The 72089-nt window shown below is 32.4% G+C and overlaps 1 protein-coding gene across 1 annotated transcript; it reads left to right on the top strand.

Moving 5' to 3' along the window:
* Positions 1 to 33230: 33230 nt before the first annotated feature.
* LOC127723529 (sodium-dependent phosphate transporter 1-B-like) lies at positions 33231 to 59986 on the top strand. The gene is made up of 16 exons (XM_052230169.1): positions 33231 to 33292; positions 35710 to 35786; positions 37739 to 37937; positions 40351 to 40596; positions 41438 to 41523; positions 42320 to 42416; positions 43272 to 43391; positions 43797 to 43892; positions 47930 to 48016; positions 48806 to 48861; positions 49618 to 49672; positions 51192 to 51257; positions 52473 to 52549; positions 53209 to 53330; positions 54044 to 54229; positions 55544 to 59986. Exons 3-16 carry the CDS (start codon positions 37745 to 37747, stop codon positions 55779 to 55781), a joined length of 1725 nt encoding a protein of 574 aa, XP_052086129.1. The 5' UTR covers positions 33231 to 33292; positions 35710 to 35786; positions 37739 to 37744; the 3' UTR covers positions 55782 to 59986.
* Positions 59987 to 72089: the final 12103 nt, after the last annotated feature.

Raw genomic sequence — 72089 nt, 5'->3', positions numbered from 1 at the left:
CAACTTCTTTGTTATGAATGATTGAAAAAAATACATATCTAAGAATTTTGAAAAAAGAAAATACTGATATGGGATTTACCTATCTTTGGTGAAATCATTTCTTTGTACCATCACCTATTTTCTCAACATTTTGGCTGATGACACTCACCAGATTGGTTATAAAATTTGAAAATTTTATTACTCAAATACTACTTATTGTAATTACACAATTTTTTCACAGAGTTCAGTTTGATTATAATATTTTTCATATTCCTTGATATTTTCCACTTGTATCACATGTTTTAGAAAGAATTTCCAAACGAGATTTCAACGAGACTGAAACCTCAGTAGAATACATCCTTAAACGACATCGACGAAACATATCGTCATTGACGTTTTTAAGGATGTAATTTGGCTTCAACAATGTCATTCATAACGTTTAACTATACATGACCTTCGTAAATCTGTTTGCTCTATTCAGTAAAATTAGAACACACCCGCGACATGCGGGTCCGTGACTGAATTAATGTATTTACGCCTTATTTTAGCTTGGATTTTTAGTATTCGTATTGTCATCTGATAAAGTCACGCAGATTATAATGTGCACAGTTTTTCTGCTTTCAAAATCTTTCTGTTTGAACCCGTCATGGGTTTCTTACTACAATCAAATCTACATGTGACATAATTATACTATTTATATCGGTATCGGATTCGACCTGGAACTTGTTAATCATTGGTAATATCAGCCATGTGGAAAACAAAAGGCCTGGAATGGTGTAATATTTAATCAACACGTACCATTGTCCTATATTAGTTATATATAAAGTCGAATTCTATGAGTCATTGTCTTCACGTCATGCCGACTAACAAATTGGACCTCGTTATTTTAGTAGTATACATATACATTTCATGAAATGGTCCGTGATATATATACTTGATATTGATATTTTTTATTAGCATGCATGTTGGTCTGTATTATGTCAATGATATGAATTTTTTTTTGGGCTTCAACTTCGTATTTTACTTGGCATTTTAAAGTTTTTTTGATTGGAGCGTCACTTGTGAGTCTATTGTAGACGAAACGCGCGTCTGGCGTACAAAATTTGAATCCTGGTATCTATGATGAGTTTATTTACAGAAAATGTTACGGAAAATTTGCAAACTTTAAATACTAATAAATATACTGCATTGAGTGCATCGTATGGATAATATATTGACAATAAATCAAACGCAAAATCTCTGATGAGGAGAAACGTTTCATTTTGTGTATAGTAGATAAGATTTTGAAATATTTCTCCCGGAAATGGCCTGTTTGGAATGATCTTAAAATGTTCGAGAAAATGCAATGTAAGCAAATAATCGGTTTATTTGGTTATATCCAGAAGTTGAAAACGCTGAAAGACGCGATGTTTACGGTATAAAAACTACATACATTTAATTTCTTGAAGAAAACATTTATATATATATAAGCCTGGTATTTTTTATATGAGTTTTTACTAAATGCACAATAATGACTTCAAAAAGTAAAGCAATCTTGCAACAACGTAAAAAAAAAAAACGATATATTTTTCAACCGTTGTTTCGACCGGCTCTAATTCAAATAAGTTAGATTTTTGAAAATTTAAAATCATTATGGTAGTAAAATAGTATAACAAAAATAAAAAACTCCAAGGTGAATTCAGAAAGAGAAAAGTCCATAAAAACAAACAAAATCAAACGTGACGCTCGACTTTATCTACGCATATACGACATAAAATCACAAACAAAAGTCTACAAATACACAAAAATCTAAAGGAATGCGCAACACAAGCCTATCAAAAACCGGAAATGAACTCGGGTGATAAAGAACAGTTAGCAGTTTCTCTTCCATATGGAAAACCTTTCGTGTTCCATCATGGAAAAACGAATGTAAGAAGTCGCATTTGATGACGTCACAGTTGCTGAAATTATGAAAAATGTAGCAAAGACAACTGGAAAATATCCGTGGTCATTTGAATAGATATTCCAAAACGGTCAACCCAATCATGATCAAGGTGTCCATTAAACTGTTGAAGATATGGTTTCAACTTTACAATAAAGAACCTTTTGTTCGATAGCGTCACTTTAAGCTGTAATAGTTATGAAAGGTACCAGGATTATAATTTAATATAATTTGTAACCTTCTTCCACGGAAACGAACGCCTTAGATTATTGTTTCATGCGGGATATGTATATACTCCAAATGCAGGTCCTTCTGAAATAGTGCTATATAGAAGAGGAAATGTCATGATGGGACAATTGCAATCTTTTATTTTGTCGTAAAGTTTTCTTGTCAACCGACCCTCATTGGTAATCAATAGATGCACGCCAAATTTAACTGTATCTGTTGTATGTATTATATTAAACTCAATTGAATAGATATGACAAGATAGTTACCAAATTTGGATTTTTTAAGGAAGGGACTCTTTTTACGGCATCCTAACGATATAACTAGCTATTTTTTTCATTATTGTATAATAGCCCCTGAAATAGGTCTGCCACATACGTATAAAGAATCAAGTTTCTTAAAACATACGCACAATAGGTTTCCATTGTTATGGCGAATGTGTGTTGGTAAAAACGTGTTCCAAACGTTACAAATTTGATGAAAACAATTTCAGAGAACTTTTGGTTTTAATCAGAGTGGTTTATACAGTATGCATATCTCAATTTTTACAATACGCATGTGCATACACACTATACAGACACAAAGTACAGATCTGAGAGTGTAAACGTATATTTGTTCCGCCTAACAGAAGTTCCCCTGGAAAATTTGTTATAAACAAGGCCATAATATCTGTTCCTGTTGGAACAAATATTCTATACCCTTTAATCCGTTAAGATGTAATATTTGTTCCAGACGGAATAATATTGCATAATATTTCGTCCATTAGGATCTTCTGTTATGAAGAAACTTTTATTTCATGGCAAGAGTACTCGCAGTTACTGACAGTTACTGACTGCTAGTTCAAAGCAAATAACAACTAATAAACAAACGATGTACCTAAGACTAAAATATCAATCAGTACACAACATCCCATGATGGTAAAGACGTCATTAACAGTCAGAGAAAAACATGGTATTTTACTATAAAAGCTAACAGTTCTTATTACTACATGTGCAATAAACAAAGCTCATATTCCAAATAAACTTCACAAAGCAACATTGCAATCAAATGATTAGTTTATCCAAAATCAAGGTTAGATAAGAATTTTTAATGTTTTCATCTTTTGTGACCCTGTAGTAGCGTAACCACGTTTCTTTAAATGACCTTTGCGAACTTTAAAATATCCAGTTAATTTTTTTTAAATCTGCAGTTTGAATAGATGAGATATGAATGACAAAATATTCAAAAGCACATGCATGAATATCTTAAATGGACTATTTGTTTGTTTGTTATAATCATACGTTTATGGTATTTCAACAAACAACTCGACCTTGAGTTTAGGGTAAAAGTTAATCTCAAATTTACAGAAAAAGGTAATCTGATTATAATTTCTCTTATTCAGCAAAATTATTATCCTACGTTCTCTAACGTAACTGACACGATGAATAAAATCTAAATCTAATTAAAAACAATGAAGTGAAAAAAGTTCAACGGAAGGATTAATAAAACAACATGGAGCCCAGATTTAAGAAGTATTTAACTCCTATTGAAGGAAAAGACCAACATATTGAATTGAACATTTGTTACTTGCGAAACAATTTACAGGCGATAATCTGTTTATCCTACATTTTTATATTCCTTCCATACCATGTAATGTTAAACACGAGGTGCAACTTATGCCATTACCTTTTTATCTGCCCAAACCAAAGTATTGGCTACTACGATGATGATATCCTTGAGATTAACACGTGCAAGTCAGTAAACTCTGGGGATGATTCACTTTAATTTGTCTCTGTTGTGAAGCTTTTAGTGTTCTCCCGAAGCGTTTTTGTACACTGTTGTCTGTCGTTTTTTCCTAGTTTTGTCGGTTTCTTTTCGACTTATGAATTTTGATTTCCCTCTTTAGTAGATTTTGTATCACTGAATATGACGCAGTATTGTATGTTTACAGGAGTAACACAGACGGTGTAACTTTTGGAACAGGAACTGCTGACGCTTCCAGAGCACTCTAGTTCACCCCAAATTTCGATGTAGTTTGTGTTGCTCAATCTTTGGGTTTCTTTTTAGTTTTTTTTAGCCATAGTGTTGAATCTTTTTTCTTCGACTTATGATTTTGGATTTTATTTTAAGTACCTTCTCCATCTTTTTAAAATTAAATAAGAATATGTTTGTGTTTCGCATACAAACTAGATAGAAATAAGAGCATAGAATAGTTGATCCGAAAACTGTTCGTGTTTTGTCGTACAAGTGGGAGGTTTACAACTAGGTTTAACATTATCATTTTCTTCGGAAAATGCCTGAACAAAGTCAGGTATATGAGAGTTGTTTTCCAACACTTCCGTTTGTTGATAACGTTTGGTTTTGTCAGTTTTTATGAGCTTCCCCTTTTTCTAATTTACCTTGGAGCTAGGTACTCGAAATAGCCAATAGCGCTAAAAATGGCACTTAAAGCCAACCAATCAAAAAATCACCCGAATGTACGGAATTAAACATTCAATCAAATAATTTTATCGAATTATCACACATAATACTTGATGCAAAAAGAAGGTATTATACTGATTGTAGTGCACGCAGCACGTGTTTTGAAAATAATTTATATGGTATGTCCAAGTCCAAATATTCAGGAGGCGAAAATAAAAACAATTACCAAGGACCATATAAAAACCTTAATTCAAAGAAAGAATAGAAAGAAAAACACACAATTATCACAAGAATAAAAATGAAAAATTGCTAAAGTATAAATACGAATACGAATATTAATACAAATACAAATACGAATATTAATACAAATACAAGTACAAATACAAATACCAATATAAATACGAATACTTCATTAACCCAATTATCGGCCCATAAAGGGCATGTTACATATAATGATTACAAATAGACATGAGTAAAAAATTTAAAACCGATAATGATAAAACTTATGAGTAAACTATTATATGGATTGAAGCAAAACAGTTGTTTTCTTATTGTTAAACATTTACAACAAATTAATGCCACAGTGTTGCATATTTGTACATTTTCGCAAGAAAGAAGTTTTCTGTATTTAGATTTTTGAAATTTTTACATATCTGTAAAGCAGAATTCAACATTACTTGTCGTTGCTGTTCGAATGCTGAACATTCAATTAGAAAACAAACTTCATCTTCAATTGAATTTAAAGAAAAAAATTTACAGATTCTGCTATCTTTGTCAATCTTTTTATAGCGACCCTGCTCAATTGCTAATTTATGAGAACTAATTCTTATCTGTGTTAGGTGCTTTCTAGTTTCATTTTTTTTTACAACATTTAAATAAGTATCTCTATTGTGTGAAGATATAAGTTCGATATAGGGTAAATTTATCTAATGTTGTGTTATGTAACACAAATATATTATGTACCTTATCGGTATTCGGATTCCTGACACTGGACAAGTTTTCTTTTGCATTTCACCGATTAACGACAAATCGGCATCAGTTTTGAACTGTTACGTCGGACATTTCTTCTTGTAACATTATTTTTTAAGAAAACGCTAATAATATCCGGCATAGTCAGACAGATAGCTAAAAGGTGTATTTTGCTGTGGTACACATTGTGTACATAATTTTTATTTACAAAATGACCATCAAACCTACCATCGAATTATAAAGACATTTTAAACGAAATGTTCTGTTGTTTTCAGCTTATTCATGGTCATAGTCATACATGTATAATTACTTAAAGAAAACGGTCCTTGCAATTGTCACGTGATCAGAAATTTGACCATATTATTAAGATTACCCGAAACAGCAATTATTTTTGAATGACTATGCTGTGAAAACTATTGAGCATTAAATGACCTTCAACGTCAAGGTCATATATGGCCTTGACCTTTGACTTTTCGTATATTGATTGAAGTTTTGTAGAAAAGATCATAGAACACGAAGAAATTAGCAAACCATATAAAAATAAATTATACAGGATGATTAAAACCACTGTTTTGTTTACAGGTCAACAGTTAAAAGTCATGCAGGGTTTTGTCAAAAGAGCTTAGAAACCACCCTTACTTGATACAAAAGAACCTAGTAACCATATATGTTTTGATTCGGGACTGTATTGATTATTACATAGATCCTACCTTAAAGGTCCGGGTGAATGTTATCACAATTGTCCTTAGCAACCATTCGTGTATAGTGTAAAAGTGCCTGCAATCAACAAACATCACATTATAAAATTGATTGTAACTCTTGAAGAATAAATGCTTGTGTTGAAGACCCATCGGTGGCCTTGGGCTGTCTCTCTCTCTCATCAAAAATTGAAATACTGACCAATTACTAGTACTTATATTTTGCCTAAAGCTGTTTAAATTGTCAAACATTAAACTTATTTATAAAACTTTTAGCATTAAAAGTATATATGCCATTATTTTCATTCTCTGTGAACACTAAATTTCCTTAAACCTAAATTGCATCGCCAAATGTAAAATGGAAGGCGATAAAAATTTTAGAATATATACCACCTGCTGTTTCTTTTTATCTGGACACAGATCTTATAACGTAATAAGAAAGAATGTAAAATTATCAATACGGTGAATTCAGTAGAATATTATTGAACGCAAGGACCACATTAAAAGATAATCACAGTTTACAGTTTATCGGTCGATCATTGCAGATAGTCTGCGGAAAGTATACTTTACGGTCAACTATCATAGATGATCTAATTAATGTGACTCGCGCGCAGATAATGATAGTTACTTTTTTGATAATGCATTAACGGTCGATAATGTGAATTGATTCGATAATGATAGTAACCTCGACCAAGTGAATTAAAACACGAGTCGTAAATTCGATAACTTGAATTAAAACCGGAAATGCCCAATGAGTATGAAGTATTTGAGCACACATACATTTAATTTATTTATCAACTGGGTATATGGAATCAATAAGTAAGACCATCATTCTTGCTGATCTTGGATGTCATTTTACAATTTAGAAAAGAATTGTTCATTGTCATTCAATAAATACTATAAAACCAACTCTAATGATGATAGGGAATAACAATAGGGTGTTATTTGTCAAAAAAAAGATATTTTGATTTCCATAGCAGGTGACCGAAGAAAATACCTAATCATTAACGACGATAGATTACTTATTATTATCGCCTAAGTAGCGCTCAAATCAAATCAGTTGGAAGACAAAATCATTTTATACTGCAATCAGCTATTTTACTATACAGATAAAGCTATACGTATAAACGTTAGCTTTATACGTCAATGACCTCAACTAACCTATTAGCCACGCCTACTTACCGGAACTACTGTATTTCATCAACAATGTCACGTCACAACCATGACAACATGTAGTAACAATTGTCAAACTTTTGTTAATTTAAACTTGTTATGTCTTGAAATTCGTAATTTACATACCATGTTTATTAAATATTATTAAATTAGTTTATTTCCTCTTTCTAATTCCTAAAAATGTCAATGTCTTATTGCCTGGACTTTATGAGTTACTACGCTTATAGGGAAATACCCAACAATGATACCCCAAGAGGGAAATTCCAAACACTTTTTTTTTAACAATAAATTTGTTACGTATTTTATTTTTATTTTTTATGTTTTTTATCGATTTCAGTATAAAGACAATATACGTATAGTGTCTTGAAATATGAAATTGATTTGTATTCGGCACGAAACAGGGGAAAATGCTCGGTAAACCTCGCATTTCCCCCGTTTCTTAGCCTCATACAAATAAATTTCATATTTCAAGACACTATACGTATATTGTCTAAAACGACGTTACAACCAAGTCATTAACGAAGTTGAAGACAATTGCAAACCAAACTTTCAACTTCATGATAAACGTTCCAATTTCTAAGCACTAACATACCCTCTGCTTCATCGTTTGGCGTTTGCACATATCAGTTAATATGTTAGTATCGTCCATTTTAACACTTTACCTCATTAAAGGGGTTGTACTTCTTTCATAAAAACTGCGCGAACAGAGTTGTGAGGAACATTGATTACAATTGACACACTACATAAATTTCACCGTGTCACCATCATCAATTGATCGACCGATACATGGTACTGTGTCTCAATTCACTAGCGACATGTTTTTGCGGTCTCATATCTTCAGATTCATCTGGTACCATAAATGTCGTGCGATCTGTAATTTTACCGATGGTGCCCAATGCCGATTGTGACATTTTTTGAGCAAGTATTGATTTGCATGGCCGATGATACTTACATAGCAGGAGACGCTGACCGAGTTGACGCATCTGACCTCGTTCTTTTCGGAATTCGTGCGATTCTATCAGTCTTTGCTTGTTCCCTGCTGTTGTGTCTTCTTAATCGCTGTATGAGATGTTAAGTGTTTTAATAACTAGTTATCTTCACGACGTATCTTCTGCCTCGGGTTTATTTTTCTTATTTCAAATAACTTGTTTGCGAGTTAAGCAATTAGCCAGCAAGATTTTATCCCATATAGTTCCGTTGCTTTCCTCTTATAGTTGATGTGTTTCCCTCGGTTTAAGTTTGTAACCCGGATTTGTTTTCGCTTAATCGATTTATGTCTTCCTCTCCTTTCACAATGGATAATAATTTCAACTAACCTATCAATGCACTTACAATGACATAATAAGAACAGAATGTCTCTATAAATACTTGGAATCAGTGAAAATACAACATTAAGACGATTCTCAGTATTGTACTTTGTTAAACTTATGAAAGTGAATGATTTGACATTTTAAAGTTTTATGCCGATTTATGTTTTTTTGTCCATTTAAAGAGAACTATAAATATATTGTATTGTTAATGCTGTAAAGTGCTATTATATTTTCGTATATAATCACGCCATCAGTATCATATACTCGTCCTTGGTAAATGTACATTGCAGATTTTTTGTATAATGACATACTTGATAAGTGTTTCGATCAAAATTTAGAACCTTAGCACAGCTGACATATTTTCACATTCAATTTAAAATGGAAATCCCGTGTTCTATTGAGTTGCATCTTTGTTAAATGAAATAGTTAGCAAATATAACCTTCACAGATTCAGAATACTGGGGGGTATAACAAAATCACTCTTATTTGCAATTCATGCTCTGTATATGCATTATACCCCCCCCCTTCCCCCCCCCCCCCAAAAAAAAACAACAACAAAAATAAAAAAAAAAAAAAATAAAAAAAAAAAAGTCTTAAAACTTCATTATTCCAATATGCATTACAAAGAGATGCGGTACGATTGCCGATGAGACAACTACCCAAGTGTGTTAAATCTCGCAGTTTTAACTTTCCAATACCCGCTCTTTAACATGCCTAAGGTACAATGTCCGAGAAACAGGTTTCTTTTATTAAAACATAGTTTGGGTAAATTTTAGGATAACTTACCAATCATCTTTAAAATATTTGTTTTATAGTATATTGAGTGAAGTTTTCTGAGATGTTATATGTACTTTTTTCGTTTTTATTTTCTCTCAGTTTTAATGGGTTTCATTCCTGCCACCCCTCTCTGGACCCTGTTTATGAACTGCTATAAATAAATATATAAATTATCAGTCAAAATCGGGTATCTGATTTTTAGGTTATTGCCCCTGAATTGATGATTTTAAGGAAATTTTGCAGTTTTCGGTTATTATCTTGAATACTATTATAGATAAAGATAAACTGTAAACAGCAAAAATGTTCAGCAAAGTAAGATCTACAAATAATTTTATGACCAAAATTGTCAATTGACCCATTAAGGAGTTATTGCCCTTTAAAGACATTTTTTTTCACAATTTGTTCATCTAGTTTGCTTACTTTAAAAAATCTTCTCCTTTGAAACTGCTGAATCAATTTCAGCCAAACTTAGGCTGAATGAGTTTCAGAGTATCTAGTATAAATTTTGTATTTTATTTCCTTGTACGTCAAGAAACATAGCCACTAAGGCTAAAATGGAACATAGGGGTAAAATTTTTTTTTTTTGCTTTTGAAGAAAATATGACAGATACAAAGAATATTTAAATGGTATTTTTAGGCCACTCATTAATATATATTGAAAAGCAAAAATAATCATTGATGAAAGATTTGAGCAAAAAATTACAGGTGAGCGATTCAGGCTCTTGAGAGCCTGTTGTTTTATAAGTATAGGGGTTTTTTTTAATTCATAAGGGATATTTAAAGGTTAATTTTTTTTTAAAAGTTTATTAAAATGTACTTATAGGGGGAAGGTTGAGATCTCACAAAAGTAGACATGTTTAAGCCGGCAGCTTATTGCACCAGTCCTAAGTCAGAACCTCTTGCCATTGTTAGTCTGGTATTTTGTTTTCATTTTGATTCATATCTATGTTTCGGAGTGTAGAGTGGCGTCCATTTTCCTGAACTAGTATACATTAGTGTGTTGGTTCCTACTCAAGCCAGCCTCTGGCTGCTGGATTTCTTGCTGTGTAGATGGCCCTTTTGTATCCTTGAACTGTTTTGTTTTTTGGTCCCGGTGTGACTTCTTGTTCCTTATTATTCAATCGTTAACGGATACAAGAAGCATGAAAAAGGAGTCAAAGCCCTAATTTCAATTGCAAATTAGAAAGAACACATCATAAGAAACAGTTTTTAATTACTTGCAAGTTGAAGTGACTACAACTTCACCCTAAACTACTTTGAAAACTATAACCTTATTAGGAATGGATTAAAAAACAGACAGGAAGACGGACAGATACATTTACCAAAAAATATAATACCCCTTCTATTGGAGCATACAACTAGCCTCACAAGATGTCATAATTGTTTAGACAAGCAAGATTAAAGCACTTGAACTAAAAATTGAAAACCATATTGCGTGACTAGACCCAGCCCCTTCTATCCACTGTCGTTAGTAGGGACTGGGTCTAGTCAGACTGCCTTTGTTGTCCTGTAGATTTTTTTAAAACTGTTTCATCCTGTCACAGGGGCTTGTTACTGTGCTAGGATTCTTATTTTCGGTAATTGCCAGCACCGATAATTCAATTTCAAAACCCCCTTTCCCCATAACACAAACGCAATTTATAAGCACATGGGGTCAAAAGCTAAATGCCAGGTGACAACAGGCTACCTTAATTTGTCTTTTGAAGTTGATCTGTCAAGGAATTTGAGGAATACCGCTTGATTCAGGTCTATATATTAAGGAGTAATGAGAATAAGCATTACAAATTACAGTAACTATGTTCTTAAAATAACATAAGATTATTATTTACAGCTGTCACTCACATCCAAAAACATATAGATTGTTGTATCCATGCTGCTTACATAAATTCGCAAAAGCGAAAGTAGAAAAAAGTTGACCGCCAATGAAAATCGATTTTACAATCGGCAAGCATTTCAGGTTTTAATTTAAGTTATCGAATTTACGACTCGTGTTTTAATTCACTTGGTCGAGGTTTCTATCATTATCGAAACAATTCACATTATCGACCGTTAATGCATTATCAAAAAAGTAAATATCATTATTTGCGCGCGAGTCACATTAATTAGATCATCTATGATGGTCGACCGTAAAGTATTCCTTACGCCGACTATCTATAATGATCGTCCGATAAACTATCATCATCCCCGAAAAACTGTGATCATCTATTAATGTGGTTCCCGCGTTCAATAGAATATACACGGTATCTCTTTACTGGGGTCACTGGGGTGTTAAAGATATTTTGTTCTGACAACAAAAATGCATGTGTGTAGATTTATTTGTGTTTTTATGCCCAAGCAATGCACAAAACCATCGTATTTTCACAAAATCTTTAAAATTTGTTGACTATGAGCCTATATCAGGAGATTGGATTTACCTCGCATTTAGGTTTTTGAAAAATAAGCATTTTATAACCAAATTTTGGCTTTTTTTCATTTTTATTATACAATTGAGTCAAGGCCATATTTTGCCAAAGAGAAGCATAATTACTTCAAGGCGAATTGCGAGAAGAGGTTTCGTATTTCGTAATAAAAAATACTAGTAGTTTATTTAAATTAACGACTCTCTTAAGGTTATGTCGCGTTAATATCATTTTTTAATAAAATGATGCAACTGGATGCACCCCTGAAAAAAATAATAATAACCATAAAATGGTAGGTTTGCGTCAATCAGACAGTTACCCAACAACTAAAAATAGAGAATATAGGGATCAATATCTAACATTCGTCAGCAAAAATCAATTGTCATTACAGTCAATAAGACATGATAATTAAGGCTTTTAGTCGAATAAGTTAGCAAGATAGCAACCCAACACAAACAAAAGTTATCGGACATTTAAAATTAAAGAGGTATCAGTCTTATCCGCCCCTGTATGAACTTTCCGAGTTCTTACGTAAAACCTATATGTATACTTGTGTTTAATTGATTCGAACACTTATTTATACAATATTTCGGATAATGGTGCTATAGTTATAACTATATGTCACGAGAGTATAGCCCCAGCAAAATATGATTTTTTAAGGGTAAACAAATCTTCATAACTGAAGAAAAGAACGAATTGAAACGGAAAATATAACTCCTAAAAAGAATATGTTTGAATTAATGACAGTATGCATTTAATTCATAAATTGTATGCATTTTATTTATAAAATGACCGTTTGATTTAAAATTATTTAAAATAAATTTGAAATAGATTAATGAAAATAATTTATTGACATGTAAAAAAGCTAGGTATTCGTGACGTAGGAATGTGATTGAGTGGTTTCGTGTACAATTATTTCCTATTATTTCGGCCTCTGTACTACTGTATAAATTTACATATTATAACAAATTTAGGATGAGACGGATGAATTTATAGTTGGTTGTTTAACGTCCAGTGGCAACTATTAGATGCATTATTAGGAGAAGAACATCTAATATGTTATAGATAAGAACAAGGAATCCTTTGTTATGCAAACATGTGTATCACGGCACAAGCGATGACATATAGACCCTGTGTAGCATTTGTGTTTTGGGGTGGGGGTTGCAAATTAAAAAAAGGGGGGTACAGATACAGGAAAATAAGCAAAACAAAATAAAATAAGAATAGAGTGTATAACGGGCAAAATAAAGAATAGAGGAAAATGGTCTTAGAAAATTAAAGAATAGAGGGAAATGGTCTAAATTTGTTTTAGAGGATACAGAAATGAAGACGCTCAATTATCATTTCACTTCAGAATTCGAAATATATTTTATTTGCCGAACACGCTCTTTTCTGATGATTGTTTATAATCAAGTGCATTTGTAGTAAAAAATAATACACTATCATATGTAAATCGGTAAGGGTTTCTATTTTGTGTTGATGAGGCACATAACGGGTAATTGTTTTTATTTGAAATTTCTCGAATATTTGAATTTTATCGACTGAAAAAGCATTGATAGACGAATAAAAAATATATCTATAATCTAAAAAAAAAATGGTTTAATTACGAATATGTTTATTTAATAAGATATACTCATTAATACTAGAGACATATACTGCTAGAATGTAATCATATTTTGAGAAGAAGAAAGTTTTGTTGTGTTGAAAGAATCATAATTTTAATAATGTTGGACTAAATACTATTTCATTATTGCGGAAATCGTATCTAGAAACTCGGATTTAAAAACTTTAATTGTTATTCCGATTTTAAAAAGATGATTTTACTTACTAACGCGAACTTCATTGAGAGCACCTGGATTGAAAGTTTAACAAATAATCCGACTAATGAAATTTATTGGAAGATGTAACGCGGACATCAACGAGACACCTGGATTGAAACATTTTGTCTAGATCAGCCAAATTGAATTTTTTCTTAGTATTTGAGGTTCGTGTTTTTTTTTTTATAAATGTTTAAACCAACTAGAGGCTCTAAAGAGCCTGTGTCGCTCACCTTGGTCTATGTGCATATCAAACAAATGACACTCTCCAACATTGTAGACGAGAATAGACTTTATGACAAAAATCTCTATTTTTTTATCTTGTATTACTGATCTTTTAGTCTGTTTAGTTTCTCTCTATCTTCTTTAGTTTTTTCTCAAAACACAAAAGAGGGTAAACAAAATCCTCATTTAAGGGCAATCACTCCTATGAAGAGTGACAGTCTACTAACTATATCGTCAAAATTTGACCTTGCTGATCATTTTTGTGATTTTAAGTGTTTCTTTATCTATTATAATTTAAATCATATAAGGCATAACGGAAAACAAAGTTTCTCTCTAAATATCATAGTTTTCATTCTTATAGGCAAAAATGAAAAAAATCCCGGTAAAATTTGTCATTTATGGGCAACAACTCCTACAAGACTTTGTCTAACAGTTTTGAGGTAATATGGACAATTCGTAGAGCTCATTATTCTGAACATTTGTGCTCCTTTCAAATTTTCTCTATTTATAACGGTACAAAAAATAATAGACAAAACTTGCATTTTACCCCTATGTTCTATTTTTAGCCATGTCGGCTATGTTGGTTGGTAGGCTGGTTAATCGGACATATTTTTTAAACTAGATACCCTAATGATGATTGTGGCTAAGTTTGTCTCAGTAGTTTTAGAGGAGAAGATTTTTGTAAAAGATTACAAAAATTTACAAAAAATTGTTAAAAATTGACTATAAAGGGCAATAACTCCTTAAGGGGTCATTTGACCATTTTGATCATTTAACTCATTTGTAGATCTTACCTTGCTGAACATTATTGCTGTTTATAGTTTATCTCTATCTATAATAATATTCAAGATAATAACCAAAAACTGCAAAATTTCCTTAAAATTACCAATTCAGGGGTAGCAACCCAACTACGGTTGTCTGATTTGTCTGAAAATTGCAGGGCTGATAGATCTTAACCTGATGAACATTTTTACCTCCGTCAGATTTGCTCTAAATGCTTTGGTTTCAGAGATATAAGCCAAAATCGACATTTTTACCCCTATGTTCTATTTTTAGCCATGGCGGCCATCTTGGTTGGTGTGCCGGATCATCGGACTCATGTTTTTAACTAGATATCCTAATGATGATTGTTGCCAAGTTTGGTTAAATTTGGTCCAGTAGTTTTAGAGGAGAAGATTTTTGTAAAAGGTAACGACGACGACGACGGACGACGGACGCCAAGTGATGAGAAACGCTCTCTTGGCCTTTTAGGCCAGGTGAGCTAATAAAAATTTAGCTTATTCAACTGCTCGGGCTACCAACTTTTAAAAAGTAAGGGTGCTCTCTTTGAAGTCCTCGTTATCAAAAATATAATTCACATTTCTTCATCTTCAATTCGTATGAAATAATTCGGTAATGCTGACCGTCAATCTTTTAAAAATATTATATTACTGAGATGTAGTAATACAAATGTGGCTAAGCATGGGCATGTATCGTGTATTCATAAAAAAATCAAAAAGTAACACAATTTCTAATAAAGATAAAACTGTTATTCAGTGGATGTTAATATACATGCGATAAAAGAGAATACACGAACAATAATTAACAAACCTTTTCAACAAAAGGCAAAGCTTAAGACCCCGAATATACTCTTGTTATAAAATTAGATTAATTCCGAATTCCATTTAAAATGAATTGTTGATTTAGGTCAAAAGAAATTTTATACCTTAGGCTATTTTCAGAAAATGTTGACTGAATACCCTGTAGTCTGCACTTTACCCGCACATTCACAAAGTACGTATTTCCACGGCTAACAAAACCAATATATCTTTTGTTTACATTTATTTCAGTGTTTATTTTTTTCAAAACTTTTTTATGTAAATAATTTTGGATCAAGAGTCAGATAAATTATAATTTATTGAATGATTAATAAAATGATGAAATATGCATCCAATCTAAATGTGACGCCTATGTTTACCTATATAAAAAAAGGTATTGTTGCAAATTCTAACAGAACACAATTCATATTTTATATATAAAAACCATATACGCTAGACGAAATTATGTACGCCAAGAAAACGATGTACGCTTAACGATACGATATACGCTAAACGAAACGATGTACGCAAAACCATACAATGTACGCTGAAAGAGCGCTTATGATCTCGTTTATGGTATGGTTTATGGTACATATGGTTTCGTTCGTACATCATTCGTTCAGCGTCCGTACAACCTTCGGTTGTCGTTTCGTTTGCGTTCGTACACCGTTCGGGATGCGTACGTGCATCGTTCGGGTATCGTCCGTACATGATTCGGGCATCGAATCACGAGGTTCAACTTATGTCATTAGCTGTTTTATTTGACAAAATTGTTTGTTTGCTTGTATGCTTGTGTGGTTTTTATTTTCATTTTTGATGTGATTATATATCCTGCTTCAAGTATAAAATTTTGTTGTGCGTACTTTATATTATCACTCTTGTGCTATAAAATGCATGTGCTATAAATTATTTCAAATATTATTAATCAACTGTGCTAGTATGGAACTACATTTTAAAAGTATTATGAAAACGTTTTACATCAAACCTTTTGCGATGATGTTTTCCTGAAGCACGTGTCGTGTACACGGAAAAATTATCGGAATGTGCATTTTCATTTTTTACTGCAGCAGATGCGCACAAGTACAAGGAATGTCTCTTCAGAAATGCTCGAAGCCAACATATTTGAAACTCTTAATCTTTATTCAAACTTCAATTGATTAATTGATTGTTGGAACGTCCAGTGGCAAATATTTCATACATGTTCAGGACGTGAACAAATTCACAATAAATAGGTCCTTTAATAGAGGCTGTCCGGCATTAAGGTCGGGATATTTGGACTGTCATGCACTGGAAAATGAGGTTACATTAAATTCGGACTGATAATTTTCCTTGCAACAGGCTACTTACAGACCATCAAAGAGTTGTTACAAGGGTTATTTACGTGCAGAGAGCGCGGCGATCTCTCTCTACACGAGTCATCGATATTGACGTCCTCCTACCGGACGTGGCTGCGTATTTGTACATCCCCCAGCCAAAAGGACGCCCCACTTCTGCAATAGTTTTACTGCCGGTCGGAAAAAGACCTGTAGTGACCATAATTCTATTCCTCAGTCAACCATTGGGGTTCAAACTTTGAATTGTTGATCAAATTAAAAGGTCTCGAAAGGTAAAACTAAATTCAGACACGGAACCAGAGCTATGCATGAGGGAGATTTATTCATTAATTTAAAAATGATTTCCAAACTTTTATAACAACAAATTTCAATTAACTAATGTAATATGCGGATGTTTATGCCAATGCTATATTACTGGCTACTAAGATGATGATATCCTTGGAGACTAACACATGCAAGTCAGCAAAACGCTGTGGTTGATACACTCAAGTTTTCCTTGTAAGTAACAAAAAAAGGAATGGCTATAAGACGAGATTGATTGTTGGTTACTTAACGTCTAGTGGCAAATATTTCATGTATGTTCAAGACGAGAACAAATTAACAATAAATATAAAAGGTAAGTCATGTAATAGAGGTCGAAGGTCGGGGAAATTTAGACTGCCACAGGAAAATTAAGATATAGGTATAATAAATAGGGGCATACACCTACGGACCACTCGAATAGTTTTTGCAAAGGTTCTTAACGTGTGGAGAGCGTTTTACTCTCTCATACACGAGGCATCCGATTTAACGTCCCCATTCTGATCAGACGTGACTGATTACTTGTACTGCATTGCACAGCCAAACTGACGCCCCACTTTTACAAGGGTATTATTGCCTGTCGGAAAAAGACCAATAGTGGCCATATTTCTATTCCCCAGTCACCCTTGAAGGATATAAGACTAGAAACATTTACCCAAGCATAATTATGTGTGGTACTTGCTGGTGGAACTTATGTTCGTGTTGCTTTTAGTGTTCATGCACTGTAGCGTTTTTGTAGACTGTTGTTTGTTGCTTGTTTTTTCTTCGGTTTTCGTCATGGTTTTGTCGGTTTCTCTTCGACTGATGAATTTTTATTTTCCCTTTAAGTATCTTTTGTATCACCGAATATGACACATCAACGCATGATAATAAGAGTAGCAAATCCGGTTTTACATTTGAAGCAGAACTGCTGAGGCTTCCAGAAAACTTAAGTTCAACCCAGATTTTGATGTGGTTAGTGTTGCTCAATCTCTGCTTTTCTTTGTAGTGTTTTAGCCATGGTGTTGATTTTTTTTCGTCGACTTATGGTTTTGAATTGCACTCTTAGGTATCTCTTCCATCTTTTTAAAGTCAAAACACAATTTTTAATGGTGTTACACATACAAAACAGATAGAAATATGAACATAAAATAGTTGATTCGAAAACTTTTTGTTTTTGTCATAAATGTGGGAGGTTTAGCTAGCTTTAAAAACTAGGTCTATTCGGGAAATGCGTATACCAAGTCAGGAATATGACAGTTGTTTTCCACCCCTTCCGTTGGATGAAAACGTTTGATTTTGTCAATTTTTATGGACTTCCCCTTTTTGTACATACCTTGGATTATTTTTGTTAATTTTTTTAGTATAAATAATGAATAGTTCAATTTTTTTCGTTAAAAGCCTTTTAGTTAGATGCCTTTCTTCATATATATTAGAACGCCGTTTTCAATGTAAGTGTGACTTTTATGAAAATAGGCAAAGTTCATAGGATGACAAAAACATTGGCAATGGAGAAACTAAGTCTACCTTTTATCGGTCCTTTTTGGATATAATCTTAAGAAACTGTACTAGAATATTTTTATTCATAGATAGTTTTCGGAGGCAGCTTTGACAAATGGTCAGTTTATTTCGAATGTACTTAAATAAAATAATCTTATCGAATTGTCACACATAATACTGGAGTCAGAAAAAAACGTGTAATACTGGTTTTAGATCAGGCAACACGTGTTTTGAAAATATCCTTCATCTGGTATTTCCATGTCCAAATGTTTAGAAGGCGAAAAGAAAAATGCCAAGGAGCATTGAAAAACAATGTTACAAAGAAAGAAACCACGGCACGATGACCAACAGATTGATTGATTGATTGTTGGTTGCTTAACGTCCAGTGGCAAATATTTCATGCATATTCAGGACGAAGATGACCAACAGAAGAAAGATGGCTAAAGTATGTGATGATCTGTTCGATATGGTGTAAATTTATCAAGTTTTGTGTTATGTAACAAAACTATACAATATACCTTATCGATATTCGGAATTATCTGAAACTGGGCCCGTTTTTGTCTCATATTTCAACTGTTAACGACAAATAGCAATCAATTTCAAACTGTGGCGTCGGACATTTCTTCTTGTAATGTCATTTTTTTATGGGAACATCCACCATAGGCAGATACATAGCCATAAGGTGTATTCTGCATTGGTATATATATCTTTAAAGAAGTTTTTTAACTAAATGGTATATTGTTTTCAGCTTATGCATGATCATAGTCATACATGTATAATTTCGATAGTTATTTAACATAGGTTTAATGCATACCGTCCTTGCAATTGTCACGTGATCAGCATTGATGCAATTTGATCTTTGCAAAAAGCAACATCATATTGTGACCTGATGTTCGTGACGTAGCAAATAATTATTCATTCTTTTAAAGATTCAGTTGCCTTTTCTTGTTCATATTATTTCGGTACTTGAGCACGGTAAGGTGTTTTTCTACTCCTGCAATATAACCTGGTATTTTTAATTTATCTTGTAAAGAATAAAGAAGATATTTTCATAATTTAAATTAAAGAATTTGCTAGGTTCTATTTTTTTTATTTTATTTCTATTATATAAGCAAACAAGCAAGTTACAACTAATTAAGACAGGAGAAAATGTATCAATTAAATTGATGATAGCCTTTTTTTTTTGCACAGCTATACACAGCCTTTGAACAAACATTTTATTATAAAAAAACATATTATTGAAGAAATTTTATATTTTGCTTTTTAAGGATTGAGGGTTTAAACACTTTAAATCGGTGAATGAAAATGAAACACGTTAAAAATTTGTTGCTTTAATTTTGAAACGCTTTTCTTGATTTACATTCATATGGAAAACTCATACCCTAAAATATTCCAGGGTGTTTCATTATTTAAAAGTGTGATCGAAAGTGGCCAGATATATAATAATAAGGGATTAATGTCAAATTGGTAGTTCTGTGTATTGATGTCAATATATACTGCTGTTTTTCAATGCCTATCTTCATCTCTATGGCTACTCTTGGAAACTCTCGCCCTTCTCAATAATTGCATGTTTGCATAATCTTATAATTAAAGGATTCCGTATTTAAGATTTTAGGAGATTTAACTTATTCGTCGTGTTAACGATTCGGATTATTCAACGAATTGTTGTTTAGATACAATTTTGTTTCATCTTCTGGATACGAATACGGAAATTTTAGAACGTCAAACATTTGACCTAATCGATAAGAATATTAAATATTTACATGAGGAAAAGGAAAAAAAAGTTTATTTTGAGCATAACTATCTAAAATAATCAAAGTACTATTTCAGAGGGAAAAAAGTAACGCACATTTAATGGGTGTTCGTACCAAACATCCGTAAAATAGGCAACGTTAAGTACAACGCATTTAAAAATACTTATATTTTACATTCTTTTATAGCAGACGTTATACGGAGGCAAACATGTGCTGAACGTGGGCTCAAACCCAAGTTTAATTGAAAAAAAAAACACTATATTTTAATTGTTTGAAATATGCATCCAATACGTTTCATTCTTGGACTATAATATCTTAATTTATACGTCTAATCTGAAAGTTTAATGACACTCGCAGTGTAAGGTACGATTTCATCCACGGTTGTACGTACGTTTTATTATGCACTTAGAACATACATTGCTATCTTCGTATTATTTGACATTCATTCTGCTAACAATCATTCAAGACCGATTTGGCAAGTGTCTCTCCCGATGCAATTTGAGTCATTTATTGGTTTGCGAGTCAGATTATATTTTCAAAGTTTTTGCACATTGTGTCTTCCTCAACGTCCTTACTTTAATATTTCTGAGGATCGAGCAAACGTTCTTCCTTTAATATTTCTGAGGATAGGAACAGCGCTTCAAGAAATATCAAATTCTTTATATAATTGGGTGGAAATTGGCGCGAATTCTCTATTAAAGACTCAAGAAAACTATTTCTTTATATTCTAATCTGCCTTTACAAATCAGGATCTTCGTCAATTGTTGTTTTAGTTATAGCAGAGTTTATAACATTAAGAACTTAGTTTTCAGGGCATATCTTTAGTAAACTCCTTAAATTTACAACTTGTCATGAGTCGACCGGGTCAATGAACAGTTAAAAAATAAAAACACTTTTCTATTGTCGAACACCGTACATTGATATTCAAATGTTCTTTTTGGTTTTCCTGTGTTATTTAGTTACTGTATATGGTTTAATATTTCATATTATATAATACTGCATTTCATTTGCTAATTTTTAAAAACGCAATGGCTCATTCAAATAATGTGTTTCCTCTCAGTGGTGCTCGTAAAGTCAATTATTGGAAATCCTACAACTACATGTAATAGGGGTTGAAGAACAGCACAACCAACATAACACCATAAAGTGCAAGTGGGTAGTCGTCTTAGAATTAAACAAAGTTTACTTTTTGTCAACTAAAACAGTAGAAGATTTTCTGGGGGATACCCTTAGAGTTCAACAATTTTACATTTTTGTTATTAAAAAAAATGTTTTTTTTAAGTTATAGCATATAACAGTACTCGTCTCATAGGAGAAATGTTCTTAAATGTACATGTATCAAGTGAAAAAAATTATTAATCACCAATCTTTGCAGTTTTTACTTCAAATTCGGGAAGCAAAAACTCTTAGATTTATTGACAAAGCCATATACAATTTTAGATAAGTTAAGTATTTGCTCAATAGATTTCATGCATTCCAAATGATATAAATACAATACTTATCCCAAACTATAAAACGTTTCAATGGGCAGTCGTAACTAAACAGTGTAAGCATTTTGTAATATGTTCGTTGTCACCTTTTTCTCTTTTGTCTTTGATTTTAATCCTGCCAATAATAGATTTCAAAATAGATTATCCTGCATTTAAAAAGTTGCAGATATACGATTACATTTACACGAGTGTTTTACCGTCGTACAAACATGTGCACTATTTCTAACCCCGCCCACCTTTCTGCTTAGTGTATAATTGTAAATCTGTTTCGATTAAGAACTAAGTGGGACCATCAGGAAATAAATTGTAGTTTACCAAAGTTTAAGGTGGTACCTAACACTACAGGGAGATAACTCTGTAAAAATCAGCTAAACGTTTTAATCACGTTGTTTTGTTAAGGAAATATTACGCTTCTCAATGATCAAAATTAGTGTTTGTCAAACTGCTATATAACCAACGAAATTTTTCTGATAAAGTGGTTGGTTCAAATTCTTTGAAATTTTTATATTTTTGTCAAAGGGTCAAAGTAAACATTATGTCAAAATTTTATGAAAATTAAACGAGCCAAATTAATTTTAGTCAAGGTGTTGGGTACCACCTTAAATATCATAAATCCCTTAAATTGATACACTTGAGGTGTATACAATATACTTGAGATATTACAAAAACCATGTCCATTTCAAGTATTCGTCTGTATTTTTGTGTGATAAAAAAAACCCTTAAACTTCCATCTTTTCTTTGTTGTTATTATTAAACAGATACTGATTATCAGCAGCACAACCAAATCCATTAGTGACGCACGAACTACTGTTCACAATGAGCACCTAAGTTCTATATTTTTTGAAAGGGTTAGCATTATTTTTGCTTTAGCTATTTGTGTTGTATTTTTTCTATATTATAATGTACGTAATTTCTGTACCATATCAAGTTAAAAAATGTATGAAATTGATTTAAGCTTCGATGCGTTTTATCTATCCTCTGTACAAAAATGTATTTCTATTTTAAAACTTGCTTATTCGGACATATATAATTATAATTAGAGTTTGAGTGATTGATTATAAATTTGATAACTTCCAATGGTTAAACAAGAGATATCTACAAATCCGTTAATATATGGTGCCTTATCAACGTATGTGACTTTTTGATGGATTTTAACAGAAGTTACATGAAAGATGTCAGTAGTATAAAATTGATATTGCGGTCACTCATATAATTCTTCCACCCAATATTAATAAAAACAACAATGCTGAGGAGACGTCCGTTTTATAAAGAGGGACTCATAAGTCAAAGAGAGACCGACAAAATTATAGCCCTTTCTGAGTTCCCGCGATCATTCCCATTCTTATCTTACATGGGTTTGTGTCGTTCATTTTTCAGTTGTCTGTGGAGTGTTTTGTGAACTGTTGTGTGGCTATTCGTCTTTTTTTTTTGGCCATTGTATTGTCTGTCAACTTATTATCTTCTAATCACCCCCCTTGGTACCTCCCTTTTTATACATGAAAACCAGAAGAATGTTAGAAAGTATATTAGGATGGACAAATGTTTCGTCTGTTGTTAGATAACTATATTTGTTGAGTCAATGACATCCGTAAAAACGTCAAACCTCGTTGAAATACATGTACTATATATCAAATATATCAATGTATGTTAAGTTTGTAATTGAATTACCAAATTGCTCCCATCTTTTATTCATTTTTTGAATTTTTCAAAATGTGTCCATATTTTCATGTCATACTAACATCGATTTAATAAACATCTACAGGTTTAAAAAGTACATATCTAGCACATTCAGTACAAGTTAAGTGCGCGTTGGTTTACAGTATGCTGAAGCAAATATTTGCAGAAAAACATTGTTATTATAGGAACAGGGTTTAAAGTCCATTGCTGCATAGATTGAGCCAATAATCTTAATGTCAATAGCTATTTATTTTACATATATTTATTTCTGTTTTTTATTTGCATTACACGTGAACAATAGACTCCTATCATATAATATTTACCACTATATCTAATGATTTAAGATAGACGCCAAACCCAGTAAAAGATATATCAAAGTGGTAGTTCAACTGTCATAGATTACAAGTAGTCCTGGAACAATACATCAAGTCAAGGGTATCATAAATAAGCTAAATATAAAATGATGAAAAATAAATTTGAACAGTTCTAGGTATATGTACACCGTGATACGACTTACACTTTCGAATTAAACACGGTTGAGTGTATGGTTATTTATGGCTGAAATACTGCTTTATGCATCTATTTTTCAATAAGCTATAAATCCATCGTTTGATATATTTGTTTAGAACCATGTTTTTTATATAAAATTGCAGATAGAAACACAAACTGAAATCGTATGCTCAACGATAAACAACTGAGAAGCACATCTTTTCATCTTAAACGTATACTGACCGGTGATCAACTCAGAAGGTACGATAACTTCTTTTATTTTCAATACACTCCCACATCAGTCTGCGTCTTCTTCTGTCGTGAAACATCCTGATATATTTATGCAGTTATGATGAGACTTTACCATAAGTACTTGCATTTTCAAATTTTATTCATTCCCTAACTGGCTAATAACTTATTCATTTATGTATTTTATTGATTGATTGATTAATTTATTTATTCGTTCATTTGTTCGTTCATTTGTCTACTTATATATCTATTTTTTTTATTTATTTAAAGTAACAGAAATTGTCTTTGTTCATGTTGTTCAGAATACAAAATGTCTTCTCCTTTTATCGAATACCTGGTAACCATAGAACACAAATTATACCGATATCCGCGTACACAATACTTGTATCCAGGTAAAAACTTCCGGACTTTATGACGTTACTTCCAGTGTGGTTGCAATGAAACTACGACTCACTATCACCAGCATTGTATTCCCACTTATCACTCAACCTGAGAACAGCCGATGCTTCGTATTATTTCGCCAAAATAGGACGTTTTTAAACGTGTCGACGTCAAATACTCTTCAGTTATTATATATCATTGCCTAATCGGGTATATTCTATAAAGAGATATTCTAAAAGTTCATAGTTCATGTTCCATCAAATGCGTCGAATATAGTGGGTCCTACTAAAAAGGGTGAAGAAAAAGCGCCCGGGGAAAAGAAAAAGCGCCCGGGGAAGAAAAAAAAAGCGCCCGAGGAAAAGAAAAGGCGCCCGGGGGAAATATATAGATATTGTATTGGCATGAGACAACTTTGTGTCGATGAAATAAGTTATGCACATTGATTTTTTTTTCATTTTAGACAAGTATTTTGCAAATTCAGATAATAGACAATAGATAAAAGTTTAGAAAGCATGTGACTTCACTATTGTCCAGTTATTTTGCTGTCTTTTATTATATGACAAACGAGACAGTGAATTCAAATGCTTCATATGAACCAGATATCGCTTTTTCTTATATTATATATTTTAAAGCTAAAATGTTATTATAAATATAGATTTCCGGTATTTTCTTTATAGGACCAAGAATCTCTCACCATTCTCGCAGCAGATGCTTGCAATTTTACAATTTTTACGGCATATTCCACAAGGCCAAAATATCATATTTGCTTTAGCAGTGGGTTTAACTTTTCTTTTGTTAGTGGCAGCTAGGCATGTTGAAACCCTTCCACGAAGGACATAACAAGCAATAATTTTTTTTTTTTTTATTCAGGAAAACATTTATTGTTATAAAATATTATTATTTTATTCTCCCGGGCGCTTTTTTTTTTCTTCCTCGGGCGCTTTTTTTTTCCCGGGCGCTTTTTCTTTTCCCGGGCGCTCCCGGGCGCTTCCGGGCGCTTTTTAGTAGGACCGAATATAGTAGTACCCTTTGAAAACACTTGAAACAACACAGACAATAAAAAAACAAACGGTTAAGGAGAAATAAAGGAGATATTTAGATATAACGAAAATTAAAACACCCGTATTTGGAATGAATTTGCATTATCACCCATGTGTATCAAATTTCATACGAAGTGACCAATCTTCAGCAAAGTTTCAGTAATTTCAGACTTTTTTCCTGACTGTGATTGATCATTTAACTATAATGATGTGTTGATTCTTCAACATCCTTTCATTTCTATTTGAATCGGGATTTCGAAAAGAACATTTAACCGCATTCCTGCATTCATGTTGCTAGCTTAGTGTTCTCTACATTGATCAACTATTAACCGACGTACAAATAATTCATATCTAGCACAACCAGCTGCATGTAGTCCATAGTTCTTTTTTCCAATGAAAACACGATGGAAGTACATTTACAAGGGAAATATATTTCCGCAAAACCTTTATGTCACGATTCATGATATTCTCCGTGAACCTTGACCATGTTGAGACACTGGGTCAAGATATAAACATGGAAATATATTTACAACATTTTCAATTCATACAAGTCATGATTTCACAAGGTCGTCAGAATTAGGTGTGTTGTGTTTGTAAACAGTGTTATGATGGTTTATGTTTATTTCTTCTGTTTTCCTATCAGCAATTAAAGATTCCTTTATCATAATTCTCGAATATTTAACAATACATTAAAGGATTTCTGTGCTTTTTTTTAATTTCAATTTCCCACAAAAACCATAAATAGAATAATTCCTCGTGTGTCTAGCAGGAAAAGCATTTTCTTTTACAAGTTCATTGCCACGATAATATAGGTGACCGACTTCTTATCAATGTTATTATAAATATATAACAAGTGTACCATTTTCTGTCCAAACTATTTGTATGAACGCTTGTCCCATCCATTAGTGCTGTATAGTATTGTCCATTTGAACACGAGTTTAAAGGTTAATTGTTAAAACTGTTAAGAATCGAAAAAAACTAAGGCAGAAATCAACGTAATCAGATTTTTTTATAAATTTTAATCTCTTTTTTCATCTTTTTAAAAGTTATTAGTGATAGTTTCTCATATGCTAATTTTTATCATGGGCTTTCATATTTTATTTAAATACTTGTATATGTGAATTGATAATAGTAGTTTGTTGTAAGACGCTTAAGGTAATTTTCATATTATATAATGCGCTGTTAAAATACTGTATCATGATAAATAAATAATGCAGAAAAAGTACAGAGAACACCAGACAGCAAGGACAAAAAGACAAGCAATCGTTCATGAAACACTATAATATAAATAAACATTAAGCAACAACAAAACCTTGTGTAATCCGGAAAGGAATGCAGTTCCTGCTCCATAATGTCATTATGTGTTCAAAACCAGAATGTCGTCACTTATCTTCACTTACCTGGGAAGGAATAATATCATTGAAACTATAATTAGCATAATACGTCGCAAGCATCGTTGTGCCTTGCTACTAAATGTATTAAATTCAAGCCTTTTTAGTGCAATTATCAATACCTCTTAACTTGAACTGATTTCAGAATAGATCTGATAAATTAGATAAAGATATTTTCGATGTCGGCAGTCAATCCTGAAATATTTTTAGCTAAAGATTTTGTATATTTCACAAATAAAATTAGTCTGCAACCTTTTCGGGCATATGTGACCTTGTATACTAATAGTTTTTGGATGTTTTTTTGGGGCTTTACATTCTTTTTCATGCTTCTTTTAAGCTTTGTCATTAAGGTAAATTTGGTAAGTATAAAAGATGATCCTTCATGGTAACCTTTTATCTTAACATACATTGTATGTACAAATGTTGTGGTATTTCCCTAAGTCACACTTTAAAGGCAAATTGTCGTTGTACGTGTTTAACAATAATCATATCAGTTATGGCTAGTTATATTGCCGAAGCATGATAGAGATATTTGCACAAAGAAAAGCAACTCCAAGATTAACTTACTGTTCTTCTATCATCTATACATACCGGTTAAACACATTTAAGATTCCATCTTATTGAAGAAAACGCTAACTGTCATTTAATACCATGGTCTTTTGAATTTAGATTTTAGTTCATTGAAATGAGAAATACTATTCCATCTTTCCTTTGATCAGTATAACTACTGTAATGTAACCAGTTCTGACATTGACTTTCCTGGCTTTTGATGAAGATTATTTTTTCTAACTAATAGAATAAATTTCTAGAGTTAATAACACAATCAATTTTTCATAAAGGAATTAAACAGTTTTCCGTTTTCTTGGTTTGTGATTTAGACGATTTTTTCGTCCATTTTCCAATTAGAACTTTTCTTTCCAGGAAGAGATGCATTTTGCAAAATTTTGGAGCATTTGGGGATATTTATCGCCTTCGGATTTGTTAATCAATCATGTTCTCGTTTATTTACCAAAACTGTTCATACTCCATCTCTTAGTTAAAGCCTGGGAAATATTGATTGTAGTATCTGTTTGACCTTTTTCACTTTGTTTCCGAAATGTCTCCTTAGCATCTCAGCTTCTGATGTCGTTGTGGGTTTGTATGTGTGATCCAAAATATTTCCGGAGTGGTCCATAGTCGGAGATGGGCCTTGTTATATCAAAAAAAAAAGATAGGCATCTTGTGTCCACAAATATTTCAAAACCGTTAGTTCGATTTCAAAGACGTTCTCATCAAATCGGTCTTACTTCGCCTTTAAGCTTTGTTATTCGAGCGTCACTGATGGGTCTTTTCTAGACGAAAAACTAGCCTGGGGTACACAATTATCAGTCTGGTATCTTTGATGAGTTTTGACTTGGTTCCTACGTTTTTATTCAGTTTTCAGTACCTCACGGCATTGTGGACCTTTTACCCTTATCGTTTGGATGTATACATGTTCTTACAAGTGTTCACACGATTTAAGATTTTCTATAATATTTCAAACGAGTAATACCACACCTTATCACAGGAGAATGGTACATCAGATACAATAGTATACGTGTTCCCGGTTGTTATTATATTAAAGACAATTGTGTTGACCATCGTGTACAATAGATTTGTGTCTGCGTTTCCCATTGCAATTTCAAAACAATAGAGTTTGCCTTCGTGTACAGCTTACAAATCAATAGTCGGTAATAAGGTGAGAATACAATTTGTAGTATTTATGTTCGCTGCTCGTAACTGAAATATGATGTATGTCAAAAGATGTATATGTGACCATATCTTATAAAATTAAAAAACTAAATAAAATAGGATATCAAATTTTTCATACTTTCATATTCTATAAAAGATCAAATCGTTTAAATTAATTCATTGAACTTTTTAAGAGCAAACAGATTTAAGTTCTTTTCGTCAATAGACGAACCAGAGTTTGTTTAATCAAATTAAGAAGGTGGCCACCACATGCATGCATTTTGCTTTCATTGGTACGTTATATTTCTACACTCATGATCAACAGTACATACAGATGTTACATAAACAAATGTCATTCATAATCTGGTTTAATGTATTGAGCTTCAAAGGTATATCAAACCCACAGGTAAGATATTAACATTATATCATCATTGGCAAAGGTTTTAAGATGAAGCAACGTAGACCGAAGGAAGGAAAAAAACATTCACTTTTTATTACAACTTTTTTTAATTTTGATCTGAAAAAAAAATTTAAAAATGATTATTGATTATGATAAATCAAAAGTTTAATGGAGGCACATTCAATAAATTGTTTTAAGTAAAGGGGAAATGCGGGCCCCGCCGAGTTTTGTGAAAAATGTACGTAAAAGTTGAATGACAGGATGAATGAAAAAAATATTTCTGCTCTTTACACAGCGGCAAATTTATCGTCTTCGTGGAACAATTTGAATTACAAAAATCAAGTTAAATATGTTAAATGAGAGTGAGATATAAAATAGCTATGTATCATTTGTATTCCAGTTGTAGTTTTACAACACATCTATTTGAGAGTGTTTAAAACACCATATTGTTTTAAGGTTTGCTTACTGCCTATTGGCAGAGAAACAATTGTTATCATTAGCCGACAAATCATGAAACAGTTAACAAAAGGAACACTGAAAAAAAAATTTGACTAACTTGTTTCAATGCTTACAATAGCTAATGAAAATATCATAGTTCACTGAACAAATGAAAATGTATGCCCTCAATACAAGGTCAAATAGATCGGATGTAAATAAATGCTCTTCTGTCACCAATAGAATAAACTACAATTAAAACGGATTAGAAAATTAATAGTAGTGTTTAATTGAACCTATCGAAATTTTGGGTCCTAAATTCTTGTCAATTTCGTAATCTATTTCGCCTTTTTTTCTGATTCGAGCGTCATTGGTGACGGTCTTTTGTAGACGAAACTCGCGTCTAACGTAGAAATGGTTAAGCCTGGTATCTATAATGAGCGTATTTAAAATAAAAAAAAAAACGTTATCTAAAAAAAATAATTATACTGATAGTGATATCATGTAATATTGACTTAAAATAATGGATCTATCCAATAGTATGATGAATTTAGAATATTGCCTTATCGAATTTAACCGGACTAATCCAGTCGTTATATTCCGACTCACTATCGATCGCTACATTAACGAGAGGACACTGACCGATAGAGGGCGCTGAATCATTCGAGTTATATCGAATTGGGGATATGCAGTAAAAATAGATAAAACAACCATGCACGAAGTAATCAGATAAGGGAAAATCTAGAATTTTGACGAACTGGAATGAATATTTTATGTTAAGATGGCCATTTACGCCCCCTTCCCGGACAGTGACAATGGAACGAAATATTCTATTTTATATCTTTTTTTTTTTCTTTTTTCTAATCTGTTGTTTTTTGCTTTAAATGGTATAGAGGTAAACCCTAAATATAGTCACGGCCTTTGAACAATGTAACATGCAACCTGTAAATGGTGTAGTAGATAAGTATCGGATTGACAGCAAGCCAACAAATATAATACACATTACTGTATTTGCCGTAAGAGTATCATCTGAAAAATATAGTATAAACTCTTTAATTATAAACCTGAACTTTATACTTAACGTTTTTGTTTAGATATTTCAGATGATATTTAGATAATCGTTATCATTGCCGTTTAAAAATATTTTTTATAAATTAGAGATGTTTTTTTAATTTTTATACATTATACATATTGTTCAGCAATCTATGTTGATGCTTATGCTATGCCATTTCCTTCGTCAGATAATAAACCAGAGTGAGACACGCATGCACTACCTATACTGTTGTGCAAAAACGCGTGTCTTGGTCTATTTTTAAAAACAATATTCGAACTTTTTAACGTACGGATTCCAGAGTGAAAAGGGTATATTATAGATGTTTAAGTATTATTTGAACCACAATTTGATATGATTAAAGTTCAAATGTTCCCTTAAATATGATAAAAATTCTAATTTCTTCACTTTTAAAACATGTTCAGAAATACTGTATGTGTTTGTTTTTAACCTCAGGCATCAAAACCTACCCAAAACAGGATGGAAAACAAAGAACAACATAACTTTTAGTCAATCTTTGCCTTTGGAAATGCATGGACATCACAGCTTTTACTGAGTTTTTTTACATAGTCTTTTATGCGAACTGGAACGCATCGATATAATACTTTTTAACTCAACATTTTGAATGATCCTTTAACCAGAAAATAATTCAGAAGAGTTGATGTTTTACAATTATAGCCTTTGTAGGAGATCGATATAATATATCATTGACATTAACCAACGGCTACAATTGTTGTCCTATATTATTAATCAACAACTACTGAAAGAACAATGTAAAATTGGGGATTTCTAGAATGTATTTTTAGTAACATGCTGTATGCGCTTTTTATCCTACGAAAAGCTAAACACAACAGTATTGACATGCAAACTGAGTAAATACAAATGTACATGTGATCAATTTTTAGCGAATCACAAATCCTTAAAGATATTCGATTAATAATATTGTCATTTATCAGCTTCTGTGTGTTTTATTCACTTATTTGTCTGTAGGTTTTATATATAGTATATATATTAACTCAGTGTTTGTTTGCCCTTGAGATAACTAGTTTTATGAAACTTGTATATTTTTATTACGCATGAGATAAAAAAAAAAAAAAACCATCTAGTGCAATATTCTGCGATAAATATTTGGAAGGATGCAGGAAAACACAAGTACTTTGAGTACACGTTTTGTTTATTACTATATAAACTGTAAATAGAGCTCTACGTATAACATATAAATCCCGTTATAATTATTGAAGGAAAAAAATAAATAAAGAACTTCAAGACGATATAAATCTATATTTATGGTATTAAATGCACTTAAGACCATACCGTAATATACTTAAAACATTGACTTTTCCGGGAGCATAAATCGTTATCATATATATATATATATATATTATACTGACAAAACGTTTGTATTTGTCGTCGCTTTTATTGGCGTCCACTTTCTTTGGGGATTTTGATTAACGGCCTGTGATAGCAAAAATAAATTAAAAAAAAACACAAAAAAACCCACAAAGTTTAACACTATTTCAATGAACTTTGATCATATATATGTTTATATTAAATCATTCCTTATTTGGTTCAAAATAAAACTTGCAATAAAGATGTTCACCAAGGATTAATATAGTGTACACGTATAGACATGTTTGTAGCTTGCAAGATAAAAAAAGTAGCAAGTTTGCAGGAACTATTTTTATGTTAAAATAGGTCTTCATACTGCATATATTGTAACAAAAAGTTGAGACGTTGATATCCATGTAGATGTTATAAAGAAGGTTTGTCTGATGCATAAGTTCTATGATGCTTGGTAGGCAGTGTGAGCTATTCCTTCTGGACCCCCCTTGATATATAGTGTTTGTATGTTTATGAGGGGAGGAATCAGGGGCGGATCAAGCCATTTATAAAGGGGGGGGGGGGGGGTCCTAACCCAGGATAAAGGGGGAAGGTGTTCCAATTATATGTCCCCATTCAAATGCATTGATCGTCAAAAAAGAGGGGGGTTACAACCACCGGACTTCCCCCCACCCCACCCCGCCTGGATCCGCCACTGGGAATGCCATTTATCGTCAGCTAGGCGTCAAGCGGTCATTTTCGGCCCCCGTTAGCGTCAAATTGGTTTAAATTTTATCGTGATTCGCCAATATATCCCTTTCGTGATCATGGTGATTCGTCAGAGGTCTCAAATAATTATCTGTTACCGTTATTTTTGGAGAGAAAAAAAATAACGTGATTCGTCAAAATCAGTCGATTTTTTGTATCTTCATAAAGAAAATGTACATTTTATCATCATGCACCAAAAATTACCGTTCACGTCATTTGGCAAGATTTTTTACCGTTAGTCGTTATGAAGGTATACCCCCATTACGACCCTCGTTTATGTAGCCAATATTTATTGTCTTTGGTAACAATCCTGCAATTTTGGATTTTAAACAAAAATAAAATATCTTATCTTAACTTATCTTATCTTATCCTTATCCTTAGGCTTATGCTCGTTATAAGGCTCGCCGTGCATGCATATATGCCGTGCAAAACTCGTGTTGGTTAAAAAAAAATATTTAGCTTCTTATATTATGCGCGTCGAAAGTTATTCAGCTAAACGCATGCGCTTAGTCGGGAAATTAAAAACATGGCTAGATGACAACTAATTAGTTCTGGTAAGCATGTTTTGTTTTTGTTCGATATTAAATGCATGACATGAACATTTTGTATTACAGCAAATTGTATAAAGTTTTCCCCTTCGTTCCGTCAACCCGGTATTCTCATCACCCCCGATAACTTTTTAACAAGGGACGAAGCTAAAATACACGTGGAATCAAATATTTATTATATAACAGTAGCAGTCAAATAGATTACAAGATTTATGTTGATAACAAATAAATAAATTGAATCCCATTTTTCAAAGATTTTTAATGTCTTCAAGAAATTTGAACGTTATAACTTATTGTCAATCGAATACTAGCGATGCTATTATTATTTGTCATCTCATCGATTTTTTTTCAGTAAATTTTAATGTTATATTCTGTGTAATTGCTTGTTTTCAAGCGAAGCCGATTAATATTAACCAGATATTGAATCATTGTTTGTTTGTATTTATTATCGCGAAGTGGATGATTGACAGAATTGAGGGATAGTTTACAAGGTCAAACATGTAAACATCTCGTAAATATAACACACGTGTGGATCACAAGTGAAGATTTTGTTGATTATTCGGGCTTCTCGGGACTTATCGAGTTTTTTTAATGGAAATCCTGAACTTGCTGGTTCTTCCCTAAATAATGCAAATATGTTCGGTACCAGTGATATAAACACTACACAAACTTCCCCGCTAAAAAATAGCGGTACTTTCAACTGACCAGGAAAGGGACAAAGGTCGCAGAAATACGTATGTACGTAAATGAAAACATTGAAAGCCTGATTTCAAAATGCTGTCATACTACTGGGTTTTGCAAAAAAATCAACATTCCACAATTTTAGGTGAATTTGAAAGAAAATCCGTTGCCGTTGGAAAATTAAAGAAAAAAAAAAGAAAAAAAAAAAAACCAGATCTGTGGAAAGGTTATGATTTTCTGGGATAAGATACATATCAGACACAACTCATATCGAATCTTAAAAGGGAAACTGCCATTCAAATGATAGATATTTTTTAAGTTTTAAATGGAAAAATGTTTAATTGAATCATAAAAAAAAGGGGCAATAGGTGTGTCATCTCGAATAACAAAAAATAAAACATTCTTTCGCGGACACCAAAAAATCAATATTAATTCCTGAGTCCCTATAAGCATAAACTCTGAATTCTCGTGAAAATGAAGTACCAATTCTGAATTCACTCAAAAATAATTGCAGAATCCTGACATCCTGACATCCTTTCTTATTTAATCGCCATTTGCACTAATTTTTGTTTTGAAATGCTTTTCCTGTAATAACTGCCACTGGAGTATCATGGTATAGTATGATAATCCTGAGGGCCTCCCAATAATCATAGTAATGCTTATGGGAGATATTGGCGAATGATCACTAATCATTTAACTGTGTTCTTGACAGAAGCAATCAAGATCTGAACTAAATATAAAAAGAAATTATATTCCACAACAAATTATTATCAGCTAAGACAATTGGATATTCTGATTTGAAAATTGAAACTCTTATTAAATTACTTGGAAAAAGGTAATTTTTCACTAGTCGCACATTCTTATTCAGCAGCTAGACTTTTTTTAATTAAGATATGTATAGGAAAGTTGATAAATCCTGATAGGTATAATTAATTAATTATAGGGGTGTTTAATCACCTTTAAATAACATTAACCTGGTCCAAAATAACCAGTTAACATATGGCTGAGGGGCAATAAGTTTTACCCTTTTCGGACTGCACCTCTGTCCGTACGTCTGTTCTCAAATTTAGTATTCATTTTCTAACTTTAGTTTACCCCAGCCAAATGCTATGAAACTAATACACAATGCTTAGTTATTGATATATTATCGCCAAACACAGATCAAGGTCGAATTTAGGTGGCTTCACTTTCACCATCTCGAGCTTATGTCACTTTATAGATGGAAAAATTACTAAATTTGCCATGTCTTCACTCTTACTTTAGTTTGCCTCGACCAAATGTTATGAAACTTATACCCAGTACTTACTACCACCAAAATTTATACAGATCAAGTTCGAATTAAGGTGGTGTCACTTTCACTGTTTTTGAGTTATGCCCCTGTGCTGTGGGAAAGACTTCCTTTTTAACCCCTCTTGTAGAGGGTATAATTATAGACAAACATGTACATGTTGGGGGATGGGTGAGTTCAATAGGAAGTCTTGGCAAACTGTGTCTTCTGCAATTCAATGAAAGTGTCAGGAAATAGCCAGAATGCAGGATACATTGTATTTCATCCTTTACACTAGAGCTTCAGGTACCGTGAACAAGTCCATTTCTGGGCAAACAGTTTTTTTTTGGTCCCTTACATATAATGTCTATGGTATCCAGAAGGCTACTATGACCAAAAAGTTTAGTTTAAGACCCTGCAGAAGGGTCTCGCAAAGTTGGTCATGCATAATGAACATGGTGAATATCTTTTACAGGAATTTTCCCAGAAACACCTGATATTGTGAATCAAAGAAGAAGGAACAACACCTGGATAGATTGAAAACATAGGAAGGTACATATAAATACCTGTTAAACCTGCTGTAGTGATCAACTGTATATTCAGAACTTCTGTCCTTAATTATTTTAATTATTCCTCTTAAATATTGTTATGGTATCTATACCTTAAAATCGAGAGAAAGTATCCATTTTTCACTTAATTCAGTTCTGATTTATTGTCTTTATCTGGTATTTAGTGCATACATGGTAGAAATAAACAGAAAATTGTAATGTTTTCATAGAATTTAGGGGTTTTATCATGATTATGCAATTAAAAAATTAAAATAGCAGGAAAAGGATTTATGTATGTGAAATCAATATGAAGTTTCAAGAAAAACAAGATCTAAATGATTTTAGCATTAAAACATGGGATCATGATTTTTCTACCCCACACCATAATTGTGGGACTCTTCCAAGTCTTGCACTTTTCATGAAGCCTGAAGTCTATAAATTGACAACCGCTTCATTTCAATAAATGCAAATTCAAATGAATTAACAATTATCATTTAACAAAACTGAAATACTCACACTTTGTGAAATTCAGTTTGAAATCAGTTTTATTATTGACTGTAATTTTCACATTAATTAGTCAAGATGTTATTAATTACACATAAATACATGTATTACGACAGTTGTGTTCCACTTGGTTGATATAGGCGAGAGTTTGGTTTGTCAGTTTATATGGACTTCCCCTTTTTGAATTTAGGTTGGAGTTTTCTATTTTTGTTATAACATCTTTTACATACAATATAAAATTTTGAAAGGAAAAATGTCTTTAAAATACGATTTAATGTGCTGTTAGGGAAGATATTTTAATGTCACTTGTCAGGTTCGATGTTTGATAGATTGTCAATTTAAAGAATTTACAAAAAATAGTTTGTGATAAAGTTCAGACACAACACACACTAAATCATAAATGGGAAACTGCTGTTCAAAAGACAGATACTTTCAAACATTTGAATGGAAAAATGTTAGTAAATGTGTAAAGCAAAAGTTTCGAAACCAGTGTTCATGGTGTAAGATGTCTTGGATTTTAATCTCCATTTCATACATGTTCAATCTAAGTTAATCTTTTCATGTTTCAGTAATTTACAATTAAATTCCAGTTGGCACAAAACACTACACTTTTCTACAGCTAAGAAGAAATATATCTAACAAGAATTGAAGTTTTGTGAGATTTATGATAATTTAGAACTGCAAAAGCAGGTTACAAAAAGTATTGAGTAACTTTGAATTTGTTTTTTTATTGATTGCACATGGTATAAAGGTAAACATATCAATTTATTGATTTAATTAAAGTATTTAATGAGAACAGATGTAAAATATATCAAATATTGATTAAATATTTATTGACTGTTCAGGTAAAAAGTTTATCAATGGTAAAGATATTTTGCTAATATACATACAGCTTTGTTTCTGAAACACTAATAAAACAATTACCTTTGATATTAATGCATATTGAAAACAGATTATTTAATCTACAGATTCTGTACTGAGGAACCTTTTTTATCCTTGACTCTCCATTGGCACTTCCTTGAAACGAATCTTATGAATATGAAGCTCATATTTCTTATAAATTGATTGTATGTGTGTAAATAAAAATAGGGAGATTTGGCTTCATTGCAAATGACTAAAAAATTCCACCAGAGTCCTCAAGACAACTATTTGTATGGCCAAATGATATAGATGTAAGCAACTATAGGTCAATGTCCTCTTTCAACAATGAGCAAAACCCATACCTTATTGTCATCTTTTAAAGGCCCTGACATGACTAAATGTGAAACAATTCAAAGAGAAAACCAATAGCCTGATTAATGACAAAGCAATGGAAAAACAAGTATTACTTAAGACACTCAGATAAAGAATATGGGAGGGCTATACATATGTGTTTGTGTTTAGACTGGTCATGATGGTTAGTATCGTAGAAGAGGTCTTATGAATGTGTATATATTTGTAATCTTTTGACAGGAAAAGATGGTCAGTATTCCTGAAGATGTATTATGGATGGTCATTGTCGGCTTTATTATAGCCTTTATCCTTAGTTTTGCTATCGGTGCTAATGATGTAGCAAACTCATTTGGTACTTCTGTAGGATCCAAAGTTCTTACCTTACGACAAGCCTGTATTCTAGGTACAATATTTGAGATATTGGGTGCTGTTTTAATAGGTTTGTATTAATACTGCTAGCTTATAACAATCCCTGGCTTTATGAAAATTAGAATTTATTGTAGTGACTGTTTTTGTAAAATAATTATTTATTTTTTGTAGAAATGTTCTTCATGTTTTTAGGGCTTTTCCGAAAATGAAATAGCGTTTGGAGTATTTAAAAAGAAAATGTTTATGGGGGTCGGGAAGCATAACCCTTATTGTGTTTTGAGGTAACTTTACAACTTTTGGCAATCGGAAGATATATATTATGCTGGGGATGCACAATTTGGTTCGAGGAATTTGTTTTTTAAACCATGTCAGCAGCTAAAATAAGTTTCAGTATTGTGGAGACTAGTTTATTTATACTAAATGCTCTAATTTTGAGAATTTCAATTGGACAGCACACCATCATATCATTTATAAACAGCATATTTTTCTACTAATATTCTATACTGACGATACATAAAAGTTAGAGCTTTATTTAATTGACTGAGTTCTGGTTTTGAACTTGACATTTAACGTATAATTTTACTGAGTAGTTTATAGAAGGCATATTGACATGCTATTTATGTTTAACAAAGTTGTATTTTAATCATACAAAACTGAAATTATAAAGCATGTAAAGGTTATGTAGCATTTTGGCTATATATAGATTACATAATTGTGAGATCACTTGTGTACAGTTACAATCATATATAATTAATAGTTATTTAAAACAATAAATGTTCTATAAATGTTACTTCCTGTAAGCTTGTATGTAGCTGATAATGGTGTATGTTTATAAGGCCAAAATATAATATGATGATGTTTCTCGTCTCCTCGCTTACCCTAGATTTTCATGCCTACCTTATCTCATGTTATTGACATTTGTGGTTAAGAAATGTTAAAGCAGGGCTCACACTAGCAGGCGACTGGGGCGTCAAAGTCGCTTTCACGTCCGTCACTTCGCTTTGCCCGACCGTAAAAAGCAATATCTAGTCGTCATGGTGTTCACAATAATCGCTTGCAGTCGCTTTCGTCATCGACGATTTCCCATTTTTACCAAGTCAATGAAACAGCATACTTTTCATTTAAAAGTGAAGAAATTCAAAGACATAAACGATTTATTTCTTTAGAAATGATGTGAAATTGACTTTACAGATTGGTCGTATGTTATTTTAAAGGAACAACTTTTATGAAGTATTTTCTTTCATTTCCTGTACTTGTTACTCGAGATCATATATCAAAACATTCTGATTTTCGGCAACATAAGTTTGTTACTTCTTTAGAAAGTGATCAAAATTGCCTTTAGTTAATGTTTGGTCCATTTATTGCATTAAAAGGGTCATATTCCTTTCCAAATCGCTTGTCAAACATTGTTTATTTTTTCGTAAATTTTCTTCGTCCGCCATTGAAATATTTGTACAAACCATGGATCGAAGGTGGGATTCTTCAGTAGCGGACCTGCTATGACCCAAATCCGAATTCTTACGATAATAACTACTGACGCCTGAATTGAACAGCTGACAAAAGAATAATGCTCCCAAAAGTGAAAATTACACATTCCACATGCATTAACAGACTTTTGATTAGATATCCTTGCTAAATGTATATATTTTCATGTTAATACATTGTTTCAATTTATTGATTAAAGTTGCTTAACTTTGTTTAATTTATATATCTTTTTAATGAGAAACAATGAATTTATTAACATGATAAACAGAATAGTTTTTTAATTGTATTTTTTATTGATATATGATACTTTCTTTTCCTTTTTGATATAAAAAAAGATCTTTTTAGTGCTAGATATTTAGTTCGTAGATTCTGACAAGAGGACTGATATCATGTATATAATTGTGCAACTATAAATGACTATTTAAGACATAAACTGAAACAACTGTTACTTTAATTAACTGAGGTATGAATTGAACACCTATAAAAAAAAAGAAATATGTATCAAATGGCCCTTTATATTATAGTAAAAAACAATTCATTGAAGCGCCGCGAGCAAACAAGTACTTCTCTTTCAAATCTCACCACTTCTCCCAACCAGTTTCAAAAAGAGAAGTCACTTCTTCCTATGATTTTGAAGTAGTGTGAGCCCTGGTTAAAGTGTAAAACATCTGCCTATATGGCTATAGATAAATTGAGATATATAGTGAAGTCTGTAAAATATTAAAAAAAAATAGAATTACTTTACGATTTTCTTCTGCCTGGTGACAAGAGACGAGTACATGAAGTATATACATGTATATATTTTTTAATTAACAACAGCTATTACAATGTGAAAAATAAGTAGATGTGGTATGATTGCCAATGACACATATATATTCACCAGAGACCAAAGAACAGCCTTCAACAACTTCAACAATGAGCAAAACCAATATTGTATAGTCAGCTATAAAAGGCTGAAGCTTGACATAATGTGATAGATTTATCTTATAAATTTACAGGTTATCGGGTGTCTGATACAATAAGAAAGGGCATTATAGATGTTTCTTTGTACAAAAATGGAAGTGAAGATGTTCTTATGGCTGGGAATGTGGCTGCACTGACAGGCTCCTGTGTTTGGCTTGTTGTTGCAACAGTCCTGTCACTTCCTGTCTCTACAACACACAGTATTGTGGGAGCTACAGTTGGATTTTCTCTAGTTGTACATGGCACCAAAGGAGTCAATTGGATAAAGATGGCATCTATATGTATGTATCAAGTTTAAACCATAGAAATGAATGTCATTTAGAGATCTATCTCCCTTTTTGAAACTGCTTTTGACTCATTTTACAAAAGAAATACTACAAAAAGTACTCTTTAAGTCATATAAAAATAAGGACATGTGGTATGATTGCCAATGAGACAACTATCTACCCAAGTTCAAATGAAGTGGTTGTAAGCAATAATAGGGAACCGTACGACCTTTAACAATAAGAAAAACCCATACCGTATAGTCTGCTATTAAAGGCCCCGACATGAAAAATATGAAACAATTCAATTGAGAAAACTAATGGCCTAATGTGTAACAAAACAATTTACGAAAAAAACAAATATGACAGACATGAACCAACAACAACCACTGGCCTACAGGCTCCTGACTTGGGACAGGCACATAAAGAATGTGGCGGGGTTAAACATGTTTATGAGTTCTCAACCCTCCCCTAACCTGGGACAGTGTTGTTACAGCACAACATTAGTACAAACTATAAAAATGGCTTAACTCATTAGATCAATACAAAGCAGAAAAACATCTTACAAAAACACAGACTGGATATGAACATTTCATTATAACTTACTATCAATTATTGTCGTAAAATTTGTTGTTGAAAGAGCTCTGTATATTTTTCAATAGGGAAAATATTAGCAATGTTTAATGGCTTTGGCAAATTCGACTAAAAAAAAACAATTTAAGTTCAGTACTGTTGACATTAGATTCCTTTTTTAATTATGCTTTTTTTGTCTGATTCAATTTTTTTCTGTCATAAATGTGCATCTGTCATGTCTGTAAATGTATGGTAATATATGAGTATAAATTTTGATTTGTTTCAGTTGGATCATGGTTTATCTCCCCTTTATTATCTGGAATTGTGTCAGTGCTAACATTTCTTTTAGTTCATCACTTGGTCTTGAAAAAGGTAAGCAACATACACAAAATATTATTATATAAAATAAGTTATAACCAAATGTAGGATGCAAACTATACAATTTTGGCACAATTAAGTCTGGTTAAGATTTAATCATTAGATATATTTCATGATCTCGAACCAAATATGTTGCACAGGTGAATTTGTTGAAAGACACATGGTACAACAGAGGGTAATAATTGGGACCAAAAAACAATTTTAATAGATATAAGAAGATGTGGTATGAATGCCAATGAGACAACTCTCCATCCAAGTCACAATTTGTAAAAGTAATCCATTATAGGTCAAAGTACGGCCTTCAACACGGAGCCTTGGCTCACACCGAACAGCAAGCTATAAGTCTTTCTCAGACTTGTGGAAAACTTATAGAATGAAAACAAAAATAGTAGTAAGGTGATATTTTGTTAAACTAACAACTTGAATATGCTGAATGATTTGATTGTGTCACAAGTAAGATCACAAGGGTCAGCATATTTTTCATTGAAATAAAACAAAAATATACAGGTACAAAATAAGACACAAAAGTAACAAAAAAAAGAAATGACGTTCAAATCAGTAGCATTGAACAGGACATGTCAATCGATTGAACAAATAAAAAAAAAAAAAAAAAAAAAAAAAACCATGTCCTAAGAATCGAGCACCAACAAATAATTGTTTAACAATTAGTGTGATAAATAGCAAATATTCTAATTTTCCATATGGTTCAATATATCACACTCAAAATTACTGTAGATTATTAGTGTTTTACAGCTGCTGTATTCATTGATGTTTTGTTTATATATTTCAGCCCAAGCCATTAGAACCAGGCCTAAAATTACTGCCGATATTCTATGCCTTTACAGCTGCCATCAATTTATTTTCTGTGTTCTATAAAGGTTCTCATTGTAAGTTCTTTTTATTTTGCTTACAGATGATATGTTATTGTAATCATTTCTTAAAACACAGAAAAAAGCAGAAAGGCAATTCCATATAAACATAACTCATCCCTAATTAGGCACAATACAACTGACTCATGGCCGACAGATATATACAGGGGCCTCGGTGGCCGAGTGGTTTAAGTAGTTACTACTGTAATCACTAGCCAGTCAACACTGAGGTTGTGTGTTCGAACCCCGCTCGTCCGGGTGCACTCGACTCCAATCTTAATTGACTAGGATTGTCAGTTTTCCTATCGAAGGTCAGTGGTTTTCTCCGGGCACTCTGGCTTCCTCCATCAATAAAAACTGGCCGCCACGAAATAGCCCAAAAGCGGTGCTTAAAAGTGACGTTAAAAAACCAAATATCAAAAAAAACATACAGATATATACATTGTTGGTGTCAGATATGTCAGAGAGGCAGTAACCCAAAGGCAAAAACAACCAAGGAAAAAGGTATTTAATGACTTTTGCATTATCCTTTCTTGCAAAGGTATAGTGGCTTATAGACTTATGTAACTTGTCATCTCCTTTCTCCTGCTCCTAATCTGGTCCCTCCAGATCTAACCTTGTAAAGAGAGGGTCAAACTAGGGTTACAAACATAACTATGCAAGTGCAACATGAAAGACAACAATTGACTGGTTCCTTCTTTATCTGCTTCCAGAACCAGAAAATGTAACAGCAACATTTAGGCCAATAGCAATTTGGCAAATTTAGATAAAGAACTAATGATATGAAGCAAAAGTCTACTTTTTTCCTGTGATTCTGTTGTTGCCATTTAAAGTAAAGAATTGCATGTAATTACCGTGATTATTTTATTACAGTGTTGCATTTTGACAAGATTCCTTTATATGGAGTGATCATTTTAACATTTGGATCAGCATTATTAGTAGCTCTGCTAGTTAAATTTGTTGTAACGCCTTGGTACAGAAAAAGAATTATAGGTAAGTTTATAAGAAAAATATTCATTCTTATTTTACCTCTGAAAGACATCAGCATTATTATTACTAAGTTTGCCTTTGACAAACTCTGAAAAACAAAGTTTATATTGAAATTTGACTTTTTCCCTTAATTGTTGTTTCATTCTTTAGCCCTTGATTGTTTCTGTATTTTTTCATTTTCGCTCAATTAAAACAAATGTATATAATAATATTGACGTTTAAGCTTGAAAAAGCAACTCAATCTTGTAAAATTTATTCTTCTCGCATGACTTCAACAAATTTATATCACAAAATTTTCTTACTGTTCTGTTGACCACCAAACAATATTTTTCCTTTTGGACCCATATGTATTTACTCTTGACACTCTAATATTATTCATATATATAAATAAATCATTTTGCCTTTCAGCTGAAGTAGCAAAAGCTAAAGACAAAGAATCATTAAGTTCTATTTCTGTCGAAAATGAATTTGGGAAGAGTCGTGATGCTCTTGTACTAAGCTCTGGTAAATTTTTAGATATTTCATATTGATAAATCAAACCTAAATTGTATTGTAACGTGACCGAGGGGATGTCAACACTGACACAGACGGACGGATATAGCCATCTATGGCACGACAATATATCCTGTGGTAAATTCCCAGTAACTAAATAATACGGTATATATATATATAAGTTTATTAACAAATGTACATTACTTCCGACTTATTGACAAAGTTAGCTACAAAGTTTAAACATATAAACTTTAAAAACAAGTCCTCCAGAATCTTTACTGATTCAAGACTTAAGGAATACACATCCTTTCAGTATCACAGCTGATACCCAATCTGCCAGTCTCTGACCAACTGACCTTTATCATAGAGTTTAATTACTGCATCTCTAGACAAACAAATAGGCATAACTAATTTTATTACCCTACACCCCAAGACATTGCTACTTGTCTTAATTACATCTGACAGTTCAACTTTAACTGCAGATAATAAAACTAGCCATTTGTCAAATTAGCCTTGCGTCATTAATTTTCTCTGTACACAAATAAACAGTTATAAAGCCAATTTAACCAGAGGTCAATATTTACAAAACATTAAAATATTACATTGCCTCCCTCTTTGAAAAACATGTGTCTCACATGTAAACAAAAAACAACTTTAACTTATTACAGTATGGAAGACCACTTTCAAAAATAAAACAGAAATACGCAATAAAATATACATAGAAAAATCAAAATGTATCAAAAACAATTTACACTCTTTGGTACAATTTTCAACATTTGAAAAATAATTCAATAATAATCATGAAAACATGCAATGTTCATTTTAAATGTTCATAGTTTATAAAGTTCCATAAAAGTTCTAATCAGGAACGAATCTGTTGGGTGGACGTTTTACAACACGTTGTACGCGACTGTATTCAACATTTTCAGTTGGAAAATTAGACAAATCGCACTGTTCATTTTCACTTAATTCAATGTTAGACTCAGTGTTATTTTCTTCGATTGCGATAGCGTTAGACTCCGTGTCTTTTTGAATTACAGTTTTAATTAGCCAATTGTTAAAATCTCCATAATACGGTTTCAGTCTGTTGTAATGAACAACTCTTGATTTTGCAAGTTCTGAATTTTGAATACGGTAAACCAAGTCACTAAAACTGTTTGTATATAAACATGATAAACTAGATAAGTGTTCTGGAATATCTTCTTTTGACAAATCTAGAGAACAAGCTGACTCGTTAAGTACTGTTACTGCTTCACATGGCGTTTCAATAGTTTTTTCATACACTTTAACAGACTTATCTGTTGCGTTCAAAACTTGAATCGGAACGACATTTGATGATGAATTAACTACTGTTTTAGCCAACAGAAGCTGATGTTTCTCCACAAATTTATTTGAAGCTACTAACATGCTACATTCTTGAGCATAACTAATATCAATAACTTTCCCTGGAATAATCTGCTCGACACCCGGCGGAATAACTGTTGTCTCTGACACAGCAACCCGACAACATCGCACACCTTGTGAATTTACTACTGCACAAGATTTCTGTTCTTTGTTAACAGTCATTGTATTGTTAGCCACATCAATGCAACACATATTTTGTTTCATGAAGTCAAAACCGATAATACAGTCTATATCTTCATCTTTATCAGCTACCCACACATCGTGTGTGAGAAGTGTCCTTCCAATTTCAACGTTCATTTTACCTATTCCTCTTACTTTAACTGGTTTACCGTCGGCAAGTTTCATGTTTGTGTGTGTTGGACGCAACACCACTTTGTTTCCATCGGACAGAGAATCGTATACCTTACTGTTCAAAATTGTCACATTTGCACCTGTATCTACTAATCATTGGATGTTTTTACCTTGAAATTTACCAGAAATATACATTCCTCCATCGCCACTCGCTACACGACCGTTCTAACTCGGTCTTTTTGTTGATAATTTCTGTTACCTTTGTCATCATTCGGACAATTTCTTCTGATATGCCTTGTATCGCCACAAGTCCAACATCCCCTTTTCCCCGGCTTGTTGTTGTTATTAAATCCGCGTCTCTGTTGACTCATATCACGCTTAAGAAACTGAAGCTCACGTCGAAGTTCCTCTTCCACATCAGATAAGGTTTTAATTTGACCAGATACTTCTGAACTTTCCGAAATAGCCAAATTTCGAACACTTGATGGTTTGTCCCTCTGTTTATCCGCAATGTAAAATGCCTCGAGCTCAGCAGCTAACTTAACTGCATCATCTAGTGTCTTTGGGTGAGCTTGATGTATACGCAAATGTGTATCCGTGTCATCTAATGCATCAACGAAATGATCTTGGCTCAACATTTCTTGTAGTTCCAGTTGAGCTTTGGGATATGCTTCACGGCTTAGTCTCTTGATATGTTGCGCCAATTCAGGCAAATCTTGATCTTTTCTTTTACGGATATTCTTAAGTTGCACACGGAAAAGCTCTGTTCTGTATCGGTTCCAAATCTACTAGTTAATGCTGCACATATCGATTTATAATCTTTACTCTTAATCGGATCAATATCGGCTAAAACACTTTGTGCATTCCCGCTTAGACTTGTCGCAAGAAACATTGCTTTCTGATTATCCGCCCAACAATTTAATTCGGATATCATTTCAAACTGAATTTTATAATCTTCCCAAGAAACAGAACCATCATATTTAGAGGGTCGGACAACTGGCTTTTCAGATCCCATATGCTTATGTGAATTCGATCCTTGATAACGAGAAGGTTGGAACACAGATGGAATTGATGATCTTTTCGGGGTCGGAGCACTTGAAATTTCATCCTGAAGAGTTTCATACTCTTTAGTTAAACGCTGTATTTCTCTTTGGGTTTCAATCATTCTAGGCGTTGAAGCTGATAACACAGTTGAACTTAATCCTATCCCCGTATCCATTGATACTTTAGGTCTTGCACCTCCAAAATAAATTTCTCTATCAGAAGAATCACGTTTATCCATTTTTATAACAATTTAATTACAGTTGCTTTATTTACGCACATGAAATATTTTATTCCATTTGCAATAATCCTCTCACACAAAATTATCTGAATATTACTATAAATCCACAGAATATAATTTGCGAAAATACATTGTTAAATTCCAAATAGCACATCAATTCTTAAAATAGAAATAAACTAATCCATGTTAATAATATCCACACCGCTGCCACCAAAAATTGTAACGTGACCGAGGGGATGTCAACACTGACACAGACAGACGGATATAGCCATCTATGGCACGACAATATATCCTGTGGTAAATTCCCAGTAACTAAATAATACGGTATATATATATATAAGTTTATTAACAAATGTACATTACTTCCGACTTATTGACAAAGTTAGCTACAAAGTTTAAACATATAAACTTTAAAAACAAGTCCTCCAGAATCTTTACTGATTCAAGACTTAAGGAATACACATCCTTTCAGTATCACAGCTGATACCCAATCTGCCAGTCTCTGACCAACTGACCTTTATCATAGAGTTTAATTACTGCATCTCTAGACAAACAAATAGGCATAACTAATTTTATTACCCTACACCCCAAGACATTGCTACTTGTCTTAATTACATCTGACAGTTCAACTTTAACTGCAGATAATAAAACTAGCCATTTGTCAAATTAGCCTTGCGTCATTAATTTTCTCTGTACACAAATAAACAGTTATAAAGCCAATTTAACCAGAGGTCAATATTTACAAAACATTAAAATATTACAGTATGCATAATTAACATTGTCATTTTATGTTGTATAATTCATTTAAAGGATAACAGGAAATAATAAAAATACTGGAAAGCACAACAGGTCACATCAACCACTGACATCCAGCTACTCTTGTAAACATCCAAGACAGACAACAACTTGGTGCATCTACATCATTTTGTTTCCTTAAAAGTGCAGTTAAACACCAACAATCAATAAATCAATCAATCACATACACTTCCATAAAAGATGGCAAAACGAAAGACATTTATTTCAGTTGTCATATCTGATTACGAATTTTACAAAAATAACTTTTTTTCTTCAGCTCATATGGCACATAACAGTGTTAAAGAATATGATGTTGATCAAAGTGGAACCAAATATCCACTGAAAGAAGATAAAGAAACTGATGGTAGGTAGAAATAGAAAGAATAAGATATTTGTACATTTTGTAGGGCACATCAGTAAAGATTTAATGTTAAAAAAGTAATATGTTTTAATGTAATAAGAGCTGACCCAGAAAAGAATGTTAAAAGGCACTTTTTTCTGTACCAAACATACACTGAAAGGAATTATTAATAATAATAATGGACATGAAATAACTTTCTTAAATTGTAAAAATTCAGAGTTCAAATTATTATTTGATATTACCTAAATGATTAATTTCAGATATATGTATTACAAGTAAAAAGGGCTACAATACTTGTGAGGACTTGCATATATTTTCTGCAGCTATGCAAATTAAAATTATTCAAACCGCTTTTCTTTCAGTTCCCATTGCAAACAATTGCTATTTCAAACTGCACAATATCACAAACCAAAAACCATTCACAGCTAGTTAAACCTCACGTTCACATACCCCAACTCATATTTGTATACATGTAATTCCAGTTATTAAATTTGTCATTTTCACTTTCTATTTCAATGAGATAATTTGGCTTACTTTAAAACTTTCTTATATTACATGTATATGGCACAAAAAATAATTTTACAGAGAACAATTTTTTTTCGTAGACAATTTTCATCCCAAAAAATGTTTGCCTTATGTAAAGAGTGCAATTTGATATATTACATAAGTTGATATCATATTTTTTCACTGTTTTATTGTTTAGATTGTTAAAAATGCATAATAATATACTTGTTTATTGTTAGTGATCTGCTTAGACAAAAATTTTGACGTTAAGCTTGTTTTTTTTTTCAGTTTTATATACTGAAGTAGAGGAGACAGGAACTCCAATAGCAAGCACTCCATTGAAGGTATTTGAAAAAAAAAATGTATCTTTATTGTTATTATATATATACCCCTGCTCCAAAAAAAGGGAGTGGGGGTATACTGGTTTACATATGTTTTGTTTCGTGCATCTGTTACAAAACATTTTAGTCACATTTTTATCAGGAATTACAAATCAGAGCTTCCCGAAATTTGGTATCAAGATTCACGTAAGCAGGCTTTATAACTGTTTGATGCATTTTCAGATCCATCACCACATCCACTTCCTGTTAACCGAATACTTTGATATATTTTTACACATAATATATAATTTTGGTTGCCTTTTCTCAGAAAATACTCATCAGAGTTTACTGAAATGTGGTATACTCCACTGTGTGATGCATTTTCAGATTAATTGCTCTTCCACTTCCTGTTAACTGAATACTTAAAGTTTCTTACACATATAAAAGGCCATGTATACAATTTCTTCGCATTTTTGTCAGGAACTACAAATCAAGGCTTTCTGAAATTTTTAATTGGCCTTCATGTATGACCGCTATACTGTGTGATGCATTTTTATGTCCATTGCTCAACTTTCTGTTAATTGAATACTTAAGCTGGGGTATGGTTTGTGAGCTATAACATTTTTTTTTGAAGATTTTTGAATATTGGTCATTACTGCGTGAATGATTTCCATATTTTTATTTGGATCATCAAAATCGCTACAAATTCATTTTTGTTTAAATGTTTTTGGTCTAGTAGGCCTCCTGTTTTAGTCATTTCTCATGTAGTGTATATTACAGGGTTGTACAGATGGTATTGAAGACAAAACACCAGAAAAAGAAATAACTACCTCATGTAAGTACAACAAATAAAACTGCATCTGCTCTCCTTTATCTGTTTAATATATCTGAATTTTACTGATAGATAATCTTTTTTTCTGCAGTTAATAGCATAAAGTCTGTGTTTCAAGTTTTTTTAGACATCAATAACTTTGACAGAAGCTTTTTTATGAATAAGAGATTTAGCCTGAAAGAAAATTTCTGTATTTTACTGGTTCATATACTGTAAATTCATATACTCTAAATTCAGAAATTATTGCAAGGTTTTAATTAATGCAAATTATGCGACTGGGTGAGAATAGCAATAATAAGAACATGCATTCTGATATCTGATACATATAAATGTATGCAGATTTTTCTGAAATAGCAATAGATTAATCTCTCATGTTTGTATGTTACGAAACTTGGACACAAGCTTCTTCATGATCAAGAAATAGCATCTGACAAAATAAAGTTGGATTTGATTTATTTTAAAATTTGCATTTTACTGATACAGTCAGGGATATAACTCTATAGGGTTATTACAGAAAATATCTTGCATGTGTTATTACAGATACTTTCATGAGTTGTCTACTCTTTAATCCTTAAATTTTCTAAATCTGTAATAACATATGTGTTTTTTATTTGTAAAATAAATCATAAATATTTAAATTTTTTGTGGGTTCTACGGAACTCTTGAAACTTTGCGCAGAAACTAAATGATTAGCCTTGATAACTAATTTTTGAATTATATTAATACATTTTTCATTAACCATGGTAAATCAATGAGACCAGGCTTTTAAGAGATAAACATAGCTGTAATAGCAAGGCTTAGTTATTTAAGGCATGTAACTTATTAAATGAGACACTTGGAATTACTGGGAAGCTTGCGCAGAACCTCATTACATGCTCTGATCATTATTTCTTACAATAAATTAAAATACATTGTAATTAAGCATGATGTATGTCTGAGCAAATGCTTTGGAGTGATGTAGAGAAGCTGTAATAACACCCTTTAGTATATTTTTTCTGTAATAACATAGGTGCACTATGCATGATAGGGAAACTATGAACTGTTATATCTTTCTATAGTTAAGTATACATAAAGACAATAGTAATATCAATAGAACTTGTATACATTTTAACAAAACTAATGATGTATATTGTCCCTTTGAAACATGTAACATACATATGTTATCAAAGTTCTTTGATTTTTTAGTCCACAATAACAAATGTATGTTTTCCTATCGAAGGTGGGTGGTTTTCTCCGGGCACTCCAGCTTCCTCCACCATTAAAAAATGGCTGACTCGAAATAGCCCAAAAGCGGTGCATAAAAGTGGCGTTAAAACACCAAAAATCAAAAATCAAATCAAATGTATGTTATTTTTCTCTAATAACCCTATAGAGTTAAATCCTTGACTGTGATAAATTGACTTTGTTTTTTTTTTTGCATTCAACATTACACTTTGTACTGACAGTAGGATTAGCAGGCGAGACACAGGGTGCTGCCAAAACTTCCCTATTTCATTACTGATTATTTGTTTTTTGGTTTCAGTTTCAACTCCAACAGCCAATGATAATTCAGATTTACCTCTACTGGAAAAATATGATGATAGCAAAGGTAGGTGTCAAATAATGCTTACCTGTGGATAAGAGGGTCTGGATGAGGGGTTGGAGAGGTATTATTTCGGTTTTATTTAACTTTTAGGCCATTTTTCTCTATCCTTTATATTATAAACCTCATTACAAATTCTCTATTCTTTGTTTTGTTTGCCTATTTTTATCTATTCTTTATTTTTTTCGACCAATATTCTCTTTTCTAAAAAAAAAACTCCATTCAGACCCTAAAGTAAGTGGATGACCAGAAAATATGTTTTATTATTTTTGATTTTTGATAGATGTCTTGTTGTACCCCACTGTTAGGAGTGAGGCTATTATGCTTGCGCCTTTAGCTTGCTCTCTGTCAGTATGTTTTCCAACAAATATTTTCGTCAAACTTTCCTTGAGTACTACAGAACAGAATAACTACATTGGTCAACAGCCTGACAGTAATGAGTTGTAATTTGTGAGGACATTTTGGATCTGTCGGATACCTTCTTCTTGCTTGCTGATACTTCAATTTTTCTTAATTTATATTTTAATATTTTCATCACACGTTTCTCCAGTACTACAGAACAGAATGACTTTAAACCTGGTCTGCTACTTGACAATAATTGCTTGTTACACGTTAACGCTTTCCGGATATGTCAAACATCTACACCCTTTTTAATGTGGACTTATTTATTTGTATGGGTACTAAGTTTCGTTGTTGGAGGGATCAAAACAATTTCTGATGTAGGCGCTTTCAGTCTGTGCCTTTAGCCACTATATATCCAGAAGCCCCTGACTAGTTAAAATGTGTTTGGGCTAGTGGAAATTTTCAAAAAAATTGTTGGACAAATGGAATTATTTTCCTTAAATGCAGTTTTGGGCAAGTAGATGAAAAAGTTTTTGGCAGACTGTGTTTTGTCAAAGTCTGCATTAAAGCCTATAGAAACTTAACACTTTATTGAAACTTTAAATTGTATGGTTAATGAATACCCTCCCATATTGGTTAAAAAATTGGTATCACACAAATAATAATGAATGCGCAGTACATTTGTTTTTGTACTATTAATCATGAACTTGGATATGCTTAGCAAGCCAAAACCTGGATTGATTTTGGTTGTTTTGTGTTGATGTGTTTCTGTCTAATTGATGTATTCCCCAAATCTATTAATATTTATCAGTAAAACATGTACATATAATATATCTAATAATTTTGATATTGGATTTAACTGTAAACTTTTTTTCACAGTTTTTACCAAAAATAATGATGACAGTAAGAACAGTTCATCATCCTCGTCAGCATCCTCATCAACAGAAGATGAAGAGGTAAGTCTATATCATTAATGCATCTCAGCCATTCTTTTTTTTTCTCTGTAATTATACCCGGCCCCTACTCTAGGAGGGGGGCTGTATTGCATTCACCTTATACATCAGTTCCTCTAAACATTTGTCCAACTAATATTGTTTTTGTCCCTCCTTTCTCCAAAACTACTAAACAGAATGATGTCATACTTGGTCAGCAGATTGACGGTGATGAGTTGTAACATGTGTGCTTTTAGTATCTTTCAGACACCTACTTCGTCTTTCAATTTTTTTTAATGCATATATATTTTTGATTTTCATACATCATATGGACCAAAAACTATAAATGACCAACAAGCAATGTGCAATGATGAAACTTCCCTTCCTAAATTCAAATTTATGGAATATTGCTCTTAGACTTTAATTTTTTTTTGTACTTGCTTTTGATATCTGAACACAATATCATTAATTAACCTGAAACTCAGTATTTAAAAGTACACAGAAGTATTATCCAAGTGTTTTCATAATATATTTTATTTTATAATGTCACATAAATTTAATTTTTCTGTAATGAAATGTCAAACTTACTTCTGTACTTGAATGAAATTCAGCGACATACTCATCTTTGCCACCCAAGATAAATGTTTAGTATTGATAGTATACACAATTGTTATAATTTACAGACGAAGCGTATGATTGCAAGAGAAAATCTAAAAGATAAGCCAGAAAGTGTCGCCTTGTTCAGTTTTCTACAGATTCTCACCGCTGTGTTTGGATCATTTGCTCACGGTGGTAATGATGTTAGGTAAGTCTTCATGATTTCCATAGGGCTGTTCCATAAAAGCATACATGGGACATGAAGGCACTTCTTAATCATAACTACTGTGGATTAATTTATTTTAGTGGCTACCAATGTTTATGAATTGAGGATAACTTATATATTATCGTGGATTGAGGAAAACTTAAATTTTCATTGATATCTGGTTTCGTGGATTTAACAAAGTCTGCATTACAAGCCTTTAGAAAACGTGTACTTAAAACATTTTGTTATGTTGTGTCACATGCTATGAAATGAAGTGTAACGACAATAAAGATTTAAGTTGAATTGATTTGATTAAAGAATAGATTATACTTGAAAGATTGCATGAAACAAGATGAGTCAAGATATAAAACGTCCCCAACATTGCATGGACAAGAAGAAACACCGTATATTAATTTATTACTCCAAAGCCATATACGTACATGCACTTGATAGAACCTAAAGCAAACTTACATCTTATCATGAGAGAGTTGTATATATTGTTAGGTCAAGATAAAAAATGTACTTGTTCCTGCCTCCTGGCAGATAAATAGGGAAGTTAGGTAGGTAAAACGATTTAATTTTTTGGAATATTTTACATAGACTTAATAGTGAAATGTTCTCGACTTAAACAGTGCTTAAACCAAAAATGTCTGGATTTCAGTGTTGCATATTAAACTAAAATTGTCCATCTCATTGACCTTGTATACCTTTTACAGTAACTCCATTGGTCCTTTGGTTGCCGTCTGGCTGATTGGAACTGAAGGAAGTGCATTACAGAAGGCCCAAACTCCAATCTGGATCCTATTTTATGGAGGATTTGGTATTGCCATTGGATTGTGGATATACGGCAGAAGAGTTATCAAGACAATGGGAACAGATCTTGCCAAAATTACACCTTCATCGTAAGTTTCTTCCTACTACATGTACTAATAATAAGTCTAGTTTCAAAACTAGGGTCTTGGTAGGGGGGGGGGGGGGGGGGGGAGGTGATCTAAGTAGTTATATCTTTCTATTAATGCTGTTTTGGTGTTAATGATAGAAATTTGATAGTCTGTTAAATTTATGTTAAGGCACTGGGCTATTTAGAGGGGAACAGGGCCTATAGCTACTGTCTATTGGTGCTTCTTTAAAAAGCTGTTAGTGAACTTTATACTGGTCTAATTGTGTGCATTAGAATGATTAGTATTAACAAATTTACCTGGCTTACTGGTAAGTTGGATAAAATGAAGTTAACTGATTACTATTCCCCCACACTCTTAATAAGAAGGGGGCAATATTGCATTCACGTTGTCTGTCTGTTCATCTGTCCATTCATTCAACTACTTTCTCCTCCACCACTTCATCTACTGAACAGAATTATTTCATATTTGACCAGTAGCTTGACAGTGATGAGTTGTAATGTGTGAGTACTTCTGATCTGTCAGACACCTATTTACTGTTTGTCGATACAATTAATTTTCAGTATGTTGAATGGATTAATATTCATATTACATTAACATGTTCTCAACCTGAATATGCATATTAATTTGCCGCTGGACGTTGAGCAGTCATTAATCATCATCAATATGTTGAATGAATTTGAAATATATACTTACACTTTCTTCAAGTACTATATAACAGAACAACTTTACATTTAGTCAGAAGTTTAGCAGTAGAACAACATGTGCATTCTTGATTGTTATGACAAAAGTCTTGTGTTCGATACAGGGTATAACCTTATTTGTACCCGTGAGGCGTTGACCAATAATAACTCATCAAGGCTACCAGGCTTATAATTTTGTATGCCAGACTAGCATTTTGTCTACAAGGCTCATCAGTGACACTGGAATCAAAAAGGGAAAAAGGGAAAAATAAAGTTGAAGCACATTGATGACCTAATATTCTGTATTCTGTATTAATGATATGATAATAAAATGTATTTGATAAAAAGTGACAATTATGTATACATTGTTAAAGATTTTATTGTCAGATCTTCACGATAAACAGAACATGTAACAAAGAATATCTTGTTTATCATGAGAATCAGCCTCCTGTGTGACAGTGATCATTTTCCTTTATTATACATATTAAGATGAGCACATTTGAATGATAAATAAAATTTGACACATTTTATGAGTTCAGGTCCTTGGCACTTGTGCACAAGGGAGGTAATTTATTGACAAAACTAATGAAGTTTGTATGTCATGTATTTTATATATTCATTTGTTCAATTTCAGTGGATTCTGTATTGAGATTGGTTCAGCCCTAACAGTACTTATAGCTTCAAACATTGGCATTCCTATCAGTTCAACTCATTGTAAAGTAGGATCGGTTGTAGCTGTAGGCAGGGTTCGGTCCAGAGAAAATGTGGACTGGAAATTATTCCGAAATATAGCCTTGGCATGGATTGTGACTGTTCCTGTTTCTGGCGGTATAAGTGCATTGACAATGTTTATTTTCACGTTAGTCATATAAGATCTGTAATGACTGAAAGATGGAGAGGAAAACTGTTGATAAAGTGTGCATCAAAAACCACATTTCTTTATATATCATTGATAGAAAACTTGATTTTACATTTTTACTAATTTTCCATCAAAGATGAAGGAATGTTTTGGTGAAGTCTTTCATCATAAATTCTGTAAGCATAATATTTGCTGGGAGTGCTAGGAGTAAATGTAAAATTGCAGTGTGTTGTGAAGAATAGTTGCTAACTTTACTTTGAGGAATGAACATTTCAGTGCATGCAATTTAAATAGTGCTACCAACCTTATTTTGAGGGACGAAATTTTCAGTGCATTCTAGTTTCAATAGTGCTATAAAATTTAACTTTGTAAAGTTTTATGAATGAGAATGCATATGCAATTGCTATTCTATAAATTTCTTGCAATAATTTCAGATTAAGAACCAAATTATGTATCAAGTTGAATACACACATATTTCTTTTGGCCTTATGCAATGGCCTTGCAATAATGGTGATAGTGACATTTTCATTTCTTTTGTGTTTGAGAAAATTTAATTTTGTTTATTTATATCCTGGTCTTCCTGAATAGAACATAATTAGTTTAAAAATAGTAGGAATCAGTAAGGGATATTCCAGAATTAATTTGGGTGAAGGGGGGTTGGAGGTTTGTTAGAAGTTTTCACCTAATAATGAATAATAGGGGGGGGGGGAGAAATGCCTTCCAACCCCTAACCTCTTACATTTAATTTTGAATAGCACTTGGCTAATCATGCAATTTGACATTTAGTCACTTGACAAGGGATATGATCCGATATCTCCTTTGAAAAAAAATTAAAAAATCTGAAAGGTAATTAACTGATTAATGTTGAAATCAGGACACTCCAGGATAATAGAATAGCTATTCTGGCTTCACAGGAGATATGGGCTCATATTCTCTGTGAAGATCCCAAATAACATATACTTTTAAATTAAGTTTAATGTATATTTTATTTTTGTATGTATTAATATATCATTTATTAACAATTCTTGTATACATAAAGTTATATTTTGTATTAACCATGTAACTTATTGATCTGTAATTTTGATCTGTGATCTCTATGAAAATCCAATTTATTTTATCTTGGTCAGCACTGCAGACTTTACTTCCCTTAGGACAATCCTAAATTTAATGTATTGGAGAGTTGGACATCACATCATACTTTATTCTGTGGGTAATAAGCCTGGAAGCAAGTATAGTTCTGCAACAAATGAAAATAGAAAAATTTGGGTGGTGGGTTATAAATAAAAGTGTTGTCCAACACCCTACATTTCTTCCCGGAATAATCCTTAGTAGCAAGAAGGTAAAGCAGTTTTGCTGTACAAACTGTTGAAAGGATGGTAGAGGTTCTAATATATATGTGTGAAAAGGAAATATTCTCCCGTTTGAGTAAAGATGTGTGATTCTGGTCATAAAAAAATATTTTTTACGGTCCTACGATATTTTTTTCAAAGTTTAATACACTGAATGTTAAATTCACCCAAATGAGAACCAATTTGGCCCAGTCTGCATCATTAGCCACTAGTCTGATGCCCCAGACTAGTAAAACTTTTTTGGTACAAGTTAGTATTTGCAAAACTTTGCTTAGACACATAAGAAAAATGTCTGAATATTGGTCCTCGGGTCCTCGGACTAGTAGTTGGAAAAGATTTTGGTGTAACTCATTTGCAACAGTTTTAGTACTAGTGTGATAGTAGTGTTAATTTATAATATGTCAAGGAATGAGTGCTTGTTCTTAATTTAATAAAAATATTTTTGTATTTAAAGCTTTGTTTTTCGGGTAGTTGTTTTTAAAATGCTCTTTTACAGCATTTTATTTGTTGACGGTATCTGTTGTTCATTATTTAGACTGTTATTTTGATAAGTAACCAATATAATCCTATAGACAGGATAGATGCAAATTGAGTGTTGAGCTAGTTTTATATTATATTGCATCACATTATTTTAAAATTTTCAGATTTATTAATAAATCACTGAATTCATTTTTCATTTTCACAATTACAATTTCAACTAATATTTCATAAAACGTTAACTTTTAAGCTTTCATTACAGAGGAAATTTATTTTTATAATTGCTTTAGAAGGCAATCACAGACAAAAAATATGAAAAAAATATTTTTCATTTAAAGAAAAAAAGTGAAATAAGAAAAAAACATAAAAATAAAAGAAAAAGGTAAAAAAAAAAAAAAAAAAAAAAAAAACTTAAAACCCTATTTAAAAAAGAAAAAAACAAAACAAAACAAAATATAAAATGAAATGGATAAATATTCTTTTCCAGATTAATTTCATGTTATATTTCTACACTGAAAATCACTGTAGAGTCTAAAAAAAATATCATTAGAATAGAAAAAAAATGCAAAAAAATAGTAGATATATCTTACTAACATTTATTATTGATCAATAAAATATAATTTGTTAGTAATCATGATTACTTAATCAGTACAGAAGTCAACCTTATTTATTTTTCATAAGGGACCCCCAAAACTATATGTGTTGAGGGTTTGTAGGTTTGAATTGTTTTTTCATAGTTTAGTTTTTATGAAATAAATTAATAAGCCAGTTAATTGGCTGCAATTGTAACTTAAAATGCAATAATTCAAGTGTAAATATTAAAACTGCTTTGATTTGAATTTAGCATAATATTCAGTATATCATACTTGGAAACTATCATAACAGGTTTCATATGCAAAAATATGAAATTCATAAACTGTATATAATACTAAATCCTTTGTTAGAATCATTTTTTAAAAGAACATCACTTCTAATACTATATACAGAGAAAACTGCTTTAAATATATATCAAATTCATATATATCAAATCATTTTGATTTGTTTTATTAACCAGTAGTTGTAGTTTTCTTTTGAGAATGTGTTGACCACCTTTTATACGAAAAGCAGTCTGCAAATTTCACCCCCAGTCGTAAAGTACTAATTCTTGATAGTGGAAATTTTACTTAAAATTAGTTTTCACAAGTTAAAAAAATGATCTGGTTTTCAGTCCAGGTTTGCAGAGTTTTTAAATTTTGTCTTATCATAATAAATTCGTCTATTGTTATTTGCTTTAAGTCTTAAAATTTTTTGCATCAGAAACAGTCTAATTTTTTTATCATGTCATCTATATTATATATGTAGGACACCAAAGTGCGATGGTACTTTAAAGTGCGATGGTCACGCTAAAGTGCAATGGTCTACGCTAAAGTACGATGGTGTCTCAAGCTAAAGTGTGATTGTTGTTTGTTTGCTAAAGTACCATGGTATATCACGCTAAAGTGCGATGGACCAAAAGGGTAAGGTTAGAGGACTTAAAACATTAAAGTACATGGATGTTAAGAAATAGTCTTCCTACAAAGTACAAACTAATGTTTTAGCGGACAACTTATAATTTACGCATGAAAACATGTACCTTTATTTTACCAACGTTACATTTCAATAAAATCGATAATATTTTAACGGGGACAACAAAATAAACTGCAAGTTACATGAACAATGATTTAAATGTATCCGTTCGCTTCCAATAGAAGCAGGATACAGGATGCTTATGCGTATACTATTTTGTTATGCGTATATTATTTTGTATCTATATAGTAAAATGGTCGACTGGAGGATACAAGTCCTTCTTCCAGCACCCAAAAAAAAAACAACATTTGCTTCAGCCGACAAAGCACAGTTACTTTTAAATAAATTAAGTCATGGACATTTGGTTTAAAAGTTGTTAATCAAGTATTCTTAATTTATCTTCTGGCATGTTCATTTTTGGTTTGTATAAACGACTGTTAACGTCATAATCCAACTACGTTTCTTACGTCTGTACTTTCACCGACCATCAGACTTTAGCATATGGAGGCATCGCACTTGAACTCAGACAGTCGCACTTTAGCGTCACCATCGTACTTTAGCGTCTCCATCGCACTTTAGAGTCCTACATATATAATCAACTACCTTACCCTTAAACAAATTTGCTACTAAATGTCTTTTGTATTAAAAGATGTTGATGTAATTAAGATATTATTTTGATTAAGGTCTTTGTTCATGTACATTTCAACAAAGTCTGATTTATCCTTTTCATTTATAATTAGAATAACAAAACTTGGAAATGATTGAAGATTTTTACTGCCTTTTGTAATTTCTGGGTCCAAATAATGTCTCTTATCATACATACTTCATTTCTAATGAAAATGATAATTTATACGACCGCAAAAAAATTTTGTGGTCGTATATTGGTATGACGTTGGCGTCGTCGTCGTCGTCGTCGTCGTCCGTCGTCGTCGTCCGAATACACATTGGTTTTCGCACTCTAACTTTAGTTTAAGTGAATGGATCTCTATGAAATTTTACCATAAGGTTCAATACCTCAAAAGGAAGGTGGGGATTGATTTTGGGGGTTATGGTACCAACAGTTAAGGAATTAGGGGCCAAAAAGGGGCCAAAAATAAGCATTTTTGTAACTTCCAGACATAACTTGTGTGTTAGTGTATGGATCTCTCTGACATTGTACCACAAGGTTCCATATCACAAAGGGAATGCTGGGATAGATTTTGGGGGTAATTGCCTCCAAATTTTAGGAATTAGGGGCCAAAAAGGGGCAAAAAACAAGCATTTTTCTAGTTTCATGACAATAACTTGTGTTCAAGTGTATGTATCTCTCTGACATTGTTCCACAAGGTTCCATATCTCAAAGGGAATGCTGGAATTGATTTTGGGGGTAATTGCCTCCAAATTTTAGGAATTAGGGGCCAAAAAGGGGCAAAAAACAAGCATTTTTCTAGTTTCATGACAATAACTTGTGTGTAAGTGTATGGATCTTTATGAAATTGTACTACAAGGTTCCATATCACAAAGGGAAAGCTGGAATTGATTTTGGGGGTAATTTCCCACAACGTTCAGGAATAAGGGGCCAAAAAGGGGCCAACAATAAGCATTTTTCTAGTTTCCAGACAATAACTTGTTCAAGTGTATGGATCTCTCTGAAATTGTACTGCAAGGTACCATACCACAAAGGAAAGGCTGGGATTGATTTTGGGGTTAAATCCCTAGAAATTTGAGGAATTAGGGGCCATAAAGGGGCAAAAAACAAGCATTTTTCTAGTTTCAGGACAATAACTTGTGTGCAAGTGTATGGATCTTTATGAAATTGTACTGCAAGGTTCCATATCACAAAGGGGAAGCTGGGTTTGAGTTTGGGGGTAATTGCTGTAAATGTTTAGGAATTTTGGGCCAAAAAGGGGCCAAAAAATAAGCATTTTTCTAGTTTCCAGACAATAACTTTTGTTCAAGTGTATTGATCTCCCTGAAATTGTACAGTAATCATACATGTGAACCTCCCGAAGGGAATACAATAATCCTGTTTTCAGGGGTCTCCTCCCGACCTCCCGTTGAAGACAAAAAAATCCTGTGTATGAAATATTTCATGAATGAAAAATTTCAGCCCAACATATCTGGTGTAACTGACATTACCTGAAGTTATATTTTACCTGTAAATCAATTAACATGATAATTATATGGCTTCACTTGTCACCTTGGGTGTCAAACATACTGGTAATCAACGATTTTTACATCAGGCTAACTGCCGTTGTGTAATAAAACTTTGTATATTTATAAATGAATGTTGGGTTACTTCCCTTGATTTATCCTGTTTTAAGTTACTTTCCTTTAAATAATGTAAATTTTTAAAAGAATATAAATAAAATATAAATTGAACAAATAATCATAAAAGGATGGTAATTAAATGATTTTAAATGTCTTAGGACAAATAAAAAAATAATAATTTGAAAATTATTTGAGGGTTCTATACTTCCTTTCAAGGCTTAAATTGAAATTTATATATTAACTATGACCCATGAATCCAGTTTGAATGTGTTACTTATCATGCATTAAAAATCTACTTGCATAAAGATTAAAATATAAGATCTACTTGCAGATAGATAAGCAAATATTCTGATTGCAATGAATAATGGAAAAAAAGATATGACCTAAAAAATTTAAAGAACATACTTAAAAAGAAGAATGTTAGATTGAACAAGTTGAAAGTTTAAAAAGATAGAGAAAATTTATAAGTACAAGGGTACTATAAACATAATACATTCGGATGGAAAGTTGAAGAAAGCACACTTTAACAGACAATTTCTACAGCACACGGTTACATTTACGACAAAATTTATGTCGATTAAAAACCTCCTGATCTGAGTCCTAATCTCCTGACCAAAATTTCCCAAACTCCTGATCTTAGTTTCACAGTCCATCATATGTACTGCAAGGTACCATACCACAAAGGGAAGGCTGGGATTGTGTTTGAGGGTGATGAATCATAAGGGGGTTCAAAAAATTTTGGGGGGAGGGGGATTTTTTTTTCCTTTTTTTTCTTTGAAATTTTCCATTTTAAATTGGTTATTTCTGATTTATATATAAAAGCAAATAATAATGATATGGTTTGAATAGATAAATTAAAAAAATTTAAGTTCTTAGACCACATTCATTCTGTGTCAGAAACCTATGCTGTGTCAAATATTTAATTACAATCCAAATTCAGTGCTGTATCAAGCTTGAATGTTGTGTCCATACTTGCCCCAACTGTTCAGGGTTCGACCTCTGCGGTCGTATCAAGCTGCGCCCCAGCGAAGCATTTTATTTTACTGATACATTCTTAATTTCCTGTCAACCTCAGTACAGAATTGAAGAATCTCAAGTAATTTCACATTTTGTTTGTACATATTACATGTAAAACTATCACCTCATTACCTCTCATCTCAGGTCCACTTAATTTACTACAAAATATTTACTAGGTGTAAAAAAAAGAGCCATTTTAAAACTTGTATATATTGCTGTGTGTATTTCTTTTTTTTCGATTTTCAAGGTACTAAATAATCATCAAATTTACTAGAAGAGTTAAAAAAAAAGAAAATGGTGCTTTGAAAAAATAGCATTATTAGAGAATATATCATGTAATATTTTGAACTAGAAAAAATTAACAATAATAGCAAACATGTCGTGACTATAAACTAGATTAAAAATTGATTGTATTCAAATTAAATGTTTAATGTATAAATTGCAACCGCATTGAGATTCTGGCATCGTTGTCATTAGTTCTTTTCTGTTGGGACATACCTTCATGTAAATGTGGATTCTAATTTTGTTTAGGATGTGAAGCTAGTCAATTGTTTGGACTAAGAAAGGTGTTGAGATAGTGACCATTTCAGTTGATGGTATTTTTTTTCACATTGAAATGACCTATTCCATATACATTACATGTAGGTTTGTCTAATCCAAAAAAATCTTGGCTGCGTCATAGTGATTTATGCTTGTAAAACATGGAAGTCATCAGTGACATTATAAAAAAATGTGAAAGAATGTTTTTTGAATATTAGTGATTAAAAAATAATTCTTTCATAAGAATTATTTTATTAAAACCTTCTACCAGATGGCTTTCAGAAGTATGTGTACATAATTGTTATGTATTGATTTTGTATGTTTGAACAAATGTCTTGTACATATGTATTTTAGCATGTATTTGTGTGAAGTGATTTTAATATATATGTTAAGACTGATCAATGAAAACTGTTAATAATAAATAATTTTGTTGTCATTTTTATACGACCGCAAAAATTATTTGTTTCGTATAATGCTATGGTTTTTATTATATAAACAAGAACTGTATTCTATACAAAATAATAAGTCGTTTTTATTATCTATCATCAGTATTGAATATTTATAGTCTTTTATGTTTTCCTTGAAAATATTAAACAATATATACATATGAATGACTAATTATGAAATTTTCATATTATATAGTAAATAGTCATTTAAACAGTTAGTCTTTTGAGGAACCTAGGGAATAAAGCATTAACACAATATCAAAAATTACAATGATCAACAAGTAAATTTGATATCTTTTTTTTACATTTAAAAAATAAAGAAGAAAAAAGTTCAATCAAATCGCCAAAGACTACACTAAATGTTCACTTCGATTATCTGAGACATGTTTGTAATATGGCTCTTTTTTAGTTGCCTTATACAAGTAATTTTTTAAAGACTTCTGTTTCTTTTAGATTAATTTATGGTTTATTTGATTTTCAAAATAATTTGAATTGTCCCTTTTATCATATGGAGATTGTTTATAAAGATTGCAGTAAACAATTAATTTCCTCATAGGCGACAATGATAGCCTTTTTCGAGATACAGGCTTTAAAATGTTGATTTTTTAACTAAACCTTGCTAGAATTATAGAAAAAATATTTGGACAGTATTTTTTGGTCCAAAAATTATAGGTTCTTGTTGTTTTTCTTTAAAGTAATTTGTACTTATCTCCCTTTGCACTTAAAACATGTGTCTCATCCTAGCATTGAAGGTATAGAACCACTAATTCAGGCCCGGTCGGAAAGAACATACAAGAAAGTAGTACATATTTTAAACAAAATAGTTCCTACGCATAGCTGTATCTTTGTCAATAGTTGGAATATTTGGGTTGTTTTAGTATCAAATGAAAGCTTGGGAACTTGGGATCACTGTAGAACCCTTGTTGAAAGTTTTATTTGAATAATAAAGAAGTATAAGAAATTTTAATAGGAGGGCTCATTTGGCCTGTTGTTCAGATCAGAAGTTCCTGTTTTTGTACTATCAAACTTCCGGTAACCAGAACGCTCTAATATGCAATTAAAGGTATGTTGATTTTTTCAGCACAAGTCAGGATAAGGTACAGGTTTGACATGAAATAACTGCCACTTTATTTGAACTTAAGATAAAGTAGCCATTAATGCTTGAAATTGCAGAATTTAACATAGAAAGCAATGGGGCTATGAATTAGTGGTTTTATACCTATTACTGACAGGCATGTGAAATTCTATTTTTAGAAATCATACCCTTTACAGTGAAAATTGGTCACATTTGTTGTCAGAAATCATGTTACATTAATTTGTTTATGTAACAATTATGTTAGTGTCAAATTACAGCCCTCAAATTGCTACAATAAGGTTTTTTAGCCTTTTTTGGTCATTTAGCATGCACACAGTTAAGATTTTGCCTGAAATTTTAATTTTGGATTATTTAACACTGAAACCAATAAAACTTGTATATTAAGACTAGTTTATAGTATAAATATTGTTTTTGGTCAAATTATCTAGCGAGTGTTCATGTTTTATTGCGTTTCTTAGTGAATTATTTATTTCAAGGAAAACTGGTGTATACTTATATAGGAATTCCAAAATCTCACTTGAAATGCATTTTATAACCATTTTAGCAAGTTGTCTAGCTTGGATATACATAAATTGCTCTTGTTGATCCATGTTTATACATAAAAGTATGGTTTTTTACCAAATAGCTCGCCTTTTCCAACATGTAGAAAAAAGGGGGGACAAAATTCTCAATTATATTTTATGTTTGGACCACTGTATTTATATTCAAGGAAGAATCTCTGATAAAAATAAGACATATAGGTAAGAACATTGTTATTTGAGGAGATATTAACAAATCAGAACTGGTAAAAATTGAAAAGGTGTCATATCTGTCACTATAAGTATCCACATGTAGTTTTCTTTGTTTAACGCATATGTTACTACCAGTTCAATTTGAGATTGAATTCAGTGATATAGTGTTTTGACAAAAGCTTTATGTGTTTTTCTATGCTAGAAACAGATCATAGAAGGAAATTAAGTCAAGCAGAAGTCAATATAACAAGTTTGGTGCTGTTATAGGTATAGAACCACTAATTCAGGCCCGGTCGGAAAGAACATACAAGAAAGTAGTACATATTTTAAACAAAATAGTTCCTACGCATAGCTGTATCTTTGTCAATAGTTGGAATATTTGGGTTGTTTTAGTATCAAATGAAAGCTTGGGAACTTGGGATCACTGTAGAACCCTTGTTGAAAGTTTTATTTGAATAATAAAGAAGTATAAGAAATTTTAATAGGAGGGCTCATTTGGCCTGTTGTTCAGATCAGAAGTTCCTGTTTTTGTACTATCAAACTTCCGGTAACCAGAACGCTCTAATATGCAATTAAAGGTATGTTGATTTTTTCAGCACAAGTCAGGATAAGGTACAGGTTTGACATGAAATAACTGCCACTTTATTTGAACTTAAGATAAAGTAGCCATTAATGCTTGAAATTGCAGAATTTAACATAGAAAGCAATGGGGCTATGAATTAGTGGTTTTATACCTTGAAAAGTTCTGTTAAGGCTAAGGAAAATATATTATTTTGCCTTTGGCATAATGAAGAGTGCACGAAGTCTCTAATAATAAAAAATAACGAGTGCACATATCGACCAATCAGCATTAGCCATACTCTAAATTCTGAATACCATGTTATCTTCATAAAATGGCTGCGCCCATAATATTTAATGGTGGATTGTAACCTAAAAATGGATCATGAAATTTTCTTTTATTACTTCACTAAAATTTTACAATAGATTTTGGAAAATTTTCAGTTCGTTTTTTTAATAAGGGCCTTCTAATTAAGAAGAGAATTACAGTTATCAGCTTGTTCACCTGTTACAAAATCTGTTGTCCAACTGAAAAAAAAGGAGTTCATGCAGTGATGAAACGTTGCATGATTATTCTTTATATATATATAAAAGAAAAAAAACAGGTCAATAAATGAAACTCCAAGAGAGTAAAAGTACTCACATTGGTACTATGACCCTGGGGAAAATCAGAATTATATAAACTCTGAATTGTAATTAAAGATATGTTCTATTTCATATTTATTAATACATACATTATTCTTCATAAAAATATACTCAGAACATCTGTGAATTGGAAAATTAGGATATGACCTATTGATTTTAAGATTGAATTGAAAAAAAATTCACACTGTTAATTTGTTTTGCTTTGATTTGTTGTTTTTTGTTATTTATCTGCATATCAGTGTGATTCCAACCATACTAGTTTTATTCAACTTTGTTAAATGCACAATGTGTTAGTAACTGTTGCCATCAACAATGAATTATACTATTTCTAATAAAACAAATGAACCGGTCTAGTATAGAATGTTGTATGTGTGCCTTGTTTTAGTTTTGGTTTTTGGTAAACAATTGTTAAATAATGATAGATTAACAAAATTGGAATATATCGTTATCAGCCTGGCTGTCCAAATCAACAGTTAAGTATTTTCTTGAGTTTAAAAAGAAATGCTGTTACAGAAAAAAAATGTAGCAAGAGAGAGTTTTTTGTCCATTGAGTAAAGAAAATATGCTCCTGCACTTCGTGGACGCAGCTCCATCTACTTGTCTCATCATATAAGAGAAAAACAAAAGATATGGGGTTTCCATCTATGACAAAAAATCATGCACAGCAAAAAACACACAAAAAGCAAAGGAACATCAATTTTATTGGGGTTCTTCATCTGAAAGTCACAGTGAGGCCTTCCATACGGACAAAACAAAACTTGCATCTCACTGCAAGTTTTAGACTGCTCCTAGCACAGGTTTGAGCAGAAATATGTTTCATGAAACCTTGTAAGATGTACAAATAGGTAAACTCAGTTTTGCTGAAAAGTATTTAGAATTTCAATTTATGTTTTCATTTAAACTTCATGGTTTTTTTTGAATATTTATTTTCATCAAATATCGATATAAAGTCATGCCCTCTAATTTTTAGCTCACCTGGCCCAAAGGGCCAAGTGAGCTTTTCTCATCACTTGGAGTCCGTCGTCCGTCGTCGGCGTTAACTTTTTACATTTTGAACTTCTTCTAGAGAACCACTGAATGGAATGAAACCAAACATGGCATGAATGTTCCTTATGAGGTGCTGACCAAGTGTTGTTACTTTGTAGCGGATCCATCATCCAAGATGGCCGCCAGCGGGGGACTTAGTTTAACATAGGACCCTATGGGAAATACATACAAATGTCTTCTTTTAGAGAACCACTAAATGGAATGAAACCAAACATGGCATGAATGTTTCTTATGAGGTGCTGACCGAGTGTTGTTACTTTGAAGCCGATCCATAATCCAAGATGGCCGCCTGCATGGGACTTAGTTTAACATGGGACCCTATGGGAAATACATACAAATGTCTTCTTTTAGAGAACCACTGAATGGAATGAAACCAAACATGGCATGAATGTTCCTTATGAGGTGCTGACCGAATGTTGTTACTTTGAAGCCGATCCATAATCCAAGATGGCCGCCAGCGGGGGACTTAGTTTAACATTGGACCCTATGGGAAATACATACAAATGTCTTCTTTTAGAGAACCACTGAATGGAATGAAACCAAACATGGCATGAATGTTCCTTATGAGGTGCTGACTGAGTGTTGTTACTTTGAAGCCGATCCATAATCCAAGATGGCCGCCAGCGGGGGACGTAGTTTAACATGGGACCCTATGGGAAATACATACAAATGTCTTCTTTTAGAGAACCACTGAATGGAATGAAACCAAACATGGCATCAATGTTCCTTATGAGGTGCTGACCGAGTGTTGTTACTATGAAGCTGATCCATAATCCAAGATGGCCGCCAGCGGGGGACTTAGTTTAACATTGGAACCTATGGGAAATACATACAAATGTCTTCTTTTAGAGAACCGCTGAATGGAATGAAACCAAACATGGCATGAATGTTTCTTATGAGGTGCTGACCGAGTGTTGTTACTTTGAAGCCGATCCATAATCCAAGATGGCCGCCTACAGGGGACTTAGTTTAACATGGGACCCTATGGGAAATACATACAAATGTCTTCTTTTAGAGAACCACTGAATGCAATGAAACCAAACATGGCATGAATGTTCCTTATGAGGTGCTGACCAAGTGTTGTTACTATGAAACCGATCCATAATCTAAGATGGCCGCCAGCGGAGGACTTGGTTTAACATAGGACCCTATGAGAAATACGTACAAATGTTTTCTTTTAGAGAACCATTGAATGGAATGAAACCAAACATGGCATGCATGTTCCTTTTGAGTAGCTGACCAAGTGTTGTTACTTTGAAGCTGATCCTTCATCCATGATGGCTGCCAGATGGGGACAATGTTTAACAAAGTACCCTATGGACAATACATACAAATGTCTTCTTTTAGAGAACCACATACTGAATGGATTGAAACCAAACATGGCATGAATGTTCCTTATGAGGTGCTGACTAAGTTTTGTTACTTTGAAGCTGATACTTCATCCATGATGGCCGCCAATGGGGGGGACTTCCTTTAACATAAGACCCTATGGGAAATACATACAAATGCTTCTTCTAGAGGTGCACTGAATGGAATGAAACCAAAACATGGCATAAATGTTTCTTATGAGGTGCTGATTAAGTGTTGCTACTTTGTTGCCGATTTACTGTTCAAGATGGCCACCAGGATTTTTTATTAAATTACAGGACCAATATTAAACCAAATTTGGCCTCACTCATTATTAGGGTATCTGTTATGATTTTAATCTATTTTTACATGATTTCCAAAACCAAAGTAGAATCAGGTGAGCGACACAGGCTCTTGAGAGCCTCTAGTTTTATTCACACTTTTTTTAATAATGAGTATTATAAACCGCAACTAAATAGGAAATAAGCTCTAGCTAATGTGCCCCTATACATAGGAGGAAGATAAAGAGAAAAAAGAACTAACTGTTGTTTACATTATGTGCAAGTTTTCAGGTTGTAGAGCACATGGATTTTAAGTGACACAAAAATGAATGGTTGAAAATAGTTCATGGATTTGTATCTCTCTAACAGAATGTTATAAATTAGGATATTAATTTGCATGTCAAGCTTGACCGGCTCCAATCTTTCTTGGGTACAATTAAAAAGATTATTATCTTTCACTCAAAAGAGTGTCAAAATTATTTTTGATAGCTGTAAATAAACTCATCAGAGATACCAGGATTGTAATTTTGTACACCAGACGTGCCTTTCGTCTACAAAAGACTCATCAGTGATGCTCGAATCAAAAAGCTTAAAAAGGCCAAAATAAGTATGAAGTTGAAAAGCATTGACGACCAAAAATTCCTAAAAGTTTTGCAAAGTACAGCTTGGGTAATAATCATTCAATAGAGAGCAAATTATCGCACACTTATTAACACATGAGTTCCTGATAAAGGTTATTGTATGAATATGTGTTGAGGGCACGAACATTGTATTTTGTTTTTTCTACAACTTGGACGATATTGCTGATTGGGGCCTACAAGTCTCTCTAAGGTGTTGGAGAATGCCAAAGATACGTGTTTTTAGTTCTCCTGGCTCAAAGGGCCAGGTGAGCTTTTCTCATCACTTGGCGTCCGTCGCCGTTTGTCGTCATCGTAAACTTTTTACATTTTGAACTTCTTCTAGAGAACCAATAAATGGAATGAAACCAAATATGGCATGCATATTCCTTATGAGGTGCTGAATAAGTGTTGTTACTTTGAAGCCGATCCATCATCCAAGATGGCCGCCAGCGAGGGACTTAATTTAACATAGGATCCTATTGGAAATACATACAAATGTTTTCTTTTAGAGAACTACTGAATGGAATGAAACCAAACATGGCATGAATGTTCTTTATGAGATGCTAACAAGTGTTGTTTCGTTGTAGCAAATCTATCAACCAAGATGGCTGCCAACGGGGGACTTAGTTTTACAAAGGATCCTACGGGAAATATAAACAAATGTCTTCTTCTAGAAAACCTCTTAATGGATTGAAACCAAACATGGTATGAATGTTTCTTTCGAGGTGCTGACCAAGTGTTGTTACTTTGTAGCTGATTTTGTCATCCAAGATGGTTGCCAGCAGGGGGAGTTAGTTTAAGATAGGACCCTATGGGAAATACATACAGATATTTTCTTCTAGAGAACCACTGAATAGAATGAAACCAAACATGGCATGAATGTTCCTAACGAGGTGCTGACCAAGTGTTGTTACTTTGTAGCCGAACCATTATCCAAGATGGCCGCCAGCAGGGGACTTAGTTTAATATAAGATCATGTGGGAAATACATTCAAATGCTTCTTCTAGAGGTGCACTGAATGGAATGAAACCGAAATGTTGCTACTTTGTTGCGGATTTACTGTTTAAGATGGCCACCCTGATTTTTTATTAAATTATGGGGCCAATATTAAATCAAATTTGGCCTCAAACATTATTAGGATATCTGTTATGATTTTATTCTATTTTTTCATTATTTCCAAAACCAAAGTAGAATCAGGTGAGCGACACAGACTCTTGAGAGCCTCTAGTTTTTTTGCAAGGGCATTAATATACCCAGCCATTTACAAAACCGTACTGCAAAATCTGGGTTATCGATCCAAGTGTTCTTTCTGTCACCTGGAACACCAGAACCTCATGTGTGCCGAATTTTAAACTAAATGTTCTTCAAACTTATAAAATTATGGCATTGTATTATAAAACCGGCATGTGAAAGTTGCTCAGATATTAAATTATTTGTAGCTCGTAAAAAAATGAAAATCATACAATTTTTAATTTTCGTCGTCTCATCACTGCGTCACCAACACCTAAGTTATATCTATCATTAAATCTCAGTACAAAGCCAATGATAAATCTAATTCCGTAATGTGAATCACAATCAATGAAAGAATATGTAATTGTAATTACAACAATTATAGCATATCCGTAGTCATCTGTGACACAGATATTGCACAACGGTTAACCAACCTGATAATAAAGCAACTAACAATGTTGTGGTGGTATGACTTAAATACAACGTTGAAGTTCTAAAGAATGAAATTATAATTCTAAGTTCATTTGCATGGGCTTCTCATAGAGTCAAATAGTAAACAGTCATATTATTTCCATATCTCAGCCTAAGGCCTTCTATGAAGATTTGAAGGTCCCTACTATGTATTGGGTACCTAAACTTCATAAATATGGCTTTATCTGTGTTTCTAGTAAGTGTTCAACAGTTAGTTTTTAATGCTTTTATATACTATCAAATAACTTATCATTAACTTTAAAAAAAAAAGCATATTAAAATAGTGAAATTACCTATTTTTGAAATCAATATATATATATTTTTGAACCTCATGTTTGCGGTATACCATCTTTTCCACAAGTTTATTGTTTTCTGTTTGGTAATAAATCAATAATAAGATCCATTTTGTTACATCTGGTGATCCGTTTATTCGGCAATCGCCAATGACAGTCAGCAGGGTTTAAGAACATCAGTTGTTCGACCTGCTAGTCAAATGCGTTTTGTTAAAGTATACTTTTTCACTTTTTTGGTCTTTTGGAAAATGTTGTTTGTGCTGTATTTAGACCCCTCTACCAAGAAATTTGTTTTGCATGCACACGTATAAAAATTGCGGTTTTTTTCCAACGCAATCATAGGTTTGAACGTTGTTTTCAATTTAGATTTGTTTATAT

This window comes from Mytilus californianus, unplaced genomic scaffold (genome assembly GCF_021869535.1).
Source record: "Mytilus californianus isolate M0D057914Y unplaced genomic scaffold, xbMytCali1.0.p SCAF_13, whole genome shotgun sequence".
Taxonomy (NCBI): Eukaryota; Metazoa; Mollusca; class Bivalvia; order Mytilida; family Mytilidae; genus Mytilus; species Mytilus californianus.
The sequence above is the reverse complement of the archived record's forward strand: the minus strand, read 5'-3'. Positions and strand labels throughout refer to the sequence as shown.

Excerpts from the sequence above, each read along its gene's own strand:
- LOC127723529 (XM_052230169.1), top strand. The coding sequence starts at position 37,745 with ATGGTCAGTATTCCTGAAGATGTATTATGGATGGTCATTGTCGGCTTT. Across the intron at positions 41,524-42,319 it reads ATCACTTGGTCTTGAAAAAG|CCCAAGCCATTAGAACCAGG; the intron begins GTAAGCAACATA and ends TATATATTTCAG. Across the intron at positions 43,893-47,929 it reads TGCTCTTGTACTAAGCTCTG|CTCATATGGCACATAACAGT; the intron begins GTAAATTTTTAG and ends TTTTTTCTTCAG.